General features: G+C 43.8%; 2 protein-coding genes and 2 long non-coding RNA genes across 4 annotated transcripts in view; 3 read left to right on the top strand and 1 right to left on the bottom strand.

The window, feature by feature from the left end:
* Positions 1 to 1,882, top strand: part of LOC121930686 — a 5,921-nt gene extending 4,039 nt beyond the window's left edge. Inside the window, exon 5 of the long non-coding RNA XR_006103993.1 lies at positions 1,677 to 1,882. This is a non-coding gene — a long non-coding RNA (uncharacterized LOC121930686). The remainder of the gene's footprint in view (positions 1 to 1,676) is intronic.
* A 2,836-nt stretch (positions 1,883 to 4,718) lies between these two features.
* Positions 4,719 to 16,701, top strand: LOC121930827 (C-type Lectin CRL-like). Its single transcript, XM_042467728.1, has 6 exons — positions 4,719 to 4,723; positions 5,071 to 5,144; positions 7,646 to 7,740; positions 12,510 to 12,650; positions 14,033 to 14,147; positions 16,618 to 16,701. Exons 1-6 carry the CDS (start codon positions 4,719 to 4,721, stop codon positions 16,686 to 16,688), a joined length of 501 nt encoding a protein of 166 aa, XP_042323662.1. The 3' UTR covers positions 16,689 to 16,701.
* A 5,720-nt stretch (positions 16,702 to 22,421) lies between these two features.
* Positions 22,422 to 25,957, bottom strand: LOC121932228. Its single transcript, XR_006104288.1, has 3 exons — positions 25,717 to 25,957; positions 24,765 to 24,879; positions 22,422 to 22,801 (listed from the first exon to the last, which is right to left on the bottom strand). It is a non-coding gene; the product is annotated as an uncharacterized LOC121932228 (long non-coding RNA).
* A 14,092-nt stretch (positions 25,958 to 40,049) lies between these two features.
* LOC121930825 (C-type lectin BfL-2-like) lies at positions 40,050 to 52,229 on the top strand. Its single transcript, XM_042467726.1, has 4 exons — positions 40,050 to 40,115; positions 41,203 to 41,343; positions 46,796 to 46,907; positions 52,219 to 52,229. Exons 1-4 carry the CDS (start codon positions 40,053 to 40,055, stop codon positions 52,227 to 52,229), a joined length of 327 nt encoding a protein of 108 aa, XP_042323660.1. The 5' UTR covers positions 40,050 to 40,052.
* Positions 52,230 to 61,686: the final 9,457 nt, after the last annotated feature.

The raw sequence follows: 61,686 nt of genomic DNA, 5'->3' as shown, positions 1-61,686 counted from the left end.
AATAATAATAATACACCCTTGTATATAATGGGCTTTGAGCATCCATAGATTTTGGTATCCACTGGGGGTCCTGGAACCAAAGCCCAGTGGTAGCAAGGTAGTAGCATTATGCAATGGAGGATTTTTACTACTAGGAGGAGGAAAAGTAATACCCCATTGCATACAAAGGGACTTGAGCATCTACAGATTTTGGTATCCACAGAGGTTCCTGGAACCAAATCCCAGCAGATACCAAGAGCCCACTGTTGTAGTAGTAATAATAATAACAATAATAGCTCATTGCACACAGTGGGACTTGAACTTCCATGGATTTTAGGATCCATGAAGGGACCTGGAACCAAAATGCAGCAGATACCAAGGGCCCACTGTTCAATTGTGACTGGAATCCCATCAGTTAGTCCCAACCATAGTATAAAAAGGAGGGAGGGAGAGAAGAAACAAATTGCATTGCCATTGTCATTTTTATGTCGCCTTTCTCCCACAAAAGGACCAGTGAGGGCTCACACAATAAAAACATTTTAAAAACTTGACAATAAAAAATTTAAAGCAATTAAAATTAGGTCTTTAATATTAACTGTTTTTTGTTTTAGCATGGGCTTTCATAGATCTAAACCAGGGGTAGGCAACCTTTTTGAGCCGGGGGCCGGGTTGCTGTCCCTCAGACAACTGGGGGGCCGAAGCCAAAAAATAAATAATTAAATATTTTTTTAAAAAATTAAATATATAAATAAACCAGGACAAATGTAGGACAAAATTTTCAAATGGAAGACACTTTTTAAAAAAAAAATGGAGGACACGCAAAAAAATTTGCTGGTTTTTAAAAAAATGTTAATATAAATGCATGTTTCTGAGGCTTCTATAGACAATCGTCCCCCAAAGGCCCCGGCGGCAATCGGCGGCAGGACCAGGCTGGGGCCAGTCCCAAGGCCTTGCCGGGCCGCATCCGGCCCACGGGCCGCAGGTTGCCTACCCCTGATCTAAACCCTCTTTTTCAGGTGCAGTACAGAGGGATAGCAAAGCCTCAGGTGTAAAGCATAAATTATCCCATTGTGGGAGTGAGAGAAATGGAACAGGATCCAGAAGGATGCAAATCAAAGTCCCTTGCTCTAAACTTTCGAAGGGCTGGCTGAAGTGATACAGGTTTTTCAGATCTTGACAGCAGTTGGTTAGTATGAGCAAAATCAATTGCTGATTGAGGAGTCAAGACTTAAGTAAAAGCCAACTGACCCAATGGCTCTACTCTAGTCAGGACTAGGATTGAGGTTATAGAAACTATCCCAATTTACTGTTGGCCCTCTGTATCCACTAGATTCTGCATCTACAGTTTCAGTCATCCATTGTTTGACAATATTTACACATGGAAAAAAAAATCCAAAAAGCAACCCTTGGTTTTACCATTTTATATAAGAGCCCCCATCAAACTTCAGAGGCTACTAAGAGTTGTATTTAGTGGTATAATGGTCTCAGGAAAATAGACCTGGTTTTCTGTGCAGTAGAATCTCCCAGAACCCTTCAGGATGTCCACATACCAGGAGAAAACTGAGCAAAAGCCTGACTGCTGCATCCTTCTTTTCAACGAGGTTTTTCCAGTGTCAAAAACCAGAAGAGTTCTTTAAATGCAGCAAGACAGAAGAGAGCAAAGAAGTCTCTGATACTGCTTTTCTGTTTTCTTCCAGACTATATGAAATGGAACGACGAGGACTGTGATGTAGAGCAGCCTTTCCTCTGCAAACTGTCCCTTTACTGAGAGGGATCAGTACCCTGTGGCTTCAACGTGTTCAGCGCCAAGGAAGAGGTGGCCTTCCCATGTCAACCCAGTTCCTTGTGTGCATCCCATTCCAAGAGCTACAAACCTATCAAAGGTCTCTGGGACAGGCTTTCTCTCATCTAGATATGGATGACAATAAATGAATTCCCCTCCAAATGTATCTGTGTGTCTCTGGGTTTGGTCTCTCAATCCTTTGGCCCCTTTAAAGGGCTACCCTTGTTACTTTACAAGGGCAATGTTGGCATTTTCCATCTGAGTCTTGGGCCGGATTCCCACTGTCTTTTAAACCAGATTGCAAATTGGTTTGAGCCAGTCCAAACAACCCTGATTCCCACTTAAACTACATCACTGAAGCAATTCCAAGAGGGGGGCCATGCGCTAGACCCATTTAACCCCCGTCTTTTTGACACTGGTGTTTTCTGCTTCTTTTTCGGTAAATCGATTCCATGCAAGAGTGAACCAGATGCGGATCAGAATTGGTTTACATTTGCCATTCGGCCAGTTGGAGTGGGTCCATTTTGAATTGATTCACTCATGAATGTCAACCACAGGTGGATTATTTTAGAGGGAAAATGTGATCAGGGCTCCACTGTCAAATTGATCCATTGATTCGGATCACAGAACGATTTATCTGTAAGTGGGAATAAGGTCTGGCTCTGCTCCTCTTTTTCTTGTCCCACCTCCAAGGGGAACATTTGGAATGAAAAAGCTCAGACTCCTGCGGACGTCTTTTGCAGAGCCTCTGTGGGAAGGAGTACAGGAGTCTAGTGGAGTCTCCTCCCTTAGAGGTCTTCAAGCAGAGGCTGGATGGCCATCTGTCAATGGGGATGCTTTGATTGAGATTTCCTGCATGGCAGAATGGGTTTGGACTGGATGGCCCTTGCGGTTTTTTCCAACTCTATGATTCTATGATTCTATCAAACCCTCAGCTTGCCTGTTCTTTTTTTTCCAGTCAAGTGCAGAGCCATGCAGGTGAGGAGAAGATCCCTTATATTAAGTTTAGAGAATTCTCAGAGAGGCAATTGGACAAGCCACCACTGAAGGTAGCTGCAAGATGAGCTTCGGTGAGACATGGATAAGGACCTTGGTAGGACACTGATAGGTAGCTGTGACATGAGGAGCCCAAGCAGAGATAGACAGGGGAGCTTTCAACCCAAGGAACAAGCAAAACAAACCGGTGAAGAGAAGAATTCAAAAATATAGCCATGTTAGTCTGTAGAGAGATCTTGTAGCACCTTTGAAGCAAACTGAAAGAACGAAGCTGGCAGCCTGAGCTTTCCTAGACTATAGTCTACTCCCTCAGATGCATTTGGAAGTAGGCTCAAGTCTACGAAAACTCACGCTGCCAACTTCTTTCTTTCAGTGCTACAACAGCTCTCTACCCAATGAAGAAAGGTATTTGAGAGGATGAGAAGGGATGATTCCCTTCAGCCACTCCTTGTTGTCGTCATTTTCCTCATGGCTGAGTGGGGATTCAAACACTGCTGGTCTCCAGAATCCCAGTCTAACAACCAAACCACTACACTAAGTTGTTTCTGAGCCACCACTAATAGGGGCTCATTCCCACTTACATTTAAACCAGTTTCCAATTTGCCTTTGCTCCGTGTTGGTAAATTGATTCCAAAAGGTCCATCATTTCCACTATGAAAGTGGATTGTCATCCCCACTAGTTTGCACCGCTTCAAAATGCATGTCAATCATCTCTGCATCATCAGTGATATAAGTGGCAGCCTGGGCAGCTTGGCTTGGGAACCATACATACACACACACACACACACAGCGCGCCTGCGTTATATGTGGGTGTGTTTTACCCAGCTTCCGGCATATGCTGGAAGCTGCAATGGAAGTCACGAAGGCACGTGCAGGAAGCATGCAATGGTGCACGCTCCCATGGTGTGCACCCCGCATGCCACTGCCGCCCCACCACAGCCGGGGGGGGGGTCCAGAACGGATCCCCCGCATAAGGGAAGGGTGGACTGTATATATATTTAAAATATTTTGCAACTACTTGCCTCACTGCAAATAGTCAGAACTCAATTAAGCAAACCATTTATTTATTTATTTATTTATTTATCTATTTATTTATGTATTTATTCATTTTAAAAATCATGTGCCCATAGGTCATGCAGCAGCAAGCACAAAGGCAGCACTGAGAGGGATGCGGAGGAATGGTGGATCTACCAAAAACTGAGGAGGGATGGAAAATACCCGTCTGACGTTAGTCCCTCCCCTCCAGAATGATGTGATTCAGATCTGTCGTTCCCACTTGTTGAACATGCTTCTGGTAACACCCTGGATTGGAATGCCACTGCTTTGATGGTGTCTCATTGCATGGCAGATTGTGTGACAGTGACTGGTTGCAATAGCTTCCAGGGATTCAACCAGCCTTTACCTGGAGTTGCCAGGGGATAAAACAAGGACCTTCTCCATGATAGGCAGATGTCTTCACAGCTTAAGAACTGAATGCTTTCATCAGGTCAAATGTAATCAGGCCCATCATTGCATCTTCCAAAGGAACCAACCAAAGGGCACTGAAAACCAAAGGGCACTGAAAAGTGTCTTCTGACATCTGCTCCCAACAGCTGGGAATCAGATGTATGCATGTCTGGTATGTGGTGTTCTTCTGGATTTAGTGATAGGCATCAAGTCCACTATGCATACAACAGTTTGATGCCTAATGAAACTAGTTGACCAAATCAAAGGATATAATATTCTGTCCATTTTGTTTGTGCTTCCTGGTTTGGGGCCACTGCCCAAGCGGGGCTACTTTGTAATTTAAGATGTAAGGCTTTGCTTTTCAGTTGGGTGCTGGACGTGGTTCCTACTCTTTGCAACAGGGCCTTCTGTCCCTCTCCTCTGGTTAGTCCATCAAGGATTCAGAAGGATTTGTCCTCCAAAGTGGAGAAGGAAAGGATTTCAAATGAGTACAGCAAAGACAAAGGGATGGACAATGAAGTGAGTGAACTCTGAAGTTGGGGCTCTCTCATTCTTCCATTCGTTTTTGGGGTGGGCAGAACCAAGAGGTCCACTTCTCAGCTTGGAAGGGGGGAGTGATGGGGCTCCATGGCAATTGGTTGACCCTGGATTGGATGGAGAAGAGCCATTGAATTAATGGGATTTAGTTGTGTGTTGAGTCACCATTCAGTGGTTGCTTCAGTGGGCCTTCTCTAAGCAGCAGGACTATGTCCAAAATTGCTGGATGTTAAGGTTTGTTTTTGATGGATAATTAAAAAGAAAACACTGCACTTAATTGGCATTTCTCCTTATTACTGTATTTCCTCCCTCTTTCTCTCTTTCTTCAGGGGCAAATGGGGACTGGTCTCCTCTTTCCACCTCTTGCTTTGGGGTCTCCTGGCCACCAGTTATTTTATGTATGGTAAGTCCTTCTGGCTTCCTGAGAATCCAGAAGAAAACAAAAAGGTGATACCCTAAACCCAAAAACAACAGGTTTAAAGCAAATAAATCTGTTTACTGTTTCCCTACTGAGGGAATGGGAGGCACAAGGACAAAGTTTTATGGCTCAGAATAGAGGTCATTGTGGAATTCTTCCCAGACATTTAAAAACACAGTAGTTTTATTAAGACAAAATGAAGGTGTGGAAATCAAGAAGAATTTAAAAAGATAAAATATAGAGGGCTTGTATCTACCTGTGGGACATCCAAGTTTCTGTACTGCACAAGGTCCAAATTGGACAACTACCTGCTTGCTATCACTGGATGTCTCCACATATTTCATTATATATTTTTCAAGCTGTAACACCAGCTAATCCTGACCATTGATGAAGACTCCTAGTCGAAACGCATTTGGTCTTGGTTGGGTTTTTTCTCAGTTGTAATGGGCTTACTGTGTTATCCCTTTTATTTATCTTCTGGGAGGTGTTAAGAACTTTATTTGTATATACACTAGTACTCTGTATGTTTGACACCCCCATATATCTGATATATGACTTGGGATTTACAGTTCTCAAGCCTAGTACGTATTGGTAACACTAGCCCCTTTTTTTTTACATTCGGGCTTTGCTCAGAGACCAATATAAGTCAGTCTGTCTGCAGGATGGTATATATTTTATCTTTTTGAATTCTTCTTGCATTCCACTGGATCATTTTGTCTTAATAAAACTACTGTGTTTTTAACGTTTTCCCCCCTGAGATTCCAGCCTGTTGCCCATGGCAGGAAAATCACAGTGTTCTGGCAGCAGTGCCAGCATTTAACCACTGTGGACCAGGGCTCTCCTTTGATAGCACTTTAACTGCCATATCTCCATGCTATGGCATCCCAGGGCTTTTAGTTTCCATGCCAAAGTGTGCTGGCACCTCACAAAGCTACAAATCCCAGGATTCCGTAGAATGAAGCCAATGCAGTTAAAGTGGTGCCAAACTATACTGTTTTTGCAGTGTTGGTGCACGCAAGTCTCCCAGATGTCTAGTCCAACACTCAAACCTCTACACTACACTGGCTCTAAAAATATGTTGATGCTATCTGAGGTTTTTTTTATGGCAAGATATCTTATTCAGAAGAGGTCTGTCATTGCCTTCCATTTAAGGGGAGAGAGTGTGACTTGCCCACTGTCACTCAATGGGTGCCCATGGCTGAGCAATGCATCAAACCCAAGTCAATCCAAACCCAACTCTCAAACCAGTGCAGCACCTCAGTTGTCATCCATGCTCAGTCCTCAGCAAAGCCATATCCGAGCCTCAACATTTGGGAACAGCTGGAAAAGCCCTTCAACCTGTCTCAAGCATTTCTCTTCATTTGTCTCTTCCGAGTTATTTTCAGGGTGACCAGGTCTCCTAACCACAAAGGAGGACAAGGCACCACAAAATGTGGGGCAGTCAAGAATAACATAAAGCATTACCAAAGAAAAGCTAAAAACCCGAATATAAATATAAATTCATTTCATAGGGTTCATTTACCGCTGTATTACATATACTGTGTTTTATGATCTACTCAACCATATTTTTCTGATGAACTTATCTCCATTAAAATGCTTTGTTGGTTTGCAAAGCAAATGCTTAAAACTTTGCTAGCAACAAATCTTTGACATTCAAATTATTCCTTTCATTTGTAGTTTTCCTGTTTGCTCTCTAATCCCTTCTGCTTCTTTCTCAATCAAAATTGCACACTTTCACCTCCCCCCCCGCATTCCCCTTTCCCTTGATGCCACTGATGTGCAACCCAGATCCTCTTTTCTTTTCCATACCTCCATCAGAAAAAAAGCACACACACATAAACAACACCATCTCACAGTCAGCGACAGCCTTCTCCCCTCTTCCCCTCTCCCCATATGCTGGGATCGTGTCGCTCAATGGTTTTTCTGTAGTCATTAGAGTGTATGGTTGCAGGCATAATATTTTGGTCATGTTTACTGCCTGGCAAAGTCTTTGCAGCAACGGCAGCAATAATAAATCTGTTTATTGTTTCCCTACTGAGGCAATGAGTGGCACAAGGACAAAGTTTTATGGCTCAGAATAGAGGTCATTGTGGAATTCTTCCCAGACCCCGGGACATTTAGCTTGAAACATAGGACATGTCCAGGAAAAGGAAGACCTCTGATCACCCTGGTTATCTTCTATGCATGTGACAGTGTGCAAGAAAACCCAAAATAGAAGCATAGAACCACAAAGTTGGAAGAGCCCACAAGGTTGGAGAAGACCACAAGGCCATCCAGTCCCAAGGAACTGGCCTTTTCCTCCACAATGGGAATTGTGAGGCCTACTAGGCATTGTCGAACTGCATCTCCCGTTATTCTTCACCTATGGCTAGGCTGAGTAGGGCTTTTGGGTGTTGTAGTCCAACCATATCTGAAGGTAAGGTCAAACAATTTCTACCCCTCCTTGAGTCGTCGACTAAAGCCCTGACCATGCTTTGCCATCGCAGGTTCAGGAGCATTCACTTGCCCCGACGGCTGGTTTAGCCTTGCGGACAAATGTTACGGGCTCTTCAAGAAAAAACTGAAATGGGACGAGGCAGAGGTAAGACATTCCTCCTGGGGATTCAGAGGGACAGCAAGGGGAAGGAGCGCTCTTTTCACCGACAGCTGAAGACATGCCTATTTAGGCAGGCATTTGGTGAGAGAATTTTACTTAAGTGGTCATTTTTATTTTATTTTTTGGTGTGCTGTTTCAATGCTTTAATGTTTTTATAATGCTTTTCACTATGCCATTTTTTAACTTAGGTTTTAATGTTTTAAATGTTAGCATTCTTTAAAATGTTTTTTTAAAACTTTTGCAATTAATGTTTTAGTTTCATCCTTTTAAATGATTGTAAGATGCCTTGAATCACATTTTGGGAGAAAGGCAGGATATAAATCCAATAAATAAATAAATCCATCCCTGGCCTACTGTCAGAGGTTCTGGATCCATGGGGATGTTTCCTAAATTCCAGGGGTTCCCAATGGGAAAATTGGTTTAGCTCAATTGGGAGCAATGAGAGGGCTATAGTAACAATAGCCAGGATTTCATCTATGTATAACAGCAAAGGGGAAAGTCATAACTCACTCAATAGCATTCACACATGCGCACACACAAGAACTGATAAAATTAAAAGTAGTAGTATGTAGCAAGGTTGAGGTAGGTAAGGCAATACTTTACCAGTCCAGAAGCAGAACTCCAATGAGGGGAAGATGAAAGTGACAGTGGCTCCACAAGGCTGCCTAAAACGTGAGGTTGGGGGTGGTGGCCAGCCTATGTTTGAGAGGTCAGTGGGAAATCGAGCCACATTCCTGTCTGATTCCAGACTGACCCAAAGTGTAAGTGCCAAGGCAGGCTTTTTATAGAGGCTTGAGTGAACTAAAAGGCCGAGAGAAATGAAAGATTGACCAGAGAGTGTCAGCACGGCAAGGGAAACATGGCCTGGTACTTTGTGGCATCCTCACCACGAACCAGGGCTAGATGAGGCTGGGCATTTACATGGCCAGCAGCCCTAGTCCGCGAGGATGCTGCCATCATGGCTTGTCGCCGTTCACATGGGCAGCATCATGATAATGTATGCACCATGCAATGTGTACATGTCGTTCATCAGAAAGGGTGTCACAACATTAACACATGGCGCTTATGGTGCTGAAAAAAAGAAGCTGCTCTAGGCAGCTTCTTTCTGGCAGCACATCGTTGCCGTGCCATTTGGTGGCTGCAGAACCGATGCGGGGCAAAGAGGGGTGAGACGGAGCTGTCCGTCTGTTAAGCCCCATGGACACTAGAGTTTGTTATAACTGTGGGCGTAAGGGACATTTGCAATTTAGCCACCTTGAAATGACGACTTTAAATGAGCATGTCAGTAAAATGTAGTTTTTCCTCTTATTGTCACTAGACTGTATATTATCCCTGCTATCTCAGATACAGTTTTTGGCTATTTATCCCATAGCAGCCATCTGTATTCTTGGGTAGTATGCTAGATTGCTCTAAACTAGGCCAATTAACTGTTCTAGTTCTTCTTTTGAATTTGCTTTAGATCTGCAAATCCGTCTTTTTCATAAATAATGTAATCAATTATTTTATCACAGATGTTATCACAGGAGGATAAAAAATTGAATTTTAACAGGATGAAAGTGACTTTAACTGGTATTTATCGCACAACTTTGCGTCTTGCTTTCTGTTTGTTACTGCACTGCACCTTTTCATGGACAGGCAAAACCTTTAATAGGCTCCCAATCTCACTGCTATTCAATGACTGCTATTGTGTAATAAGTTCCTTTTACTACAGTTCCACTTCTCAAGCCAGCACATGGTTTGAATAGCCGTGATTCTGCTCTTCTCCCCCTCTCCATAATTGTGGCCATCAACACCTTCTCTAAGCCAGCTGTTGTGGCCACGCACATTCACACAGCAGCCAGCTTTGGGAGGAGGTTTGTGGTCATGATCACTCACCCCCCCCCCCCCCTCCTGGAAAGCAGTGTTTGGCAGTGCAGAAGACAACTCGTGTGACTATGAATCTCCAAATCTCTAACATGGGGGAAAGTGTATCAAGAAAAGATGCCAAACTGGCATATTTCTATTCTTAGACTAGTGGGCTTGTGGTGGGTCATTCTGAGGTCCTGGGTCATTTTGTCTTTGTAAATGGGACAATTTGTCTGTTAGATGCTGACAGCAAATAAGACTATGCTGTAGATATAGTTGATTATTTTTACCAGTTGATCTACTTGAAAAATGCACAGGTGATTCAACTGTGTCCCAGGGTTAATCACTCCTAATGCCTCATCCTTTTTGCAAAGCCGCCTAGATCCAACTTGAGTGACATGAAATGTATGTCGTCCCCTTTGCTGTTTTCGGTTCTCGCTCTTGGAGAAAAAGAGGAGGAGGAGGAGGAGGAGGGCTGGCCAGATGTAACGACCCACCTGGGGCAGAATCACACATAGGCCTGTTACAGACAGCCAAAATAAAGCTGCTTCGAGTCACAGTGGAGGTATGGTGTTTCAATAATGCATGCGTCCTAAGAGTCCAGAAGCCACACCAAAAGCCACGCTCCACTTCCTAGGGATGGAGTTTGCTTTGGTGCGACTTCTGGACTCTTAGGACGCATGCATCATTGAAACACCATACCTCCACTGTACTCAAACAGCTTTATTTGGCTGTCTGTAACAGGCCATAGTTTGGAACCCTTTGCAGTATATATTTAAGTATTTTAGTTCAAGTCTCAAGTTAAGTCTCATGTCTCTGGCCCTGTACCAGCCCAGCACTTGGGGCCAACTAGGGTCAGAGTTGGCGTGTTGTGTCCACATGACCGCATACCCCGCTCTGCCCCCAGGGCACCATGACAACATGCGCCACACCACACAGTGCACGCATCATGTTGCTCCTCCGGCACTGTGTCCATACAAGCAGCACCAAAGGAGCACCTTATAGCCAGTGCAAAAAGGAGCCGTTTTTGTGGCTCCTTTTTGCACCCTGGAAAGGCCAGATTGGGGCCATGGCATGTGGTTGCCATGGCCCCACTCTGGATGAAAAAGGGATGTGCTGCATGCCGCCCCTTTGGGGCGGTCTGCATAGCCCCTCTATCTTCAAGAATCAAGTCATAGCATCATAGCATCATAGAATCATAGAATTCATATAGTTGGAAGAAACTGCAGGACCATCCAGACCAACCCCTCTGCCATGCAGGAAATCCAATCAAAGCATCCCCAACAGATAGCCATCTAGCCTCTTCTTAAAGACCTCCAAGGAAGGAGACTCCACTACACTCTGAGGAAGGAGTGTGTTCCACCGTCCGAACAGCCCTTACTGTCAGGACGTTCTTCCTAATGTGTGAGCGTGGAACTCTTTCTTTTCCATGGAGCTTGCCATCCAGGGTTTTTTCTGGTCCTGTTTCGCTGGATGCAGTAAGAAAACAAGCTTGCTCCCTCCTCAATATGACATCCTTTCAAATATTTAAACAGGGCTATCATATCACCTCTTAACCTTCTCTTCTCCAGGCTAGTCTCAAGTTCTTGCAAGATACTTTCAAGGAAAGTTTCAAGAGCCATCTTTTAACAGAAAAAAAGGAGGTGGGGTGCAATTCTCAGAGGGAAGAGCAAGTGCATTAGGCAATGGGCTTGAGGCAAGGATTAAGGTCTGCTTGGCAGTCTCTTCCTGCTGCACATCAGAGAATCCTACCAAAGCTTTCCAGAACTTTAGAAGGATCCTTCTGTCTGAAGCCCATTGCCTAATGCATTTGCTGTTCTCTTCCAAGAAATGTTCCCTGCACTTTGCAGGTGGGTCTTGCCTGCTACTCAGAGTGAATAACACCACCAAATCAACCACTAAACAAGCAAGTCAAGCCATTGTATCATTTTTGCCAAGGCAAGTCACTGAATACAACTTGAGTCCAATTGACTTGAGTCTTGTGTGTTTTGCTGAAGTAGGGCTTTGAAGAGTGTCCTCTGAAGGCTGTTAACATCAAATGTGGCATTAATATTCTGTAAGAAGTCAGAGGTCACAACCTTCAATGGACCTGATGGTGCGTGACAGAAACCCACCCCCTCCATCATTCCCACCTCTTCCCTGAAACTCTCAGATGATATCAAGTCCAACAGAATATTGGCTTGACTTTGGGGTTTGTCTTCAAATGGTCACATTACACCAATATTAAAATCATTCCATGGGCTACCTCTTAGTTCCTTGGCACAGTACAAAGTGTTGGCTTTTACCTTTAAAGCCTGAGATGATTTGGGTCCATTTTATCTACAGAATTGTCTTCTCCCATATAATCTGCCCTGTATACTCAGCTCCGCTGGTGGACATTTACTCCAGTCAGCCAAGACTGTCCTACATGGCAGGGGGTTGTACTGGGTGGCCCTTGTGGTCTCTTCCAGCTTTACAATTCTATGATTCTATGACTCTACATTGTCTCTGCAACTCTTGACATTTAGAGTCTGAAAAACATGGAAACAACCAGGCTGTGTTTGCCTGGATGCATGAACTGGCCTAATTCTCCAGGACCTTCACAGGATTTTGGGGAGTTCCCAAAGGATAATCTCTTGCTGTTACAACATAGCCCAACACTGGCTAGCTGTCCCCTTCCTTCAACTAACAACCAGATGACCACTGGAAGAAACTGTGGACAAGAGGTCATAGAGAGAAGGAGGTAGTGGTGACTTCATTTTGCAATGATCAAGAAAACACTTCTGATGGTCTAATTGGTTTTATCCCTGCCTAGGTCACCCACAGGATTCCAGCCAAAGTCTCTAGTAACTGGACAGTGTATTGAGTTTGAATTCTGCCAGGTTGCACATATATCTCAAGTGATACTTTTTTCTTTTGAACTACTTCAGGTGGCTTGTCAAGCTCTCAAAAAGAACAGCCACCTCGCCTCCATTATGACTGAGCCAGAGGGGAATTTGATCGGTCGATTCCTTCTTGACAAAGACATTCAGCCTGAAGGTGTCTGGATAGGACTAGCTGACCGCAATGACGTGAGTGACCAGCCTTAGCCTTCCTTTGTTCTGATGGCCACATTGTCTAAGCACTGACTGGATGCCAGGAATAGAGCCTTCCATGTGAAGTTTGGGATGGAGGGAGAAGGAGGGGATGAGACTGGGAGGAAGAGGAGGAGACAATTCAATAGTTTTGAGAAAAGTAATCTTTGACACCTTATGAAATTTGCTGATGACATGAAATTAGGAGGAGTAGCTTATACCCCAGAGGAGAGAATCAAAATTCAAAATGACCTTAATAGATTAAAAAGATGGGCCAAGAAGAACCAAATTAATTTCAACATGGAGAAATGTAAGATACTGCACTTAGGGTGGAAAAACGAAATGCACAGATATAGGATGGGGGACATTTGGCTTAAGCAGAGTTATATGTGTGAAAGGGATGTAGAAGTCCTAGTAGACCACAAGCTGAACATGAGTCAACAGTGTGATGCGGATGTTAAAAAGGCCAACCTGATTCTAAGCTGCATCAATGAATGCAGACTCTAGATCAAGGGAAGTAATAGTGCCACTCTATTCTGCTTTGGTCAGGCCTCACCTGGAAAAATCCTGTGTCAGGTTATGGGCACCACAATTTAAAAAGGATGTTGAGAAGCTGGAGCATGTCCAGAGGAGGGTGACCAAAATGGTAAAGGGTCTGAAAACCATAAAGCTCAATGAGAAGAGACTTAAGTGTCAAGAAAAAAGGTGTGTGCTGGATTCAAAATCCTTGTCAAAGTGAACACAAGCAGAGTTTATATACATGGACAAGACAATGTCATATTGTGGAGGGAGCAAGCTTGTTTTCTGCTGTTGCAGAGAACAGGACCTGGAACAATGGATGCATGCTACAGGAAAAGAGATTCCACCTGAACATTACGAGGAACTTCCTGAGAGTAAGGGCCGTTTGACAGTGGAACACATTCCCTTGGTGGGTGGGTGGTAGAGTCTCCTTCCTTGGAGGTTTTTAAGCAGAGGCTGAATGGCCATCTCTCACAGGGAGGGCTTTGCTTGTGAGTTCCTGCATGGCAGAATGGGGTTTGACTGGATGGCCCTTGAGGCCTCTTCCCAACTCCATGATCTATGATTCTTCGACCAAAGGAGAATGAAAGTGTCTCAACGTATGCGATAAGGCTTGAAATCTCAGATTCACTTGTTCTCTTCAGACATCCTGCTGCCCTGAGACCATCTGCTCAGGCAGAGGACATGGGCCTACACACAAAGGAACAGCAGAACAGTAAGGAGCCGCCCAGCAAGACTCCTCACATAAACACAGGCCCTTGACGCAACATGTGCCAGGTCACCACAGCACACTAGAACAATGGAACACTAATGAGAATTTGGGCTCAAAGAAAGAAAGAAACTTTTTGATCTTTCTGCAGACTGGAGAGTTTAGGTGGACAGATAAGTCAGCAGTGAGCTACATGAATTGGGGCCCAGGATCATCTCTTGAATATCTAAAAGGCAGTGCCTGTGCTTTCCTGAACAGCGGATATGGTGAGTAGGAGCTCAGACTGCATGGGTTGGGCATGCAGAGATAGGCATAGAGATTTCTTTCTCCCCCCGCCCTCCCTCCCTCCTCCCTTCCCCCCCCCCCCCCCCCCCCCCCCCCCTTACCCCCCCCCCCCCCATGGATGGGACTCAAAATCATTTACAAAATAATAAGGATTACAGGTTAAAAAGCATATTCAGGGGGAGCTGTGTTTGCCCTGCAGAAGAATGCAGCAGAATCCAAAATCCAGAAAAGAACCATACTTTTATTGGCCAACTGAAATGCACAAAATGCATCCTGCAAGTTTTCAAAGCTCCACTGGCTTCTTCATCAAGCAAAATAGGTTTTGAAAAAAGTCATACAAGAGAAGAAAAAGTGACAATGTCAGAATCACAGGAATACATTTTATACCAAATGTTGTTTCTATTGTAGTTCAGTTGTCCTGGAGGCATCTCCATAGCCACTTTCCTTTTTGGCTATGTAGGAACTAGAGAGAAAAGGCAGTAAAAAGCAAACAATAAAAGTTCATTAGCAATGGAAGAGAAAGAGTAAAATGAAATGCACAGATATAGGATGAGGGAAACCTGGCTTGACAACAGAAGATGTGAAAGGGATCTAGGAGTCCTAGTAGATCACAAGTTGAACATGAGTCAACAGTGTGATGTGGCAGCTAAAAAAGCCAATGTGATTCTTCGTTGCACCAAAGGAGTATAGTATCTAGATCAAGGGAAGTGATAGTACCACTCTATTCTGCTTTGGTCAGCCTCACCTGGAATAATCCTGTGTCCAGTTCTGGGCACCACAATTCAAAAAGGATGTGGAGAATCTGGAGCGTGTGCAAAGGAGGGAGACCAAAATGGTGAAAGGTCTAAAAACCATGAAGCCCTATGAGGAGTAGCTTAGGAAGCAGGGGATATTTAGCCTGTTGAAAATAAGGTTAAGAGGGGGCATGAAAGTCATGTTTAAATATGTGAAGGGATGTCATATTGAATCAGTGTCCTCAAGGCCTGTGAGGGAGTGACCAGGCAGGCCCAGCTCCATCAGGGCCAGCCTGAAGAAGCAGAGCCCTCCCTCCAGTCCATCTGCCTTGGTCCAGGCCTCAGAGGGAGAGAAGAACCACTGGACCTCCTCTCCTTTCCCATCACCATTCTCTTCTCCTTTTGTGAAATGTCTTTTTGATTGTATGCCTGAGGACAGGGAACCGTCTAATTAAAAACAATAATTTTAAGCCAGTCTGAGAGCCATTTGGGCTGAAGGGCGGGGTATAAATACCATAAAATAAAACAAAAATAAATAAAAGGATTCTCACAGAGGAGAAGGAGAAGGTTTGTTCTCTGCTGCTCCAGTGATAGGGCCAGGTGTAATTATGGGAAATTACTGCGGGTAGGTTTGAGTTGAACATTACAAGGAACGTCTTGATGGTTAGGGTGGTCTGGCAATGGATGCAATGTCCTAGAGAGTTGGTGAGGGTCTCCTTCTTTGGATGTTTTCAAAAAGAGGCTGGAGAGCTACCTGCCATTAGGGGTGCCGTAGTTGGCGATCCTGCTTTGAGGAGCAGTGGTTTGGACTCAATGGCCTGTGGCCTCCCCAACTGAGTCTATCCATCTGGCTTGTGGTCTTCCTCAGTTTCTACTTCTTCCTACCTTTCCTGGCACCATTGTCTTTTCCAATTAGTTGTGCCCCCTTGTTATGTGTCTAAAGTATGACAGCCTCAATTTGATCATCTTGGCCTCCAAGGAATTTTCAGGCTTGATCTGTGCAAGAACCCATTTGTTTGACTTTTTTGGCCATCCCACAGTGTCCTCCGTCCTCTTCTCCAGCACCACATCTCAATTGTGTTGATTTTCTTCCTATCCACTTTCTTCACTGTCCAACTGTCACATGCATACATGGTGATGCAAAGGATTGGATGATTTTAACTTTAGTGCTCAGTTGTATATCTTCACTTCTTAGCATCTTTCTAGTTCTTTCTTAGCTGCCCTTCCCATTCCTAGTCTTCTTCTTACAAAATTTTACTACGTCATTGTATTGGATTTGGTTATCCAGGGTGGGTGGGTCCTAGAACCAAATCCCAGTGGATACGGAGGGTTCACTGTATAGTGCAACCACTGTGTGCCTGTGTGAGTGTAGAATTACAGTACACATGCGTGATGTTGGACCCCGGCCATTGAATACCTACAGACTCCTCAGTGAAAACTGAAAGCCATCTCAAGGGGTCCAGTTTCACCCCATTCATGACCTCCAAGGTGGATAAGTTTCCTTTGGGACTTAGCTAGGGCAGAGTAGCAGTGCATATTGACTCTGTCCAAAATACATCCCTCCTTGTTCTCCTTCTCCACTCAGTTGTTTTCAAATCGAGCAAAAGATGTCTTCTGTTAGGGACATAACAGAGAACTCTGCAAACTTCTGTCTTGTCCTCATTAAGACAAAAAAGTATAGGGAAACCACAGACAATGTTCAGTGGATGTCTTTCAGATTATGCGCAATGGCTGGATGCAGTATGTGACCTGAAGATGTACTACTTATGCATGAGGGATGCGTCTTGAAAGCAGCTGTTCAGTTCATCCTGAAAGGGATGCTTGACTCCAGGAATAAAGCTCAGAAAACTATATGAGGACATCGAGACTTGAAGTTTCTCTTTGCTTCCTGGCTCCTTGTATCCAGATTGCCTGGCACTTGGATCTTGGCCAGAGTTTTTCCAAGCAAAATCAATAAACTCTCTTTTTGAACATTTATCGGCCCAATCCAGGGTCTACCAAAGATGCATGAGTCCTTGTGGTTTCACTTTCATGTTTGTTCAAACAGTTGCTTCCTTACAGAAGTACACACAACTTACATGTAGAGACTGGTACAAGATCTTGCCATAACCCAAAATGCCAACTCTGCCTGTATCTTTACTCAGGAAATGCCATCACAGGACCTGATCACATAACTCACAATACTAGAGGCACTTGCACTTCTCATCCTCCAGTGTGATATAAACCATCCTGTTACCCAAAATGCTGGGTGTCCTGGAAGGCACCCACAAATTCATATGTTTTAAGGGAACTGAGAGTTATACTTTGGCCAGGGTAACCATAAGGTCCTTGAGATCAACCCAAATGTATACCAAATCACACAGAACTCTAGAGGAAAAGCCAAATAGGTTTTTGCATTTTGATTAAGGAAATAACCAACACACACACACACAGCACACACGCACACACAAAAACTAAGGGACAGAGTTGGGAGAGGGGAGGTTGGCCACATATGTGGCTTTGACTTTTGTGGATTTGATTATTTGTGGTATTAATTATTATGTCCTCTCTAGGAAACACTAGGTCCTCCAGCGCAACTCGGCCTGAGGATGACCATAGAATGGTGTTGGGAAACCTAAGGAAAACACTTCTCTAGGCATTTGTGGGTCCCCCAGCATGATTCTATGATCAGCGTCTGGCAGATGTTTTCCATAGAGTTGCACTGGAAAATCTGGAGATTCCCAGAGATGTGTTCTCTAAGGCAAAAAGAATAGTGTTCTTTTATTTGTGGTTTTGCCACATTCACAGAAATCCTTCATCCCTAACCCCAAAGAATGTGGGAGGACAACTGTAGTTTGAAGTCTTGCCAATGGTGATACTTTACCAATTGCTGAGGCTTGCTTCCAATAGATGATGTCCAGAACAGGAATGGACTCGATCGCTGCCTAGACAGATGGGAATAACCAGTGAATTGAGGTGGCTAGAGAAACCGACAGCATGCCTCTCTGCTTACAACTAGCCCAGAGAACTGCTATTTTAGCCCCAATATTTATATCCCAAACTGTGTCTTGGGTGCAGATACCAAGGGACAATGGGTTTCCAGGAGTTAAAGAATGGCCTGGAGGTGTAGTAAATGGTTGGGTGACTGGTGTGAATAACAGAGAAAGGGATTTGCATTACCTCCTTTTTCAGTGTATGCACAGATAGTTCCCTTCTATGGCCAGGATCTCTTCATCACCCTCTGAAGACAAAAGGGATTATGCTGGGCACTTGGGAAATCTCATCACGGTGGGTGCCCTCTTCCTCCATATTAGACCTAATCGGTTTTCTGAATGTAAAAAGGTAAGACTTGCTCACTGGTGTGAATTCTAGGTCACCCATCCCACTGTCCCTCTTAATATTACCTTGACATTAAATATATGGGGTGATCAGGGGCCTGGTCTTGGAGTAATAATTCTGTGTCAACAATGCCTTTCAGCATTCTACAGTGGGCAAACAGGCCAGTCTCTGAGCCGGAGAATAAATGCACATGAATCAGATGTTAGAAATAGGAATAGATCAAACCTGTTGCAGAACCCTTCCCTGGGCATTCCATGTCTGACCTCAGGATAGTATGTCCTGAGCCAAAAAGGGGGGAAGATTGGAAAGAGAAATAGCTGAATTCACAAACTCCAATCCAGCAACAGGAGACATACTATACATATTATAATCCTGGTTAACATCCCAGCCTCATATCTCTTTTCTGGTTCCTAGTCTGCACCCACCACACCCCCAAATCCCCTCCACCATTCCTATGGTCATCCACCCACCCTGACCTTAGGCAAACATCTTTCCTTCTGCCTTTATCCCTAAAAGACATAGTTAAAACTAAACCTGTCACCTCACCACCGTACTCAAATTTTCTGCATTTCTACCACTATTCATTCGGTATGAATATAAAGGTCCTTCCTGGGCAACACTTCTGAAGCTGGAGGCCAGATCTATGAAGGCTTATGCTACAGCTTCTTCCACGCAGTTGGTCTCAAAGGTGCTACAAGAGCCCTATATAATATAGAGTCAGACTTCCACTTAACAATCCAAAGTTTTTATATACACTGCTTTTACTTTTTACTTGAAAAACTAAACTAATTCTCCAAGTCCACAGTTGCCATTTTTAATCCTCTCTCACACATAAATTGCAAGGAATGCTCCCATTCGTTCAGAAAATTGTCACACCGATTTGCAATAAAGGAGATTTATTTTGTCCCTCTCTGCTAGATTGAATATCATCAATATCTATTCTTCCACTGACAAATATCAATATCCAAAGTGGAGATTCCCAAACTACAACATGTATTAACACATCATCCAAGGTCAATGCCTCCCATTTTGTACATCCACCCTGATTTATTTACATATCTCTCTCCTTCGCTCCTCCTCTGCCTCTTTTTCTACTGCCTTCCCCTTCACCAAACATGATTAAATGAGTAATGTTATCTCATACATTGCATTAATTCATGGAGGTACACAAGGGTTGCAAGGTTCTACCCTTCTGCTGAATACCAACATTGTGCAACCAACCAAGCATCGGTAAATGTGGCAATTTATTATCTCATTGTGCAATAGGGAATGGAAAGGGGCTGTTTCCTCAATCTCAGAGTAGGAATGGGTGAATGAAGACAAACTGACAAATAGTTGCACAACATCGAAATATGTACTGCTGCAAGGCTGGAATCCTGATGGTTATTCCTACCTAGAGTAGGTCCATTCCATCAGTTGTTGGATGGTGAGTAAAATCTCACAGATGTAACAGTTCTGCCCCAGCTAGAACTAAGATTGGAAGTGTTTACATTTTTGTAACCCAACTTGTGCAACCATGAATTGAATACCTCTATTGCCCAACCACAGTACAACTGCAAGTGTAAAGGATACCATCAGGATCCTAGCCAATGTGTTGCAAGGTCTTTGGTTATTAAAAAGTTCTGGTGACACAGTGGTTAAATGCCTATATTGCAACCATTCACTCACAAACCACAAGGTTGTGAGTTCAATACCAGCCAGGGACTCAGGGTCGACTCAACCTGGCATCCTTCCGAATGCTGCTAAAATGAGTATCCAGCGTGTTGGATTAGCTTACACTTTGTAAACCACTTGGGGAGTGCTTAAGTGCACTGATAAGTGGAATAGAAATGTGCTTGCTATTGCTATTGCAGTAATAAAACCAGAAGGACTGAGCGTTATGACACCTATAGAGCCACCTGTTTTATTTTGGGCTATGCTTTTGTGGACTCCCCTTCTTCCAAGACAAGTTTTCTTCTTGCATCTGAACAAGAGAACCGGAAAATCACAAAAGCTTATAGGGAAATAAAGAAGTATTAATGATACTGCAAGACTCCTTCCATCTTTTCAGTCTGAAACAGACGAACACAAGTGTGATGATTTTTAGAGTAATATTGACAGCAGCCTTTCTTAAACCAAAAATGATTCCTTTAAATCTCCTTAAATTCTGCCTTGCAAAGTCCACATCTGTTTTAAAAAGGACCTCTCAGGAGATCTTTGAAACTGATTTGATTTCACCATAAACATTTGGGGATTCCACTTCTCTTCTTGAGATCCAAGTTTGCACTTTTCAGTGGGAGAAGAAATGTGGACTCAACACATGCTTCTGCTGAACTGAGTAAGTATTAAAGATGTGGCAAGGCTCCTTCCACTTTTTTAAATATAGAAACCAACCGACAAAGCCAGTGGTTTGAAAATATCCTCATTTAGGACTGGGTTTGTGTTGCTTCATTTTAGGAAGTTAGCAAGCTTATCTTAGCTGCTTCTGGACCTCAGGAACACTGAGAAATTTCCTTATGGCACTGAATTCCTTAATCGTGTTTAAAAGATTGGGAGATGGCCTTTAATGTTCCCAAGGTCTTTGCAATCTTGCTCATCAACACAATGTGCCACACACAAAACAACCACAAAAACTGGAATGCAAATGGATTCCCCATGGAGATCTGAATCCCTGGTGGGCTTAAGTGCGAGTTGGTGGTTTGAGCTTTTCATTGCTCTTTTAAACTCCAAGTTCTCCCTAGGTAGGATCTTCTCCTGAGTCTTGGCAGGATTGCTCCTGTATTTCAGGGCAAAGCTCTGTCCTCCTGAACTCTGATCTGGCTCCTGGCCCAGTCATTCACTCCCATAACTGAGTCCCATCTGCATCCCACTGCATTGGATCCCCAGGGATGCCTACTGGAGTAAGTATAACACTAGTGATGCCTCAGCCTGTCCCATTCTAACCCCTGATTTCCTGAGCCTCGAATGAGAGTGTGTGTATGTCTGTGTTGCTGTGTGATTTTTCCCTTTTAATAAAATTAGATGTTAATTGAGGAAGCCTGTCTCTGCACTATTTCTTACGGATAATTCGGTCTCTTGGTATACAAATTCGGAAAGCAATTTTGTGGGGTATTGTAAGGGCCCCCCTCTCTGCCCATTGAGCTAATTAAAATTCCCTTAATTAGAACCATCCTAACAGGGCAGGGGGCCTACTGGATGTCACCCCCATTCTGGAGCATCACCCCCATTCTGGAGCGTCACCCCCATTCTGGAGTGTCACCCCATTCTGGGGTGTCACCTGGTGTGGCCTGCAGCCTCACACCTCCCTGTGATGCTGCCGGAGACACTGCTGTGCATTCATCTGTTAGGAACGTAGGACTTTATCACAGGGGAGGAATTTCGCTTAATTTCAAATTTACATGAATGCGAATTGCGTTCAAACTAGCTTCCCATTGCCAGAAAATAGCATGCAATTGCCTGAATTTGCATGTGATAGTCTATCACGCAATAACGTGAAACCCCATGATTGCGTTCGGATTGCCAATGGATTATACTTCCAATTTCCCTTGTCTGATAACATTCTTAGTTGGATGCTTTTCTGCTACTCCCCTGTTTTCAAATGGTTAGTTAATTGGCATTTGGAGTGACTGCAGCAGCTTAAAAGTGGGTTTGTGGGAGGGATTGAGAGGGAAGATGCTTGGTAGTTGGGTTGGGGAAAAGCCTGATCATTGTGCAAGCTGAGCAGAGAATTCTGTAATGGCCAAACCATTACTTCGGCAGGCGTGAGTGAGAGCGCACCTTTGTAAGGTTGCCTCTGCAATGCAGAAATAATGCCCCTTGACACCACTTTAACTGCCATGACTCAGTGCTATGGAATTGTGGGGACTGCATTTCTGTGAGATAGTTAGACTTCCCTGTCAAAGAGCGCTTGTGCCACAAATCCCATGCTTCCATAGCATTGAGCCATGTCAGTTAAAGTGTGGTCAACGTGCATTATTTCTGCAGTACAGATGTAGCCTAGGCCACCAGCATGATGCCAGTTTCCATTAAAAACTGATTACTTCTCAGAGTCAATGGGATGACGTCCATGAAAAATCATGAAAATATGTTTCTGTTACATTCAATGGGCTTGTGATGAGAGTCCAGTGGATCACACGACGTCTGTTCCATGTGTAAGGTTGGGTGAAGCCTGCCTATTTCGGCAAGAAAAAAGATCCAAGAGGATATATCTCTTAATGTGAACAATTTATTGTCATGAAACAATAAAAGAAACCTCTGGAGAAGGCCCTTTGAACAAACATGAAAGGGCAGAAATGCATTCATCTTTGGTAACTGGGGATTGGGCAGATAGCTCTAAAAGGCAGGGTTTTTTAAAATGTTATTTTATCTGTAGAAACACTGGTGCAAATCAGGGATTTGGATCCAGGAGACCAGGGAGGTAACGTCTTCATAAAATCACAGAGTTGTAGTCCAAGCCCCCGTCATGCAGAAATACAGACATCTTGATTTCCTAATAGTTCAGCATTCCTTGCAGGCTGACCTGAACTTGAGCTTTCACAGTGCTCTCATCATGCACATGTACCTCATCTTTGCTGAACACGGAGCATCATGCCATTTGGCAAAATCTGAAATACATCCACAAAGTAAGATGAACGCTGTGTTTTCCCCACACTTTCTTTTCTTAATTGCAATACAGTACATTGGAGGTCAGGACTGGAGGGAAATTGGGGCCCTTGAGATCACCTTCAGTTTTCATTGAGGAGGCTGTAGGTATTTGGTGGTCAGGAGTCAATATCACGCATGTGTACCGACTTGTGGTGCCGACAGCAGGACACACTACTCCAGGTGAGGTAAGACCAATAAGCTTATCGCACAGCTCTTGGAGGAACCGGAACAGAATGGGGATCTCCTACTTCCATATAATCCACCCCTGGTCTTCTGGGAGGGATTTATTGCAGCCTTTAAAGACCAGATTAACTGCAGCCTCCCAGAGGACCTCTTCTGCAACCACTCCCAGACTGTGGAACAGCCTTCCAGGTGAGATCCATCCAATTGCCAGCTGAGATAGCTTTTAAAAAGCTGTCAGGACGGATCTCTTCCAGCAGGCCTTTCCTGAATAAAAGCACTCAGCTATAGAAGGATCACTTCTTCAGATCTTGTATCATGCTACCTTCAGAGCTTATATTGTTGCTAATAGCTTATTTTAAAAATTAATGTTAATTCTAATGTGTGTAATTCTATTTTAAGGGAGGAGATTTTGTAATATCATATATACTAAGTATTGTATGTTGGATCTTTTAACTATGTTAGCCTCTTTGACTGTTGTTTTACAGAAAAGTGGGGTACAAATAAAAGTTTCATTATTATTATTATTATTATATTGAAAATGTGTCTTACCGCACGGGAGAATGCTGCCGATGCCGCCGTTCTCCAGCTGTTCCTGGCAGCTGATTTTGAAGGACAATTCTGAACCAGTCTGCAAAATTGGCTGCCATGGAACAGCTGGGAAATGGCTTGGGGACTCCCAGCGGCATCAGTAGCGTTCTCACATGCGGTTAACACACGTTTCCCCCCGTTCCGTTTCCGTTCCTCCAAGTGCCGTGCGATAAGCTTACAAATTTTACCGTAACAGGAAACATTACTAGGAAGCTGATAGACTGGCACTTAACTCTTTCAGCTTTTTATGTCCAACAAAGGTAACCCTTTTTCATTTAGACTACAATTGGCATGTTTTCAATTTGTTGTTGTCATGTGTGAGCCTTTGAGTCATTTTCGACTTATGGTGACCCCGAGGCAAAACTATCACGGAGTTTTCTTGGCAAACTTTACCAAGGAGGGGGTTTGCCATTGCCATCCCTTGAGGCTGAGAGAGTGTGACTTGCCCAAGATCACCCAATGTTTTTCCAGAGCCAGGTCAGGATGTAAACCCTGGTCTCCCAATGCACTAGTCCAACACTTAAACTGCTACACCAGGCTGGCCCTATACAGTACCCAAATGTTTTTTCCAGACGTAACAGAAACATCTTCAGAAATCAATTTGTTCTCTCCCTAAGAAAGGAGCAGTTAGCTTTGCACAGGACAAGGACAACCTGGAGGCCAAGGGAAGTTACTTTTGTGCTGCTAATGATGTTGAATTTTATTACCTGTCTTTTATTGCCCTTTCTCCCTTGTCGCCACATGTCTAAGAAGAAGGAAAGTGGCCTTTTCCTCCAGAATAACTCAGTTACAACAGAAACAACTCCTGGTGCAAAATCTAAGGCTGGGGACTCTACCATTATCACATTTCTTTTCCTGAATGGTTTTCTAAAACATCTTTGGCCTGATGAAGAAACCAGTGGAGCTTTGAAAGTGTGCAGGATGTGTTTTGTGCATTTCGGCTGTCCTATCAAGGAGTCGCTCTTTTGTGTAGTTTGTATTTTGCTGCTACACAGTCAACATAGCTACCCCTGAATAGGTATTTTTATATGCAATCCTTTTGATCTTATAGATGATCTTGAGTCCCATTGGGGGGAGGAGTAAGATGGGGATGGGGAGAGAAATCTACTTATCACTCCATGCTGAATGCATCCTGTCTGAGCTCCTCCTCACCAAATGTCACTGCCAAGTGAACACAGATATCCTTTGTAAGCTTTGGAAGAGGTCGTCCAGGAGCCCAACCCAGATAGATCACTGATGACATATCTGACCACTTCCAATGTCCAGTCTGCAGAAAGAGCAAAAGGAATTTCCATCTTTTAGGTGAAGTTCTCCATCACACAAAATAAGCTGTCATCTCTCCCCAGGTAGATCTCCCAGCTGATCAACAAATGTACCCCTGTGAAAAACACAACATGCCTTATGGCAACGGTGCTCAATCTGTGGGTCACAACCCCTTTGGGGGTCAAACAAACCTTTCACAGGAGTTGCCTAAGACCACCAGAAAACACATATTTCTGATAGTCTTAGGGCCCAACTTTAAAGTTGGGGGTCACCACAACATGAGGAACTGTATTAAAGGGTTGTGGCATTAGGAAGGTTGAGAACTACTGCCTTATGGTCAGCCCCTACACCATGTTGACCCATCAGAAATTCCTTCTTAAGGTCTAGGTTGGATCTCTTTTCTTGTAATTCAGATCCATGTATCTGTTCTGATATCTGGGGCAGTGAAAAACAAGTTTGCTTCATCTTCTACATGCCATCCCTTCAGATATTTAAAGATGACAATCACATCACCTCTCAGTCTTCTCTTCACCAAGCCTTCTAAAGCAGTCCCTTCCACTCTCAAACAACTCTTGTAGTCAAGAAGTTGTTCTTAAGGTTTCAGTGACATCACTTGCCTTGCAATTTGAGCCTCTAAAGCAGTAGAAAATAAACTCCCCCCCTTCTTCTCCATGAGATCCCTTCACATATTTAAAGATGATGACCATATGGCCTCACTCGCTCTCATCTTTCTTTCTGCCTCCTCCCAGTTTTTATACCCGAGAATCTGTGCTTTGCATCTCCTTGTCCACCGGAACAGTGTGTCCACCGGAAAGGAGAAAGCCAAAGGCTGGGCACTCACCCCTGTGGTGTCCTGCAATCCTATCCAGACCCCTTCACATCTTTTAGACTTAGTGAGAATGAAGCGGCTTATCATATTTCCCTCTCGCTCAGCTGATATGGAGACGAGATGGCTGTCCGGGCGGAAATGTTGGCAGGCAGTCTGAATGGGTTCAAGAGAAAGAGATTTTACTTGGGATGTGACTCTGGATGATGAGGAGGGAGAGAGACAGCAGAGCATCAGGGACCGCCTTCCATCTCTACCACAGTTCTCCAGACAGAGGAAGAGGAAGAAGGCTGTCCTTTCTCTTCTAATCCGGAACCGGAGGTGGTCCTTCCTCCTCTCTCGCCTCCTACTCCCCTTCCACAGGCATTTAATACTGTAGCACTTTGACAGCTGGCATGGGGAGGTTTGGGTGAGCATAAGAGGATACTAAACAGACCCTTGCACCCCATCCAAAATAGGTCAGCCCTTTCTATCCACAGATTCTCTTATCCACAGATTTAACCACCCACAACTTGAAAATATCCCCCCCCCCACACACACACACACACAAATCCAAAAAATAAAGCTTGATGCTGCCATTTTGTCTAAGGGACAGCAGTTTACTATGCCATTGTGCCAAATGAGACTTGAGTATCCATAGCTTTTGATATCTACAGGGGGGAGGTGTTCCTAGAACCAAATCCCAATGGATATCAAGGGCTCAGTGTATTCATTTCCACCATGATGACGATGATGATGATGACAATAGCATTTACCATTTATCAGTGAACTCAACACTCCCTAAGTGGTTTACAATCTATAAGCCAGTTGCCCCCCAAAAGCTGGGTAACCATATCACTGACCTACAAAAGGAGGGAAGGTTGAGTGGACCTTGGAGACCTATCTGGGATCTAACTCACAGTCTTGTGGCTGCAGCATTGGCATTTCACCACTGCGCCACCAGAGCTCAATAACAGGTGCAATCCATCCTTCCCTCTCCACTGCTCTTTTCCCCCAGAGCTTGGGGGGGGGACTGCATGGTACTGATGGTATTTTTAAAAGCAATGTAACAACTGGTGCCATTTGACAGCTAGCAGAGGGAGGTTTTGCATGAGGACAGGAGGGTACTCAATAACTCCTTGCACACTTTCCAAAACATGATACAGTTGGCCTTTATATCCACAGATTCTTCATCCATAGATACAATCATCCGTGGTTTGAAAATATCCCCCCCCCCCCGAAAAAATCCAAAAAACAAACCTTGGTTTTGCCATTTTACATAAGGAACACCATTTTGCTACACTGCTTTGTATAATGGGACTTGAGCAGCCATGGGTTTTGGTATCTATGGGGGGTCCACCAAAACCCAGCAGATACCCATATAACATCGAGTAAGGCATCCATATGTTATCAAGCAGATTCCAACCCATATCTTATTGCATATTCATGCAATGGCATTTGGATGTTAAAAATCTTCAAATGCCAGAGCCCTGTTGTTGTTGTTGCATGCCTTTAAGTTGTTTCTGATTTATGGCAACCTTAAAACAAACCTATCATGGAGTTTTCTTGGCAAGATTTGTTATGGGGGGGGGGGTGTCATTGCCATCCTCCAAGGCTAAGAAAGTGTGACTTTTCCAGGTTTACCCAGTGGATTTCTATAACCAAGTGGGGATTTGAACATGGGTCTCTAGAGTTATAATCCAACATCCAAACCTTTTGCAAAACTGACAAGTGGTCATGTCCAGACAAACACATCTTCCTCATCCTTTTAATAATGATAATTAATAAAATGTTTATTTATGCCCCTCTTTTCTGTAATAAAAACAATCACATTTATCTGCAAGAGATTTATCTTCTATTTGTGTATCTGATCCTTCATATCTCAGTGCAGACTTTTATCTTTAGCAGTGTCAAACTGCATTATTTCTGCAATGCAGATGCAGCCTTAGCCTGGTATCTCAAAGGCAAGGAGGGAAATGCTGGGTTCTCTCTCTCTCTCTCTCTTATTTTTTTGCTTTGGGATTAGTCACCCTATTATCTCTGAAAAGACCATCTTACCTCCGCATCTGCCCATGTCATACTTTCTGAGAAGAGTCCATAGCAATAGTCATCAATCCGAAGCCAGTTACGTGGGCATTTTAGTGCTTGTATACCTACAGTTCAGAAAGCAAAGTATAGTGAGGGCTTTAGTCAATGGCTCAAGTACGGGTAGGAATTGTGAGGACTCCCTCTAGCTATGATTGGACTTCAACTCTCAGAAACACTGAATCATAGATCTGAAAGAAACCTCAAAGGCCATCCAGTCCAACCCCATTCTGCCATGCAGGAACCCAGTCAAAGCACCCCCCTGACAGATGGTGGTCACCCAGCTTCTGCTGAAAAGCCTCCAAAGAAGGAGACTCCACCACTCTCCAAGGGAGCTTCTTCCATTGTTGAACAGCTCTTACTGTCAGGAGGTTCTTCTTCATATTATGGTGGAATCTCTTTTCCTGTAGTTTGCATCCATTGCTCCAATTCTCTGGAGCAGCAGAAAACAAGTTTGATCCATCCTCAATGTGAAATCCCTTCAAATATTTCAACAGGACTATCATATCACCTCTTAACCTTCTCTTCTCCAAGCTAAACATCCCCATCTCCCTAAGCCACTACTCATAGGACTTGGTGGTTTCCAGACCTTCCACCATTTTGGTTGCCCTTCTCTGGACACGCCATAGCTTCTCAACATCCTTCTTGAACTGTGTTGCCCAGAACTGGACACAGCATTATTCCAGGTAAGGCCCGACCAAAGCAGAATAAAGTGGCATATTATTGCCCTTGAGGAGGCTGCACCTGCATTGCAGAATTAATGCAGTTTGACACCACTTTCATAGAATCATAGAATCATAGAACTGGAAGAGACCCCAAGGGCCCTGATCCAGCCCAACCCCATTCTGCCATGCAGGAACTCTCAATCAAAGCATCCCCAACAGCTGGCCATCCAGCCTCTGCTTAAAGACCTCCAAGGAAGGAGACTCCACTACTTTAACTGCTATGGCTCCATCCTATGGAATCCTGGGGTTTGTAGTTGTTGGGACATCAGAGCCCTCTGACAGCCCTCTCACCAAACTACAAATCCTAGAATCCCATAGCATGGAGGCACGGCACTTAAAATGGTGTCAAACTGCGTCAGTTCTGCAATGCTTTTAGCAGCTCTACAAAATGGAGAGGAGTGCTGGGCTTTGTATTTCTTGATGTCTGAAAGGCTAGAATCCCCCTGGTGATTTAAGTCAATGGGACTGGATGCTTTTCACAGCCTGGGATGCATAGGGACTAAATCCTGTCCTTTCGCTTACTCAATTACTGAATAATGCATCAAAGCAATGTGAATCCTGATACATTGGTGGGCCTTCTCTAATCTGGACTAAAAATAGAACTTGGGGTGCATCTACACTGTAAAAATAATGCAGTTTGCCACCACTTTAACTGCCATGGCTCTATCCTACAGAATCCTGGGATATGTAGCTTTGTGAGGCAGCAGCCCTCCCTGGCAGAGAGGCTTAAACTATGAATCCCAGGATTCCATGAAACGGAGCTACAGCACTTAAAAGTGGTGTCAAACGGCACGGTTTTTACAGTGTGGAATGGCCCCTTTGAGGCCTTTTCCAGCACTAAGAGTGTCAAATCATGTTGGTTCTCAGAGTGAAAATATGAGAAGACAATTTTGCTGTCTCAAATAGCAGGCTGAACTCTGAGGAATCCAACAAAGACTCACCTTTTGCAAAAGAGATGATGACCAGGAGACCAAAAATGTGGAAGCAGGAGACTGGTCCACATCTACACCTTGAGAGAGAGAGAGATGGTGAGAGAAAGAGACATAGCAATTAGGACATGTTATTTCTTTTGGACTCACCACCAAAGGAAACTTCAAAACCCAACATCACTGGCTTCAATCCTCCCGTTAGTCCTGACTATGTAGACCTATTGAATCAATGGGATTATTTTTTTGCCTCCATGGGCCTTTTCACACAGGGATTTTTTGAGCACAGAAGTAGGGTGTTGACTCTGCGCTTGAGTCTGTGGCTTTCCTCAGGTTAGGACCAACTAACAGCATTCCAGCACTTGGTCTACATCGGGACATTAACCCTGAGAAGATCTGGAGTCATTCCTTCAGTTGGATTCAGAGTGACCAGATGTCCTGACCACAAAGGAGGACAAGGCACTGCAAAATTTAGGACATTCAAGAAAAATGGAAGGTGTTACCAAATAAAAGTTAAAAACACTCTTTAAATATACATTCATGCTTCTTAGTCAGGCTCAGAATAGAGAACGTTTCAAAATTCCTTTGGGACAGAAGGTTGGAATGAAGAGCATGCCCTGGAAAAAGAGGATGTCTGGTCACCCTGGTTGGATTTCTTGATGTGTTGACTCACCATTCAGCTATTAGGTGAGTCTATCCTAATTTAGACTAACTATTATCATTCCAGCTAATTGTTATTTCATCACTAAAATGGTGGACTCCCTCCTTCCAAGTTGCTAGGTGGTCTTCTTGCTGCTATTGTGTGCCTTCAAGTCATTCCTGACCGATGGAGATCCTCAGGAGAACTTATCATGGGATTTTCTTGGCAAGATTTGTTGAGAGGAGGTTGGCCTTCTCCTTCTCTTGAGGATGAAAGAATATGTCTCACCCCAGTAGGTTTCCGTGACTTGAACCTGGGTCTCCAGAATTGCCATCCTACACTTAAACAACTACATCACACCAGCCATTCTTAAAATGACTGGAAGAATCAAAGAGATCCAACTGCAGAGTTCACTCACTTCATTGTCCATTCTATTGTCCTTTCTGGGCGCATCTGGAATGTGGAAAGTCTTTCCTCCTTCTCTATGAATCCTTCTGGGTCCTTGATGGACTAACAAGTGAGGAGGGACAGAAGCAAACAGCAAGCATCCAGCCCAGCATCCAACTGAAAAGCTCAGCTCTGATATTTTAAATTGGAAATTAGAATGGGCAATGGTCCAGAAACCAGAAAGTCCACCCAAAATGCACAAGGCCTATAGCAAGGATATTATGTCCTTCACTTTGGCCAAACAGCCTAATGGGGCATTAAAAAGTTGAATACCTACCTAATAGCATCGATGCCAGTTAGTGCCGGTCATGGAGAGCAGAAGAACATCACATTCTAGACAGGCATGAACCTGATTTCCAGGTACTGGGAGCACATCATTTCTATGCTGCTTTTGGATCCCCGGGTTTTTCTTCTGGAAGACGTTCTTAAGGTGGGAACACACCATCGTTCAGAGTCAGAACACCTGTGTTGCCCAAAAAGATGGGGAGGGCTGAGGGGGTCCCCACCAATTGTGTCAAGGTCTTCAATATTTGGGGAATCGCTTAGATCAAAGAACACTTGTGAGATGCTGAATAACCTGAGGACCATTTTTTAACAGTGTAATTGTGTGAGAACTCCATATTGGATGCATAAAGAAGGCTTTATTTTGGAAAATAAGCACGAGTGCAACCAAGCACACCATAGCAATTCAAATGGACACCCCATTCAGAGCTAACCGAAATCGAGGTATGGAATAGTAAAGTTTTAGGGTTGTCAAGAAGGCAATATTTACCTGTCCTGAAGAGGAGACCATGAAAAGCAGGTTATGGCTCAGACAGGTGATACATAAAGAGAACACACTATGGAATGGACTCCCAGAGGAGATCCGCCTTGCTACATCCCTGGAAACTTTCAGGAAGGCGGTTAAGACAGAGATTTTTCGACATGCATACCCACCTGACTGTCTATGAATTACAGACTGTTTCTGTATGGAACGAGAGCATCTGACCCCATGACTGTTGATTTTATGTTTTTAACTGTGGTTTTAACTTGTGTGATAATAATATTGTACTGGTTGAGCTCCCTTTGCCTTTTATGAGAAGACTGAGGCAAAGAAGGTCTTGAGTAATTCTGCCTTTTCTCTGTCTTCTGTTAGCATTTTGCCATCTTCTCCACGAAGTGAACCTACCGTTTCCTTCTTCCTTTTGCTGCGGACAGATCCAAAAAATCCCTTTTTGTTGTTCTTAACTTCTCTAGCAAGACTGAGTTCATTCTGTGCTTTAGCTTTTCTGACTTTACCCTACAAATGCCTGCTATTTATTTGAATTCTTTTTTTTGGGGGGCCCATCTTATCCTTCTTGATGGACAACACCGCCCCCCCTCCCCCCCCCCTTTGGCCTGAGGAGAGTGAAATCATCCACAAAACACTCTTTTAGTATTTTCCTCCTGACTTTTTTGTGGAGGTGTATGTCTGACAAGTTCTCACCCTTAGAAAATTTGGGAAAACTAGAAGCCTGCTGGTCCACTCAAACCCCTTGAAGTCCCGGACGTTGGACTCCATGCCTGATGGCCAGCGCCCCTTCCAACCAGTAGTGCTCCCTGGTGGAACTAGGACATGAGCGCTCACCAACCACGGCTGAAGCATCACCAGGCGGCAAGGCAGGGACATTAATTGAATCTTCCTTGCCATGATTGCTTTTGTAATGTTTTTTCTTTGAGGCCATTGGAGGTGAAGTAGGAGGCACTGGCACTACGGAGCTGTCGGAGGAGCTTGACGAAGAACTGGAGCCCTTGGAAGATGTACTGGCTTTGCTGGAGCTGCTCAATGAAGACTCATGACACAAGTGCTTTTTCTTTTTAGCCTGAGCTTGGATCTGGCTCCTGCTCTCTCGGAACTCCTTGATTAGCTCTGCGATGGACTAATGCATGACCACCATAGCATCATCCTTCGTTGGAGCTGAAGCTGGGTTTGCTGGCCGAGATTGCCATCTCTTGGGTTGGGGGGGGGGGTTGTGTGTTGGAGCCTCTGAGGGTCTCTTTTGCTTTTGGCGAGGGGCCAAGTCAGACCAAGACTTCCTGGGCTGGCCTGATCGGCCCCTAGTTGCTGGGGGGAGAGGCTATTCCTGAGCACTGTTACATTTTTGTGGCATGGTGCCAGCAAAGCAAGACCTGAGTTTATATATGTGTGTGTGTGTGTGTGTGTGTGTGTGTGTGTGTGTGTGTGTCTAGCCTAATGGCTGCCGGTAGGGACAAGCGGGACAAAAGAAAAAACAAAACCCAGGCAGGGCACATAGCTTGTGGTGCTCTGCTCTGTGCCTGCGTGCCTGGGCCCCCAGGAGAGGAGGCGACCCCCTTGCAGGAGCGCTGCTCGAGTGCCCTGCAAAAAGGGGCAAGGGGGGCAACTCACTGTCCAGGCTGCGACCGCTGGCCCTGCAGTCTGCCAGCCCTCTGCCCCTTGCAGGCAAACTGCCGCAAAATGCCCAGGGCCTACCGCGGAAGGTGGGAGGGCGGCGTGGTGGCGAGCTCAGAATGGCGCCAACTCAGGCACCTCGTGGCCTTTTATAGGCCTGTGAACCAATGGGAGGCCGAGATAGGGCAAAAGACCTACCTCCAGGCCTCCCAGCCAATCCCAGGTGGTGCCTATCAATGACGCCACCCAATCGGGAGGCACTTCCACCCGCGGTGCCCTGCTCCTGCCCCCCAAATGAGCCAATCACGGCTCAAGCAGCCCTGCGCCAGGGCTAATGGGGCCACCCGAGCCGGAAGAGATGGGCGGCGTGCTGTGGGGCTCCCCTGCTCGGCAACCGGGCAACCCCATTTATGCATGCATCCTAACAGGCCAGAAGCCATGCATAAGGACTGGAGCACAGCTTTGGTCCAGCTTCTGTCCTCTTAAGATGCATGTGTCATTTAAACAGCATACCTCCAAAGTCACCTGAAGCAGCTTTATTTTGGCCTATCTGTTTGGGCCCTATCCCTCTGTGTTTTTCCTCCTTATTTTCGTTTGCAGTAGTTGTTTCATTCATTCTATTTGTTTTCCAAAAATGAACAGAGACTTCCAGTGAAGGCATAAACTAATTATCCATATCATGATACTCTTGCTTTCTCTCTCCTGTATAGTGCAGTGTAAAATTAACTTGCCCATTCATTCCAGTTTGTTGAGATCTCTGGTTCGAATTCTTGACCATCACAGCCTTTGAAATATTAATAGGTATCTCTCCATCGCATGTTCATTATGCAGAAATTGTTGTTTCTGAGAAAAGGTCTCTGTGTTCCAGAGGACAATTGCAAGCTGCCAAGATTTGGCTGGACCACATAGTTCTTGAAAAGGCTAATTTAACATAAATAAGTTTTGCTTTGCTTTAGGCCTGGAAACAAAGCTTTACGAGGAACAGTGGAGGGAGTTCAGCCCAGAGAAGAAAAGGCTGAGAGATAAGATGATATGATATGACCTGAAGATGGAGTGAGCTTGTTTTCTCCTGCTCCAGATGGAATGACCAAAGCCACTGGGTTTAGATTACAATAAAGACAATTACAACTGAAGATGAACTTCTTTGTGGTAAGACCTCTCTAACAGTGGAAAGGGCTTCTTCAGACAGCGCTGGGTTCTTGTTCAGAAGAGCTTTTTAGGTGGCTAGAGATGTTTTACCTCTTCATTTTCTACATTGATAGTACATTGAACTAGCAGAATCTGGGATGCCTTCCAGCTTTATGATTCTATGAGAATAAGTCTTGCCCTGCTTTCCTTTCTAGCTTGTAATGGACCATTCTTGGTGAATGTTTTGTGATGAAAATGCTGAATTTGAGGATTCTTTTTCAGTGATCAGGGATCCCTTGCTCTGGAACCACTGTTCATAAACCTCCCCAATGCCCTGCTATGCTTTTGCCCAACTCAAGTCACAGTTAGCTAGCAATGACAGTGCCATGCTCAGTTCCTTCCCCATTGCTTAGGACTCATGTACACTGCAGAAATAGTGCACTTTGATACCACTTCAACTGCCATGCCATGAAGTTTTAATACAGTGGACCCTTGGTATCCACTAGGGTTTGGTTCCAGAACCCTCTGTGGGTCCCTAAATCCTATTAATGCTCAAGTCCTATTAAATTATTATTATTATTATTATTATTATTATTATTATTATTATTATTAATCTTTATTTATAAAGCGCTGTAAATTTACCCAGTGCTGTACATGCAATCTTTTTAGTTAGACGGATCCCTGCCCTCGGGCTTACAATCTAAAAAGACATGACACAGAAGGAGAAGGGAGTGGTGGAGGGAAAGGGTAAGAGGTCCAGCAGTTCCCCTCTACCTCCAAGGCCTGGACCAAGGCAGATGGACTGGAGGGAGGGCCTGGCTTCATAATGGATGGTTAATCTTCTACTAGAGAGGCCTGTTGGAGCTAGCCTGCCTCTCTAGTCAGATAATACATATAAAAGACATAGCAATACAGGAAATGATTCAATAAAACAGACAACAAAAGAACATCAAATAGCAAATTAAATGCAATGACATGGTAAAATGAGATCCCTGATATAAAATGCCAAAATCAAAGTTTGCTTTTTGGAATGTATATATTTTTAAAATGATTGCAAGCCATGGATGCTTCAATCTGTGGATCAAAAATCCATGGTTATGGAGGGCCAACTGTATAAACCTATACTCCATCTGAAAAAGTGTGTTTGTATCCATGCAAACCCATCTGAAGTGTTGTTTCTCTTCTTCTGTTTTCTTCCTTCCAATTTCAGATGAAGCCAACCTTCTGTTTCTCCGTTATTGGTCTCCTGGCTTCCATCTCCTTTTGGCAAAGTGAGTCCCTCTTAGCTTTCGGGGAACGCAGCCTCTGACCTAAACCAGGCATATCCTTTATTTATATATTTTCCCTTCTTTTTTCTACTTATCTTAATGAGGCCCAGAACCAAAAACCAACCAGCTCCGTCAACAGCTAGAACAATTATTAAAGCCAGCAAAGTGAAACTAAAAGAAGGAAAGGGGTAAGCCAAAGGCTAGCATCCCTCTCCTCCTAACCTCAAAAAACTTGCAGAAGTGGATAGGACTGTCAGCAGTTAAATGGTAGTATTCTTTGCCAGCTGTCTTTAAAGGATGGCTAATATATGATGGCTTATATAGGGTCCAAAAATATTTGTCACAGCTGCCAAGGAATGCCTGGCCATATGAGTAGGCATAACAAACTTCGACACTGCTTCAACTGTCATAGCTCCATCCTATGGAATCCTGGGATTTGTAGCTTGTTGTGATAGTAGAGTTTGCTGAGAGATAATGCTAAACATTTCACAATACTAGAAATCCCAGAATTCGATAGCATTGAGCATGGCAGTTAAAGTGGTGTTAAATTGCATTATGTCTGCAGTGTAGAAGCAGCCTCACTCTCCAGGCTAACATGGGGATAGTTTTACCAGATTAAGGGGTTGCTCCCACTAAAATCTGCAGCGAATCATGATTCGGGGTATATGACCTTGTTCCCACTTGAAACTAATTCCAATCCTCATTGGATCGATTCCAGTTGGGATAAAGCGGGGCAAATGCAAAAAAACAAGCAAACAAACAAACAAAAACAAAAAACCAACAGGTTTTCCGGATAGTAGTTTTTTGGCGGTTCCTTTCAGAATAATCAATTTTGAACCGTGCCCAATAAGTGGGAACGCCAGATCAAAGTTGATTCATTCTGAGGGGAGGGACAAATGGCAGAGGGGTGTGTGCAGTCCCTCCCTAGAGATGTCAGACATACCCCCAGTGCTGCCTTTTTGGGTCCTTTTTTAAAAATAAAATTAACCCAAAAATCAATAGATTGGTCAAGCAACTGCTTGCAAACGTTGCTAAACCATTCTATTGATTTTAATTAATTTTGCTTTTTTAAAATAAAGGATCCCCCATCCTCCTGCTGCTCCTCCTGGGTCCCCCGGTCTTCCTGCTCCCTCCCCCGGCCTCCGCGCTCCATTTTCCAGCCTTGTCTTGGCTAGGCTTGCCATATCCCGCCTGGGGGCGGGACTTTCCCGGTTTGGGGCGGGTCCGCACGGTCCCGCCCCGGTTTGCCCCCGACCCCGGGCAGGATGTGGCAAGCTGAGGGAGGCTTTCCCGCGCCGCTTGGGCCTCCGCTCCCCGGCGCGATCGCGGCGAGGCCGGGGGCCCAGGCGGCGACTGAAAGCCCCCTTAAGGCGGAGACTTTCAGTCGCCGCTTGGGCCTCCGCTCCCTGCCGCGATCGCGGCGAGGCCGGGGGCCCAGGCGGTGACTGAAAGCCCCCTTAAGGCGGAGGCTTTCAGTCGCCGCTTGGGCCTCCGCTCCCCGCCGCGATCGCGGCGAGGCCGGGGCCCAGGCGGGGATGGAATCCTTCCTCAGGGAGGCTTTCCCTCCCGCCTGGGCCCTGGGCCTCGCTGCGACACGGCGGGGGCAGAGCCCAAGCGGCGAGGGGAAAGTAGGACAAAAATTCAAATGTAGACACATGTTTGTGTGTCCGACATTTGAAATTTTTGTCCTACATTTTTCCTGGTTTCAAGGTCCGGAGGCATGGCAACCCTAGACTTGGCCCTTCCCTGGTCTCCACACTCCCTCCCCTGGTCTCCATGTGCTGTTTCCTGGCTTTACGTGGTCCCCCCCCCCCGCCCTCTGAGCTCCATTTCCAGACCTTGCCTTGGGCCCAGAGTCCAGGGCATTGACAGGGCAGGGCAGGGAGTGTGGAGGCCGAGGGAGGAAGCAGAGAAGAGGAGGATGGAGACAAGGCTGGGAAACAGAGTGCAGAGACCGGGGCAGGGGCCAAAGCAAGGCCGGGGCACAGGTGCCAACTAATGGGGATGATAATCGTGCCAAAAAACAGCGATTCCAAAAAAGATCCCAATTATAGTGGGAATGAGGGACCTTTTGGAATCAGTTAACATAGCAGAGTGGAGCAGATCCAGGAATCAGTTATACAGTAAGTGGGAATGAGTCCTAAGTTAGTAAAGAAAAATGGCCTCCTTGGTCTCATCTGCCCTTTCGATTCTTAAGCTGTTGTTGTTCTGTTGTTCCATCCGGACTCCCAGTGATTGGGTGGCATATAAATAAATATATTATTATTGTTATTATTATTATTATTATTATTATTATTAATTTATCTAAGGTCACCCAGTGGGTTTCTAGGGCTGAGTGGGCATTCAAAACCTGATCTCCAAGGATCTTTGCCCAGCATTCAAACCACTACTTCTCTGACCCTCAAGTAGCAAAAACAATTGATGCCAAATTGCCAAAGCCAGTTCTAGGTCAATGCCTGGACACTGTCCCAAAATGGGTAGACTGGAAAACCACCAGCCATTGATGGTGGCTGGTGGTTTTCACCTCATGTCATAAATGTGTACCAAAACTAAGGAATTCTGAACAGAAATCTGTAACAAAGCACAAAAATATTTCAAATTAAAATGGAAATGAAACCAGATATGTATCTATTACATGTTGTTGTTGTTATTGTGGTGGTGTGTCTTCAAGTCATTTCTGACTAATGGTGACCCTGAGGAGAACCTATCACCAGGGTTTCTTGGCAAGATTGGTCAGAGGAGATTTATCATCGCTTTCCCCTGTGGATATATTAGCTTTGACTACTGTATAAGAGTAAATCCATCTATTAATGGAGTGCATGGGATGATATATAGGTATGAAAATGTTTTCTTATTTTCCATATGCATAAATGTAAAAGGAGCCAGCATGGTGTAATGGTTTGATTGCTGAACTAAAACTCTGGCAGTCTAGGGTTCGATTCCCACCTTGGCCATGAGACCCATTGGGTGACCTTGGGCAAGTCACACTCTCTCAGCCTCGAGCAGGCAATTCCAAACCTCCTCTGAAAAAGTCTTGTCAAGAAAACCCCATGATAGGTTTGTCTTAGGGTTGCCATATGTTGGAAATGACTTGAAGGCACACAGCAACACAGCAAGAACAAGGATCTATTAGACAGTGGAATGGAATGCCTCAGGAGATGGCCAAAGTGAATTTATCTTCTTGGTGTTCTTCAAACAGAGGCTGAATGGCCACCTCTCAAGGGCTGTGTGGTCCTACATGGCATGGGGCTGGACTGGATGGCCCTTGGCAGGTCCTTCCAGCTCTCAGGGGAAGGCAATGGCAATCCTGCTCTGACCAAATCTTGCCCAGAAAATCCCATGATAGGATTGCCTTAGGGTTGCCATAAGTGGGAAACAACTTGAAAGCACACCACAACAACATAAATGTTGAGTGATAATGACTATGCTTTGATACAATAAAAGCTTATTTACAACGAATTTTAAAAGAACTGTCCAAGGTGCTGACTCATTTGAAGGACACAGTGCAATGCTTTGGACAGTGTAACGAAGGGTCTAATTAGGGTTTTTTTTAATTAGCTCAGATTACTGAGAGGGAGGTTGTTACAAGGACCTCATGAGGTCGCTTCTCAATTTGTATACCAAGGGACCAAAGATTCTTAAGAAATGAAACAGAGACAGGCTTCTTCAATTTTTTATTAAAAGAGGGGAAATCACACAGCAATTCACAGTCGCACACACTCATCCAAGGCTCAGGAAATCAAGGGCAGAAATAGGGAATAGTTTGAGGCAATACTAATGGAGATACTTACTCCAGAGTAGACTTTATCTGGTAATCCAAGAGAATAAGAGGATATGAGAGTGGAGACCTGGCCGCTCAGAACGTGGGGATGAGTGGCTGTGCCGGAGCTAAGTCCGAGTTCAGAGTGATGTGAAGCCAGACTGAATTCCAAAAGAGCACACTGAAGGGGAAAATCTAGAGGTTTTTAAAAGCAGAATCTAGCCCTTGGCAAAAGGTGCTTAATTGTTTGGCCGAAGCCTGGACAAAGGTGTTTGACTGCTTGGGTGATTGAAACCAAGGCTTGAGATTGTCTGAATGTGGCAATCTGGTCTGACACTAATCAAGGGGAGATGGGGAAGGAGTTAAGATGACCACCGCCCCATCAAGTGTGAGACCTAAAACAAATACCTTGCATTTTCCTAATCATGGAGGTGATGGCTGTCCCACCAGCAACTCTCAAACTTCCTGTGGGGAATTTCCGAAGGCGTTGTGAGGCTGACCCATCTGCCTACCTGACCCACTGCTTTGCGCATAATGGTGGCTAGCCTGGCAAGTCAGTTTGAGGTCATGGGGAACTCCAAACACACCCAAATTTAGAAAAATCCAGACTTGGTAACAACAGCTCCTGGACCCAACTCTAGAGTCGATTGTTCATCATCACCTCACCAGCCACAACTGGACTCAATTGAGTCTCTCCTCTAGCAAAAGATTCCTCCACTCCATCATTTCCCACTTGGCAGGATTCACTCTGTGTCCTTAGCAAAGGCACATCTTCTCCCCAAACTTTGGGATTATCTGAAAAGCCACCCATCCTCTCTCAAGGATGATATTTCCATTCCCTTCTCCTCACTGCTGCTTGCTATCGTATGGCGGAGTTCCAGGGGGAAAATGACGACACTGTGACCCTCTTTCTCCATAGTTTTGTATTTTCCAGACTAAACTCTAATTGGCTTTTTCCATCCCATGAGACAGGCATAGAAGGGTCAAGCTGCCCCAGAGGCTGGATGGCATACCAGAAATATTGTTATGGACTCTTCACAAGAAAGCTGCCCTGGAAGGATGCAGAGGTAAGACGTTTGTTGGGAGGAAGCTGGCACTGCCAGGGAAGTGGCTCTAGTCCACCGAGGCAGGCTATTCGGTCCTCAAACAGCTCTTACACTTGAGAAGTTCTTCCTAATGTCTAAGAGGAATCTCTTTTCTTGCCATTTGAATCCATTGATCCTCATTCTACTCTCTGGAACAATCAATCACCTTATTTACAGCCCACCTTTCTGCTCCGAAAAGGTGGACTCATGTTGGCAAGGAATACAAAAATCACTAAGATTTGGAAGGAAACTAGATGCAGTCATTTAATGCGCCAACTCCACACAGATAAATGTAAGGTACTGCTGTTAGACAGAAAAAAATGAAATGCATAGATATAGGATGGGGGACACACAACTGAACAAGACTGCATGTGATAGGGATCTAGAAGTCCTAGTAGACCACAAGCTGAAAGTGACTCAATAGTGTGATGTGGCAGCAAAATAGACCAATGTAATGTTTGGTTGCATCAAGAGAAGTATAATGTCTAGATCAAGGGAAGTAATAGTGCCACCCTATTCTGCCTTGGAATAATCCTGCTCCAGTTCTGGGTCCACAATTCAAGAAGGATGATGAGAAGCTGGAGTGTGCTCATGTCCAAAGGAGAGCAACCAAAATGGTGGAAGGTCTTTATGAAGTAGAGTCTTAGGGAGCTGGGTATGTTTAGCCTGGAGAAGGAAGGTTCAGAGATGATTACGATAGCCTTGTTTAAACATTTGAAGGGGTGTCATATTGAAGATGGAGGAAGCTTTTTTTCTGCTGCTCCAGAGAATAAGACCCAGAACAATGGATTCGAACTAGAGGAAAAGAGATTCTGCCTTAACATTAGGAGGAACATCCTGATGGTAAGAGCCACTTAACAGTAATAAGCTGCCTTGAAGTGTAGTCGAGTCAGTCTCCTTCTTTGGAGGGTTTTTAAGCAAAGACTAGATAGCTATTTATGACAGGTAGTGCTTTGATTGTGAGTTCCTGCGTGGCAGAATTGGATTGGACTGGATGGCCCTTCTTGGGGTCTCTATGATTCTATTAATGGTGCATCAAAATAACCCTCATTCTCTTATATCCATTCAGCAAGACTGCCAAAGTTACGGCTACGATAGCCACCTCGCTTCGATCCGCTCAGTAGCGCAGAGCACTATGATATCCAGCTACATTCTCTTCCACTATGATGATGATGAAGGAATCTGGATTGGACTCTCCAATCCTCAGCAGGTGAGTGCCCAGCCTTTGACGGTCTTCCTCCTCCGAGGCACACAACCCAAATACCAACTGAGTTCAAGGGATCTGTAGGTCTCTGTACATGGAAACCAGGAGATAGAACAAGATTAGATGTTGGGTGGGGAAGGAAGGGACAAAGCAATGGATTGACTGGGAAGACTGCAGCTATTTGTTGGCAAGTGTGCTTTGAACACATTTTGCAAAATCTCATTTTGTTGTGCAGAGAATGGTATCCCTGTTTAATGGATCAAAAAAGATGAGTCTTTCTTTAAGTATATGGTTTTACGAACTACACGTGCCGAGAATGTCAGAAGGGTAATTCCTGCCAACTTGTAAGAATGCAAAACTGCTCCGAAGCACCTCCAGAGCCAGAGTAGTGAAAACATAACAGTTCCTTTTTTATTATTGATTTTATTCTATTAATACAACTTACTTGCTTCAACATGTTCATTTCTTTCTATTCTTTACATTCAATATATTTCCCCTAATCACTTCCAAATGTACAATTCTTAAATACTGATTTACTGTATATACTCATGTATAAGTCTAGAAATTTAGGTCAATTGACCCCAAAAAACTGACTCGACTTATCCACAGGTCAATGTAAATACTGTATCTTAACTCTTATTTAAAAGAAGGAACCATCTCCTGATAAAAAGCAAAAGTATAATATGTGAAGCACTGACCCCCTCTATTTTCTCATCCATAAAGTCTTAAGAGTAAGCACACAGTTAATTTTATAAGTTCTTTGACATTGTTTTGCTTTGCTTCGTCCTTTAGTTTCTTTGCTATATGCCCCTAAGTTTTACCCTCGACTTATCCACGGGTCATAACAAAATCCATAATTTTGGCCCCAAAACTTGCACTCGAATTATACATGAGATCGACTTATAGCCAGATTTTGTTGTGACCCGTGGATATACGGTATCTTCGCAACTTTTTACTACCTTATTAGTGCTTATGGCCCAGTACAGATTAGCCAAAAGTGCCATGGTGGTGCTAATACTAGGGTTCAGGAATGCACAGCAACTGCACACTCCAAAACCCTAGTACATATGAGTGCCACCATTTTGATGTGCAAGCATTTAAACGAGTGTACCAATGATGTGTCTTGTGCGACATATACAAACAGTGCGGGGCACAAGACACATCACCACAATGCCTTAAGGTGCAGATGGTGCCTTAGCAGCATTGCAGGAAGGAGCTCCATTTCGGAGCTCCTTTTCCTAGCAGATCGTTGTCACGGACGTGTGGTTGCTGCAGCAATGATCTGGAGGAGAAAGGGAAAGCCTCTGGCCGCCTCTTTCTCCTAATCTGTACCAGGCCTATACCATCTTTTATTTACTCCTATATCTCCTGTTTCTCACCAATAGTCTCTTTTTTTTACATTCAGTTTTCTATGTATGACGATATTTATTCCCTATTTTTCCTCCACTTTCTCTTAATCTATCAGTTCGTTTCCCATATCTATCTCCTTCCTAAAAAAGAACGTTGTTATCTAATTAAGTATTGTAAACAAACCTTTGTCCATCTGTTTCACTGCTTCTTCTCATTTCTTCCCCTCTTTCTCTCTCTTTTTTTGTTCACTAGTTTAGTTTCTGAGTAGTTCTTTACTGACTGAGATTGTTTGAGATTCTCAAAAGCAATTCCTTCAATTCCTGGGATGTAGAAAATCCATGTGTTCCTTTCCAGGCTTTCTCCCACTTTTCCAAGCAATGAGTGGCCTATACCTTGTGCCCATCCGCCCATATATTCGTTAACTGTTCCTCTTTCCAGTTCTCTTTCTAAAAATATTTTGCAAATCGTTCATACTTTTTTATTATCTGTTTTCCATAGCAGTTTGTCTAGCTCGTTTTGATGTTCTTCTCTTCCTTCATTTCTTATGTCTTCTACATATTTCCTTAGATTTGCAAATAGTTGAACTAATATAGATTAATGTTTTCCTTAGTTAATTCTCTTTGTTTCAGTTGCATGTTACCTTGTCAATCTTTTTTCACTAACTCCTTGAATGTAATCCATATTTGATCACTGCTCCACCTCCCAAAATATATGTTGAGATCCATTATGGAATTTTATTGTAGAATTTCCCCTTTATCTGAAGCCAAATTTTTAGCAGGTTTCTTCTTACTGGATGATTATTAAAGTCTCTATTAACTATCATTGTTTGGTACTATAGGTAAGCATGCCACCCGTACCTTAGATCTGCTCCTTCTAGATTTAATATATGTTTATTGGTCAGTTGTATCCAGTCCTGAAGCCATAAAAGACTGCAGACCTATGCATATAAGTTCAAGTCAGGTACTGCATGGTTTCCTCTCTCTTTGTTGTCTTTTAGAGTTTCCCATTGATCTCATTTGAAATAGAGATTTATGTTAGAGATATTGGAAAAAATTAATCTCTAGGGGAAATTTTTCTAAGCAATGTCAGACAGATATCTAAACACCAAAGTGCTCAGCTCCTTATAAATGATATTAAAACAACTGAATTTGTGGTTAATAAAGGTACTAGACAGGGATGCCCACTGTTGCCACTACTTTTCATTATGGTGTTAGAGGTGTTAAACAATGCATTAAGATCAAACAATAAAATAAAAGGAACTAAAGTAAAGGGACATAAATATCAGATCAAGACATATGCTGATGACATGGTCATGGCATTAGAAGATGCTGTTAACAACATAGAAGAACTGATGAAGAAATGAACCTCATCAGAAAGTATTTGGGCTTTAAAATTAACAAAGAAAAAAGATGGATATTAATTAAAAATATGAACACAAAAGAAGAACTACAGTATTACCTAGAAAATCAGGATGTAAAATCAGGGGGGAAATAAAATATTTAGGTGTCTGGCTGACATCCAATAACATCAACCTCTAAGAAAACAACTATAAAAAGACCTGGAAGGAAATACAAAAGGATTTACAAAAATGGAATAAATTAGAGCCTTCAATTCTAGGCAGGATTTCAGTGATCAAAATGATGATCCTACTGAAAATCATGTTTTTACTATTAAATCTGCCAGTAACAAACGATAGGAAGATCTTCGCAAGTTGGAACACAGAGTTACGAAAATTTCTCTGGAAGGGTAGAAAACTGAGAATCAAGATTGAAACAAAGAAGTTTCATCCATTCTTTGGAAAATATCCTACAGCCATAAAGTCCCCATCACTTGAAGAGGGACTAATACAGTGATTCCCAAACTTTGGTCCTCCAGATGTTTTGGACTTCAGCACCCAGAATTCCTGGTGATTGGCCAAGAAGGCTGGGGATTCTGGGAGATGAAGTCCAAAACACCTGGATGGCCAAAGTTTGGGAACCACTGGTTTAATAAGGCCTGCTGGTACATCTCTGCCTATATTCAAGAAAGGCAAAAGTCACATGCCATTTTACTGTATTCCCCATCACTATGTACCAGTGTGAGAGCTGGGTGGGAGATAGAAAGAAAACCAGCTCATTTGAAATATGGTACTGGAGAAGACTTCTGCAGATACCATGGACTGCTAAAAACAAATGCGCTCATCCTTCCACATTCACTGGGGTTAGAAACCCTATGTTTTACCCAAGAGAACACCTCTCTAGGAATCTCTAGGTCCTCTGGTGCAACTCCGTTGTCAACATCTGCCAGACATTGACCATAGAGTTGCACCAGAGGAGCTACAAATGCCTAGAGGAGTCTTCTCTCTAGGAACCTCTAGGTCCTCCAGTGCAACTTTTGGTTAAAGTTGACCATAGAGTAGCGCTGGAGGGCCTAGATATTCCTCAAATGAGCCTCAAAGAGAAACGACAGTGCAGAAAGAACCACAACTTGGAAACATCACCCAAGGAGATATTCTGCTGTGCTTTCTGCAACCGAACTTGTTTATCTCAAATCAGCCTTTTTAGTCATCAGTGCACTTGTAGAAAGCATGGGATGAGTCCTTCCTGAATCTTCATTCATGAAGTAAAGCCAGAGATAGAGATAGAGATAGAGGGAGAGAGAGAGACATATTAATAAAATCTGTGAATAATTAAATCTGCACAAATCAAAGCCGCAAATGGGGAGGGACGAGTGTAAATGGGTCCAAGAGGAAATGAAACCTGAGGTCTTCCTAGGAGCCAAGGTGACTAAACTGAGGCTGTCATACTTTGGCCAGATCAGGAGAAGACAGGACTTCCTAGAAAAGACGATGATACTTGGCAAGGCAGAAGGCAGTAGGAAGAGAGGAAGACCTCATATCAGATAGATAGACCTAATCGATGAAGATTCAGCTGCCCTGAGTCTGCAGGACCTGAGTAGTGTCGGGTGTCTTGGAAGTTTCTCATTCAAAAGGCTTCCATGGGTTGAGGTCAAGAATTCAGAGACATAGCCATGTTAGTCTGGGAAATCAGTATGCAGGGCGATCTTGGAACACCTTTGAGAGTAACTGAAAGAAAGAAGTTGGTAGCATGAGCTTTCCTAGTCTTTTGTTTACTTCCTCAGATAAATAAAGTGGATGCTCCACTCCATTCATCCGAGGAAGGAGACTCAAGCCTATGAAAGCTCATGATACCAGCTTCTTTCTTTCTGTTAGTCCCAAAGGTACTACAATTTCCCTTTGCAATGTCTAGAGTGTCTTCCCTTTATTGTCTTAAATCTCTCTCCATTCAACTTTAGCAGAAGAGCCCCTGGGAGCTGTACTCCTTCACATAATGAATTTTTCCTCTGGTCTCCTTATTTCTAGCATTGCAGAGAGTGGGTCTTTGAAAATCTTCCATATCTAGCACTGTTGTATTTACTCTCTTTGCCTTCTTGGGATCAGTTGTCCTGCCCTTTTTCTTTGGAGGCCTACATGATTTCTAAATGCTTGCTGGCAGTTTTAAGTTGCTGCAGTGCTAGAAATTTGGGGACTAGAGGGAAATGCCATGGGGAGTGGGGCAGAATTGCTATCTCCGGAGGGCAATGCCTTCGTTTTGCTTCCTCACAAGAAACCTACACACATGGCAGAATGGGGTTGGACTGGATGGCCCTTGTGGTCTCTTCCAACGCTACGATTCTATGATTCACTTGCCTCACCCCATTGGGTCCCAGGCTGGGTTCCACAATAACCCACCTCTGTGTTTGTAAGTGTTATATGCCTTCAAGTCATTTTTGACTTCTGGTGACCTCAAGGCTCAGCTACTTTTCTTGGCTGAGTAGGGATTTGAACCCTGCTTTCCAGAATCATAGTCCAATGTCCAAACCACTATACCACTAGACCCATTATTATGATGGAGAGGAGGAAAATGTTTCTCAATCTAATTTCCCATTATTTTTATCCACGGCCTTCACGTTGTGTTTATTATGGTAAACAGGACCAGGGCCTATCTGGTCCATCTGGGACAGTTTTGGGGTTCACTGAGAAGAAGAGTGCTGGTAGGGCTGCATTTGCTAATAAGCCAAGCTATTTCTTGATTTGTGACACTCTTCCCTCTTTTTGCTGTCTTGGCAGAATGGAGCCTGGCAGTGGTCTGACCGCTCAACACTGACCTATTGGCCTTGGGACTCTGGCAAACCCAGCGTTAAGGGTCAAGAAGCCTGTGCCCATCTCTCAGCCACGTCAGGTGAGGCAGAGTGGAGCCAGCTTCCACATAGAGACTGTCTGGTGAAATATACAAGTGTAAATTGTCCCGCGTATGCACAGTGACTTTTTTGGACAATGCATGGATGCATCCAGCTGATAGTGAAAGAAGTGGCTTTTCACATGCGGGACTGTAGCAGGTCACACACAAATGCATGAAGAGTACTACCGATGAGCACTGCATACTGCCTGTGTGTATTGTCCTTCTGCATTATACACTACATTGATAGCAATGTGCATTCACCATTACTTATACATTGTGCCACTGTAGCAAAGAGCACAACATGGTGTAGTAGTTTGAATCATAGAGTTGGAAGAGACCGCAAGGGCCATCCAGTCCAACTCCATTTTGCCATGCAGGAAATCTCAATCAAAGAATCCCCGAAAGATGGCCATCCAGCCTCTGCTTAAAGACCTCCAAGGAAGGAGACTCCACTACACTCCGAGGGAGTTTGTTCCACTATAGAACAGCCTTTACTGTCAGGAAGTTCCTCCTAATGTTGAGGTGGAATCTCTTTTCCTGCAGTTTGAATACATTATTCCATGTTCTAGTCTCTGGAGAAGCAGAAAACAAGCTTGCTCCCTCTTCAATATTTGGATTTGAAATGGATTTTCTAGATCCATTTCAAACTGGCTTCAGGATAGGATATGGGGTGGAGACTGCCATGGTCGCCTTAACTGATGACCTTCGTCTAAGCATCGACAGAGGAAGCGTGACCCTGTTGGTGCTATTAGACCTCTCAGCGGCATTTGACGCAATAGGCCACAATTGTAAGCCTGAGGGCAGGGAACCGTCCAAGTAAAAAGATTGTATGTTCAGTGCTGTGTAAATTTACAGTGCTTTATAAATAAAGGTTAATAATAATAATAATAATAATAATAATAATAATAATCCTCTTCGAACGCCTGAGAGAGTTAGGAATTGGAGGCACTGCTTTGCAGTGGTTCCTCTCAGATAGATTCCAGAGGGTGATGCTCAGGGACAGTTGCTCCTCAAAAACAGAGCTTAATTGTGGCGTCCCTCAGGGCGCCATCCTGTTCCCGATGTTATTCAACATCTATATGAAGCCGCTGGGAGAAATCATCCGTAGACATGAGCGGGGTGTTATCAGTATGCTGATGACACCCAAATATACTTCTCCATGTCTTGGTCATCAGCAACAACAACAGATGGCATTTCTCCCCTCAGTCAATATCTTGCAGCAATAATAGACTGGATTCAAGTTGAATCCAGACAAAATGGAGGTACTTACATTAGGGGCTCCCAAACCAGGTATCGAGCCGCAACCTCCAGTCCTAGAGGGGCTCACGTTCCCCTCAAAGGACTGTGTTCGCAGCTTGGGGTGCTTCTCGACTCGTCGCTTCAGATGAGAAATCGGGTGAATGAGACGGTCAAGAGTGCCTGCTATCAGCTCTGGCTGATATGTCAGCTGTGCCCTTTCCTGGAACCGGGAGACCTCGAAACTGTAGTACATGCACTGGTAACCTCAAGACTTGATTTTTGCAATGCACTCTACATGGGGCTACCCTTGCGCCTAGTCTGGAAACTTCAACTGGTACAGAATATGGCAGCCAGATTGATTACAGGAACAACTAGGAGTGACCATATTACACCAATATTGCAATCACTCCACTGGCTGCCTATTCGTTTCCGTTGTTGGTCATTACCTTTAAAGCCCTCCATGGCTTGGGCCCAACCTACTTAAGGGATCGCCTCCTTCCATATAATCCCCCCTGTACCCTCAGATCCTCTGGGAGGAATGTGATGCAGTCCACAAAGACCAGATCGATGGCAACCTCCCAGAGGACCTTTTCCCCATTGCTCCCACTTTATGGAATGGCCTGCCGGATGAGATCCGTCAAATTGCCAACCTTGAGAGGTTCAAGAAAGCTGTCAAGACGGATCTCTTCCGGCAGGCCTTCCCGGAATAGAACCCAGCCACTTAACGCTCCCTCCACGGACATATATAAGCGAAGACTCTGCCCATCGTTATTTTATTATCGTATTATTGTTTTTAGATTTTATCGTTTGTAATTTTAATGCATAGAATTGTTTAATCTTTTTTAAAGGGGGGAGTGTATATATTGTATTTTTTAACGGTTGTACCCCACTTTGATTGTGGGGGGAAAAAGTGGGATATAAATTAAAGTTTTATTATTTATTATACTCAAAATGACATCCCTTCAAATATTTAAACAGGGCTATCATATCACCTCTTAATCTTCTCTTCTCCAGGCTAAACATCCCCAGCTCCCTAAGTCATTCCTCATAGGACATGGTTTCCAGACCTTTCACCATTTTAGTCGCCCTCCTTTGGACACATGGCTCCAGTTTCTCAATGCCCTTTTTGAATTGTTTTGCCCAGAACTGGACACAATATTCCAGGTGGGGCCTGACCAAAGCAGAATACAGTGGCACTATTACTTCTCTTTATCTAGACACTATACTTCTATTGATACAGCCTAAAATTGCATTGGCCTTGTTAGCTGCCGCATCGCACTGTTGACTCATGTTCAACTTGTGGTCTACTTGGACTTCTAGATCCCTTTCACATGTTGTCTCCTTAAGCCAGGTGTCCCCCATCCTATATCTATGCATTTCATTTTTTTACCCTAAGTGCAGTACCTTACATTTCTCCATGTTGAATTTCATTTTGTTAGCTTTGGTCCAGCTTTCTAGTCTATTCAGGTCATTTTGAATTTTGATCCTGTCCTCTGGAGTATTAGCTACTCCTCCCAATTTGGTGTCACCTGCAAATTTGCTAAGTATGCCCCTAGTTCTTTCATCCAAGTGATTGATAAAGATGTTGAATAGCAGTGGGCCCAGGACAGAGCTCCACTTGATACCCCACTGGTCATTTCTCTCCAGGATGGAAAGAAACCATTGCTGACCATCTTATGGGTTCGGCCAATCAACCAATTATAAATCCATGTACTTCCTGCGCAGGAGACCAAGGTTTGAATCCCCATTCAGGAATGAAAAACCACTGGTGACCTTGGGCAAGTACCATTGTCTCAGCCCCAGAAGATGCCAATCCTCCTCTTAACAAATCTTGCCAAGTAAACTCAATGATAGGTTCACCTTATGGTTGCCATATGTTGGAAAGGACTTGAAGGCAAACAACAACAAAGTATTCAGTAGAAAGATTCTATAGAGCATACCTCTATTGGAGGATATCTACACTATTCCCAAATGAATCGTAGAGTTGGAAATCCCAGAATTCCATGGCATTTAGCCAGGACAGTTAAATGAGCGTCAAACTACATTAATTCCGCAGTGTAGATGGAGCCTCATTTACTTTACTGGGGACTAGCCAACAGGATTCATACTAGAAAGTGTAGGAAGACCTATCCAGCATTAACATTACTTTGTGGTTGTCTTTCAGATTATAAAAAATGGAATGATCTTCCGTGCTCAGTACATATGAAGTACTTGTGCATGTTGAACCTGTACTGAATGTGGTTGTTCATCTCAACCTGCCAGGGACACTTGGCACAAAGAATAAAGCTGAGAAAATGATTCTTGGACATCGAAGCCACAAGAAGTTACCCAGAGACTCAAATCCTTGTCCTTATGCCATTGTGGGATGGACTAGGGTTTCTCCAAGTAATAAACTGTCTTTCAAGCATGTGTCTACCTTGTCTCTTGTCTACCAAAGATGAATCCCTGTGTTTTGTCTAAGCATCCTCTCTAAATGTATCTTTCCCCCCCAAGAAGTGCACTTTTCAACAATAGTCACTTAGAAACAAGGAATTCTAGAGTTGGAAGAGATCCCAACACCATCAAAACATTGCTGATAAAGAGTCATCCAGCCTCTGTTTAAAAACCTCCAAAGAAGGAGAGTCCACCATCCTGCATGGAGCATGTTCCACTGATGAACAGCTCTTGCCATCCAGGTGGTCTTTCTATTGTTTTCCTGTAGTTTGTGCTTTTAATTCTGTCTATAGACAGAGCCTCCACTCAATCACACACAGAGCACACATCCCATGCACTTCGCAAGCAGACACTGAACACAACAGAAATGTGCAAAGGGACCTTGAAGCACTTTTCAGACCAACACAGCTATGTCTTTAGATAACAGATGCATGCCATTTTATACCTTTTGTCTATCTTTATTTTCTAATTTCATCCCATTGGCTGGGATAAGTTAAAGTTTACTGTTAGTGGGACAGCAATAGGCCTTGGTTCCAATCAACCAAACTTTTCCATTTGTCTATGCTACTTATCTGCTAATAATAGATGGGTCTACACTGGCCAGAGTATTCCAGGTTGCTCCCCAAAAATTCTAGCCCCAGAAGTGAATATTCTGGCTCAAATCTCTGTCCAGCTGCACAATGGTTGCCATTTAACAAAAAGGTAGTGTAACTAATGCATAATTCTTCATGCAAAGATTTCTACTATACAGTTGGCCCTCCTTATAGGTGGGCTTGCCTTCTGTGGCTTTCAGCTTACACAGAAGGCAAGCCCCAGCAGAAATAATGGGGCGCATATTAGCACTGTGCACCCCGTGTGCCACCGTGAGCACACACCCCATTATTTTATAAGGAGCGCGAGCATATGCTATTTTCCCCATACATGGGGGGGGGGGGGGGCTGGAATGGATCCTCCGTGTATGAGGAGGGCAGACTGTACAACCCTGATATAGGCCACTACTTAGATGTCTCCTCACCTTTAAAGTCAATTAAATGGATACCTGGGTGACACCCGTTGGCTGTCTACACATATGTCCCACCGTGCCATCACCGCTGGTGCATGCCACTCCTGCCAAGACTGGGGAAAAATGTGCCCAGAGTCAATCACATGGCTGGATTGCATGCATATATGGTTGCCTGGCATCACTCTGGAGTACTATGGACTTTTCTGGGAGATCCAGATCAAAAAGCAAGTATTTTAAATCCGATCTAAGGGAGGGATGGGCCAGATTCAGTTTGGAACAAGTTTCACATGTCTGCACTCAAATCATGGCTTTGGCCCTGCATCATAAGATAGGGCATCATGAGAGGGGGAGAAACCAATTCATTTGGGCCATGTAGACATGCCTGAAGTCTAACAGAATTGTCTGTTTTTACCTGAATCACAAAATTCAGCCCAGAAGTACAACTGTTCTTTTTGATTTGCACAAACCAACTATACAGCAAAATATTTTTCCTAGCTTTTAAAGGCTTCTAGTCTTCAAAGGTGATTATTCAATCTGTAAAGCGTCTCCAACGACATCTATTCCTGGAATTGACTGGTGGGACTTTGAATCTTCCCACAACTTAGTTTTCTTTCCATGTTCTCTTGTGTATTACAGGGATAATGTAACTGAAATATAATAGAACTCATGCCTGGAAAACTGCAAGGAAACAGATTTCAATTTAAGAGAAGGAGAAACTGAGTAGAAGAACTTCAGGGTATTGTCCTCTTCCCAAGTACGTTGGTTCCTTGATCCAACTTGATAGCGATAATAAAGGAATGAGAAGAGATGAACACAGAGGTACATACAGTTTAATAGAATGAATTTATTGCTGTCTAGTCCAGAGGAAGCTGAACCCATCGCACACTGGGGACAAGGCATTATCATAGAGTACTTTGTCCATTGGAAGAAAAGGTCCATCTTGATCAAGGTGGGGTTGTGATCAGGCTGAAGGTGAGGATCAGGAGATTCATCAGATCTTCTTACAAGGAGAACTTGCACAGATAGGAAGCAAGTTCCTTGCAGCTGACGGCAGCCCATTCTTTATAAGCTAGAAGGCAGGAAGGAAGTGGCATTCATAGAGTCACAGAATCATAGAATTGGAAGAGACCTCAAGGGCCACCCAGCCCAACCCCATTCTGCCATGCAAGAACTCTCAATCAAAGCATCCCTGACAGATGGACATCTAGACTTTGTTTAAAAACCTCCAAAGAAGCCCTGCTAGTGAATTGCAAAAAAACCCACAATAAGGCACCAGAAAAGTGCCTTATGCACATAGGCCCCGTGCTGCCTCAGCCCCGCTGTCCATCCATCTCTTTGCTTTCTCTGGTATATAGTATCATATTAGCAGTCCTCTACTCGACAAAACTGCCAATTCTAATTCCCTCATATAACCTTACCAAGTATGTAACTCCCACTTATGAAGGTGTTACACACACAGGATTCTGAGTATTGTCAACTAAGGATGAGCCATTGAATCAATGGGATTTAGCTAGGACTTGACTCACCATTCAACAATTCATTCAATAGATCTACTGTAGTTGGGACTAACTGATAGGATTTAGGCCTTGGTGGCTGCTGCCACACTGCAGGATTTATGCAGTTTGACACTGCTTTAACTGTCATGGCTCCATCCTATGGAATCCTGGGATTTGCAATTTGTTGTGGCACCAGAACTCTTTGGCAGAGAAGCCTAAATATCTCACTAAACTAAAAATCCCAGGATTCCATAACATGGAGCCATGGCAGTTAATGTGGTATTGAACTAAATTAATTCCGCAGTGTGGCAGCACCCCAGATCTCAGTCCAGCTACACAATGGTTGCCATTTAACACAAAGGTAGTATAACCAATGCATAATTCTGCATGCAAAGATTTCTGCTAGATAGCTCTGATATAGGCCACTGCTTAGGCTTCTCCTCACCTTTAAAGTCAATTAAATGGACGCAATACTTGGTCAATGTGAAAAACTCAGGTTCGAATTGAGTCCATGCCGTGTACTCCAATGCGGACCCATCTGTCCACCGAAATTTTCTGAGCTGCAATGAGAGTGAAAGAGGCAGAAGGAGGAAACAAATGGGTCTTCTGCTCATCTGTCCTCCACTTGCACCCAGCTCCAGTTCCGTAACAGTGAGAAGGCAGGAGAACTCCTTTTAAGAAGGGGTTACCTGTGTCTCAAACCAGGAAGGATCAACTAGAAAGGAGATCAGATCATCTCCTTTGCCCCTGGCAAACTAGATCTGTTTGCAGCTGGCAAACTAGATGTGACAATGGCTCATGACTGTTCATTAAACTTATGGGATTTTTTTTGTTTTCTTGATGCTCAACTCACGTATTTCTTTTTATTTCGATATAAACATATATTAGTACAGAAAGACTAGAAAAGTAGAATTCAAATAAAACACTGAATTGATATTATCTTCACATTTTAGATTATGGTTCATATTCTTGTCTTCCTAATATAATGAATGTCTAACTCCACAAATAGTTTTCACATTTCCTGTATTATCCTCTAATTCCAATTAGTATTCACTCTTCAAATCTTAAAACTTCTATTCATGCCTTGCTCAGTTAGTTCAATAGTTGTCCTTATAAAGTAATCTCGCTTTGTCCATAACAAATGAAAAAAGGAAACAATCCATAATTTCTGTATATAGTCACCAATAGACAGTAAACAACATCAGCATATTTTCTTCTATGCATATATCTTTCTATCTGTAAGCTCCTTATGTCTCCTCTCTTCCCTAAAATACTCAGTTTGAGTATTTATGAGCTCTAACGGTCTCAGTTTCTAAAACATCAACAGGATTGTTATGTACTGGGACTTTTGGAAGTCTCTCATTCATAGGGTCACCATTAGCCAACATTGACTTGATGGCAAACAACAACAGCAGCGCTAACAAACTACCTTAGCCTCCTCCCAAGATTGTGTCCTTCTCCCTTTTCGTTCCCCTCTCCCTGTTTTGTCTCTTCAGCTGCTCCTCAATGTCAGAAAGGCAACAAGGACCCCATCCATCCCTCTTCCCTCTCAGGCCGCAGTGGCTGGTATTTACCCGCAAGGGGTCACACAGTCCAATCCAGATGTATTTTATGTGTCTGTGGTTGTTGACAATGTGTTTGGCGATCACCTCCATCTCTGTCCAGCTAAGGATGGAAGCCAGGTGGCCGTTGGTGCCATAACTCTTACACTCCTCCTGAGATGAAGAGAAGGGAAGAGAGAGGGATAGTTAAGAAAGGAGCACAAGCAATCTGAGTAAGCAGAGTCCAGCCACATTTTGTACCTTTCTGCTTTCACTCTTTCTGGCTGTGTATACAATATTTTTCTCTCCATTCCACCACCATCACAATCCAACTTGTGGGGGGAGAGATTTTTCTGCCCAACACCTTGAGGATCATGAACAGAGTCTGAGGTGATGCCTACACAGGCCAGAAAACTCCAGGGCACTCCAGAGTATCCTAGCTCCAGAGGTATTCCAAAGGCCCCAGGTACCAGGGACTCTCTGTTCCAAAACCAGGTGGCTGTTCACATGCACAGCCTGCTGTGCTGCATAGCACTGTGGCCACTGGTGAAAGTTGCTTGCTTTTGACATCAGAATGAGGTGCCGTTCCTTGGTCACACGGTTGGGCATCTTGTCCTGACTTCTGTTTTTCGCTAGCAGCTATGGTGCCAGGCAGTACAGTGGGGTATGTTCTAAACGGGTGCCCAGCATTGGAGCAGAGGGCTCTGGATCTTCTGGGAAGATCTGGAGCAAACAGTGAATTGTTTAAATTAATTATAAGGAGGTATACCTGGGTTATGAAAATATCATACCCAGATCAGAGTTAGACTCAGAAGGAGTAGGAGCGAAGATGGGAGGAAGGAATATCAACAATCATTTGCTGGATTTTCTTGGCCAGTTTGTAGGTCATCTGGAGGTTCTGTTTCCTCACCAGTTTCCCTGTTCTGTCTGTAACTTCTTTAATATATGGTAAAAATCCCTTCCCTTTGGGTGGTTATTTGTCTTCACTCCTACGGGTTTTCCTGGGTCTGGCAGCCCTTCTGACATCTAAGCTGGAGTAACCATTAGCCTGTAGAGCCCAGTCTAGGTGCTTCCATTCATCTTCAGTTCAATTAATCGTTGATTGAGTTTAGTTTATTTCATTGCCCGAGAGTAGGTTGAATTCAGAAGTTTATTTAGTGAGATCATAAGTGTCTGGTGCACATCACATGTGTCCAGTGTGCATCACAAGTGCCCAATGAGCATGACTAGTATCCATTGTGCATCATAAGTACCTAATGAGCACAAGTCTCTCATGTGCATTACAAGTGCCCAATGGGGATGAGAATTATTTTACTTTTATTTATTTATTTATTTATTTATTTATTTATTTATTTCCAGGATTGATATCCTACCTTTCTCCCTCAATGGGATTCAAGGAGGGTATCTAGTGTGTATCATAAGTGCCCAGTGAGCATGAGAAGTATCCAATGTGCATCACTAGTGCCTGATGCAAATCGTATGTATCCAATGTGTTTCAAGAGTGTCTGATGCCCGCCAAAAGTGCCTCATGCTTATCAGTGCTCATCAGAGTATCCAGGGCTCATGGTAATACTCGTGTCAGTGCCCAGATGTGCATCTTTGCAAATCACAAAGAGGTTTCATTGAATTTCTGCAAGCTATAGCTATAGATTCATAAAATCAGGAAACATTGGCCATGATACAAAATCTCTGCTCATCCAGGTCCACTCTAGTTGAGACCTAAACAAGATCTAGGCTATGATTTCAGCTAACCTGAATTAACTGGGGCCTAACAAGATCATGGGGGACAACTCAGTCTCTTCCAACTGATCTTCAATCCCCAAGTCCTGCAACCTTGGGTTTTGTCTCCAGAAGTGACCAGAATTTCATCATACCTCTGCGTCATGCCAAGTGAGCTTTTCATAAAAGAGCCCATAGCAGTAGCCCTGGTAGGCCATCCATCCGTCGGGACAGGATTTGGCATTTGTGCCTGCCAGAAGAGACAGAAAGCAGGATCAGGAATGAATCAGTGGAGGATATCACATGATTGAAATTGGAAGTATAATCCAGTGTCATCCTGAATGGAATCATGCGTATTCACATTATTGCGTGAAAGGTTAAAACATGTGATCGCTGGCAGTCCAAACGCACTCCGAACACAATCACATGTCAATCCACAGTTAAGTAAATTTGGTGAACTAGCAAGGTCACAAACCCTATTTCTAGGCAACTTCATACTCAGTGTGCTGTTGTTTGATGTGATGTGCATATCTCCTTTGGTCCTGCTTTCCCCTCCAAATTCTGAAGGAGGGGGTCCCATGAAGCTATGCTGCAATTCCGCTTCCATTTTGCTTCCGCTTGTCCTTCAGCATTGCTGAGGGGGGCTGCTGCCTGCTAATGAAGAGGCATGGACCAGGAGCTGTTGGATAACCATTATATTCACGTTTTAACGTGATAAGAGTGAATATATGCTCGTTTTAATGTGAATGGAGCATGTTCTTTCAGCCCTTCTTCCTGCCCCGCCCCCCCAAACCTCTTTTGTAAATTGTGGGGTTCCTTGGTTCCTCTCTCTCACTCGCCTAAATATGCTATGCTCCAGTCATCTGGAGTCTCACTGAGCATGCGCAAAAGTGCCAATGCACAATTAAGAACCCACTGGTGTGATGGCTTACTTTGCACAGAATCTGGGTCGCATTTGGGGAGGCCATTGCAGCAAATTTAAGGTGTGATAAGGAATCACGTAATTGCGTGAATTTTTGAATTGCCCACACTATCTTCTCTTTCGAAATTGAGAGCCTCCCGTCCCGTGTGATAAACTCCAGCGGGTTGCTTGAGGAGAGAATCCAAATGGGAATTTGGGGAGGATTCAGGCCCTACATAAAAGTTGGGGGAAGTGTTCCTCGTTGGAGGAAGTGTAAAGGCCCCTTTCAAAGAGATTCAAGAAAGAGCAAATACCGTTTGAAGGTCAATTAACCTTAGAGGCAGCAAACTGGAGTGGCAAAAGCTGCATTTACACTGCAGAATTAATGCAGTTTGTCACTACTTTAACTTCCATGGCTCAGTGCTATGGAGATCTGGGATTTCTTTTTAGTTTTATGAGGCATTAACCTTCTCTGTTAGAGAGCTCTAGTGCCACAACAAACTAAGAATCCCAGGGTTCCATAGCATGGGGCCATGGCAATTAAAGTGGTATCAAACTGCATTATTTCTGCAGTTGGATGCAACTCCAGTTAATCATGAGACATCCCATTATATCTGCTGTGTTTAAAATGTCCCAGTTGCTCTCTCCTCCTCCCACTTTCACCCTTGATCCTCAGATTGCTTCAGTTGCTGCAAACTGAGTTCAAAGTGCAAAGGGAGTTTATACTCATTTAACTCAGCAAAAAAGAAAGGAGAGGCGAAGTGTAGTCTTGCCCTTCCAAGTAGACAAAAGCAAAAGCAAAGTGCTGCAGACTCTTCTAGCTAGTCTGTTCATCTTTGTTAACAATTTTTGCCAATTTGACTACATTCTAACATTGCTTGGCCACACGCCTCCCGGTCTTCATCTATGAAATTTAGGAGGGTGTGATATTGTAATAATCCTCAGGACTATCAAGAGCCCCAGAAGAACTTACCTTTCAAGAAGCAGCTGAGGGCCAACAGGCCAAAGAAGAGCAAACAGAAATGGGAGTGCCGCCACATCAGCCGCTGGGAAAGAGAAGACAAGAAGATAAAGGCTGAGGAAGGAAGTGATGTTGCCCTAAATCCAGCCATTAGCCCCAGCTAACATAAATCCATTGAGCCAGTGGGAACTGGGTAAACTAACATTTATGTAAGTGCCATTAATTCAATGGGTCTACTTTAGTTAGAGCTAACAATCAGATTTTTATATTTGTGTATGGCAATGGCAAATCACTTCTGAAGAAACGTGCAATGTAAACCCTATGATAAGGTTGCCTTTGGGTTGCCATAAGCCAAATGTGACTTGGAGGTGCACAACAACAGCAGTGTGCCTTCAGGCCACCAGTTGCCTTATGGTGGCCCCATCCAAGTACTAACCAGGACTGGCCACCCTGAGATTGATCCAACTTCTCTTGAAAAGTGTCAAGGAAGAATAATTGGTCACCAAAGAGAGAGAAAGAGAGAGAGAGAGAGAGAAAGAAAGAAAGAGAAGATAGCTGATGACAGGCAACCCTAGAAACCCATTGATCACTTACTGATTGGTAAATAGATGCGATGGTCACTGTATCACTTGATCAGATATTTGGAGAGCAATGCACATGTTACATAGATTAATCTAGATCATCCAGTACAAGGTTTTTGTGCAAATACAGAGCATTTCCCAACACAACTAAAGCACTGCCAAGGGATGTCCATCCAAACTCTATTTAAAGGGCTTCAAAGTAGGATAGTCCACTACCCTCCAAGGCAGTCTGTTCCACTCTCCACCAATTCTTACCTTCTAAATGGGTATTTTTTCCCTTAATTTTTAATCGAAATCTCCTTGCTTGTCATTTGAATTCATTGGTTCAGATCCTAGTCTCTGGAGCAGCAGAAAACAAGCCTCTTTGGGCAATGGCTAAAGAAGAACAACTTTCTTTGTTCATACTTCCCTGTGTGCTGGATCATTGCTCTCCTGTGGAATTGTCAAATGAAAACGATTACTTGGCTGATAAAAAGACGGAACAATTGTGATGGAGTTGAAACGCTGCATTGCCTGGACGCATAATTCTGTACCAGCTGGGAGCCCAGAGATCCAAAAGCGATTAGCATCAGGTTCTAAAGGAATAAAATTTGCCATCGTTTCAAAGAAGACTCGCAGGAAAAGGTGGGCAAGTGAGTACAATCTTCACCTTTTTGATTCTGCCAGTTCTTTAAGAAGGGTTCAGCTGTAGCAAACTGTCAGGTCTTGCTGAAGGGGAAGAATAGAATCCTAGAGTTGAAGAGACCCCAAGAGCCATCCCGTCCAACCCCCTTCTGCCATGCAGGAAGACACCATCAAAACACTCCCTTTGAATAATAGCCATCCAGCCTCTGTTTAAAAACCTTCAGAGAAGGAGACTCCAAGGGAGTGTCTTCCACTGTCAAACAGCTCTTACTGTCAGGAAGTTATTCCTAATGTTTAGGTGGAATCTGTTTCCCTATAGTTTGCATCCATTGCGCCGTGTCCTAATCTCTGGATCAGCAGAAAACAAGCTTGCTCCATCCTCAAGCTTCACAGAGCATGGGAGTTCTATGAACTTGAACTCTTATTAACACAGGAAGGCAAATATGATTTAATATTTAGGTGGAACCTCTTTCCCTCTAACCATGGCTCTGTGTCCTAGTCTCTGAAGCAACAGAAAACAAGCCTGTTCCATCCCCAGTATGACATCCCAATATTTAAACATGGCTATCATATCAGCCCTTAACTATGAGCTTTATCGCATTGGCTCCTTCCGTTCTATTCTGAGCACGGAACGGAAGGAGCAAGGACGAGTGCGGAACAAGTGGAGGACGGATTTTACCACACGCACCTGTCCCTCATTCGTTCCGTTCCCCCTCTCTTCCGTTCTTAATCCGTTCCAGAGGGGGAAATTTTTGAGAACACCTGACTAGAATAACAGAATCACAGAGTTTGAAGGGACCCAAGGACCATCCGGTCCAACCCCCTTTTGCCATGCAGGAAGACACAATCGAAGGACCCCCTTTGACAGATGGCCATCCAGCCGCTATTTAAAAACCTCCAAAGAAGGAAAGCCATCACTCTTTGAGGCAGCGTCTCCCACTGTCAAATAGCTCTTACTAAAGGAAATTCTTCCTAATGTTGAGCTGGGCCTCATTCACACTACATAATAAACTGATTTTTTAGTCGAATTGATGAAGGGTTTTAGCGGCAAATAGGTGTTCACACTATTTAAAATGTGATCAAAGCTGCCCATTTCAATTTACTCCACTTCACGTTCACATTCCTCAATAGGGTCGAATCAAAATGGAGTTATGTCACAGCAGTGACCGTGCCACAGTGAACCAAATCCATTAGAGAGTGTTCACACTTGCACTGAATTGATTCATTTAAAATGATGCATGAAATGCCACGGATTCAGAAGAACCCTTTTAACTGGGTTTAGCACTGCACCTGCCCCTCCAGCAAATCGTGCCAGAAATTCAGTACAAGTGTGAAAACTGGCTTATTATGTAGTGGGAATGAGGCCCTGGGATCTCTTTTCCTGTAGTTTGAAACCATTGCTCTGTGACCTATTCTCTGGAGCTGCAGAAAACAAGCCTGCTCCATCCTCAACATGACATCCCTTCAGATATATAAACATGGCTAACATGCCACCCGTTAGCCTACTCTTCTCCAGTTTAAATATACCCAGCTCCCTAAAATGCCCTCATAGATACCTCAGTCTCACTAAGGATATAAATATTCTGCAAGAAAGGTATCAAGAACAGTGCCATTTTTATATATTTATATGTTAGTAGTTTACTTCTAACACTGATATAGCTATATATTATATATTATATAATTATGCACAGCAAAGTACAGTTATAATATTTAGATAGTGATGCATGGTGAACACCCCCATAAATATTCCATCTGGCCTCTGAAGAAATGGAATAATTTCCATATACATTTTTGTTCAAATAAACCAATTAACCAAAAGGCTTCTAGATTACTAGACGCCATTCCCTATTTTCTTTCTTTTTCTTTTGTTGTTAAATTGACAGTGCCCCCCCCCCCAAAAAAACCCAGAAAAACCCCACAAAATACTTGTAAGCTTTGATTAATAATAGGTCAAAAACATATATCTCTGGATACAGGTGGGGAAAGGAAATGATTGATCCCCATGATCATACAAAGTGGTAGACATTACAAACACTGCAAAGCAATCCTTCCTTTTCTTTTTCCATTGTAAATGGGACGTTCGGGTGGGTGTTGTTCAGATGGTTCAGAAACACGGTCAGATCTTCTTCTCCATGGTTCCATATGGTGAAAGTGTTATCCATATATTGGGACCATGCTGTGGGCTTTTCTGCTGCTGTTTCCAGGGCTTACTTTTCCAAGTGTTCCATGTAAACGTTTGCTATCATGGGGCTCAGAGGGCTTCCCATCACTACCCCATCTC

This window comes from Sceloporus undulatus, chromosome 5, assembly GCF_019175285.1.
Source record: "Sceloporus undulatus isolate JIND9_A2432 ecotype Alabama chromosome 5, SceUnd_v1.1, whole genome shotgun sequence".
Taxonomy (NCBI): domain Eukaryota; kingdom Metazoa; phylum Chordata; class Lepidosauria; order Squamata; family Phrynosomatidae; genus Sceloporus; species Sceloporus undulatus.
Note: the sequence above shows the minus strand (reverse complement) of the source record. Positions and strands in the feature narration are given on the sequence as shown.

What these genes read in the sequence shown, in the direction of transcription:
- LOC121930825 (XM_042467726.1), top strand. Translation starts at nt 40,053, where the DNA reads ATGGCATACCAGAAATATTGTTATGGACTCTTCACAAGAAAGCTGCCC. An exon ending in TGCCCTGGAAGGATGCAGAG is followed by an intron (nt 40,116 to 41,202) that starts GTAAGACGTTTG and finishes ATATCCATTCAG; the next exon opens with CAAGACTGCCAAAGTTACGG. An exon ending in GACTCTCCAATCCTCAGCAG is followed by an intron (nt 41,344 to 46,795) that starts GTGAGTGCCCAG and finishes CTGTCTTGGCAG; the next exon opens with AATGGAGCCTGGCAGTGGTC.
- LOC121930827 (XM_042467728.1), top strand. An exon ending in TGAAATGGGACGAGGCAGAG is followed by an intron (nt 7,741 to 12,509) that starts GTAAGACATTCC and finishes GAACTACTTCAG; the next exon opens with GTGGCTTGTCAAGCTCTCAA. An exon ending in TTTCCTGAACAGCGGATATG is followed by an intron (nt 14,148 to 16,617) that starts GTGAGTAGGAGC and finishes GATGTCTTTCAG; the next exon opens with ATTATGCGCAATGGCTGGAT.